This window comes from Apus apus, chromosome 11 (assembly GCF_020740795.1).
Source record: "Apus apus isolate bApuApu2 chromosome 11, bApuApu2.pri.cur, whole genome shotgun sequence".
Taxonomy (NCBI): Eukaryota; Metazoa; Chordata; class Aves; order Apodiformes; family Apodidae; genus Apus; species Apus apus.
In genome coordinates, this window is record NC_067292.1 from 1 (window position 1) to 60108 (window position 60108).

The 60108-nt window shown below is 45.7% G+C and overlaps 3 protein-coding genes and 2 long non-coding RNA genes across 20 annotated transcripts; 1 reads left to right on the forward strand and 4 right to left on the reverse strand.

Moving 5' to 3' along the window:
* Positions 1-1068: 1068 nt before the first annotated feature.
* Positions 1069-14646, reverse strand: LOC127389208 (uncharacterized). Of its 9 annotated transcripts, XR_007890583.1 has the most exons (12): positions 14348-14646; positions 13557-13656; positions 9595-9694; positions 7773-7843; positions 7620-7672; positions 7478-7528; positions 7317-7387; positions 7087-7133; positions 5010-6979; positions 4511-4684; positions 3460-3740; positions 1069-1403 (listed from the first exon to the last, which is right to left on the reverse strand). It is a non-coding gene; the product is annotated as an uncharacterized LOC127389208 (long non-coding RNA). The 9 variants fall into 9 exon arrangements; XR_007890577.1 differs by having other exon boundaries at positions 7620-7843; XR_007890580.1 differs by lacking the exons at positions 9595-9694; positions 13557-13656; positions 14348-14646 and having other exon boundaries at positions 7773-9588.
* A 10523-nt stretch (positions 14647-25169) lies between these two features.
* LOC127389189 (uncharacterized) lies at positions 25170-27298 on the reverse strand. Its single transcript, XR_007890569.1, has 2 exons — positions 27201-27298; positions 25170-26201 (listed from the first exon to the last, which is right to left on the reverse strand). It is a non-coding gene; the product is annotated as an uncharacterized LOC127389189 (long non-coding RNA).
* Positions 27299-38459: 11161 nt separating this feature from the next.
* LOC127389053 (carbohydrate sulfotransferase 6-like) lies at positions 38460-49952 on the reverse strand. 6 transcript variants are annotated; one of them, XM_051629166.1, is made up of 3 exons: positions 49918-49952; positions 48692-48745; positions 38460-40097 (listed from the first exon to the last, which is right to left on the reverse strand). In XM_051629166.1, exon 3 carries the CDS (start codon positions 40078-40080, stop codon positions 38899-38901), a length of 1182 nt encoding a protein of 393 aa, XP_051485126.1. In that variant the 5' UTR covers positions 40081-40097; positions 48692-48745; positions 49918-49952; the 3' UTR covers positions 38460-38898. The 6 variants fall into 6 exon arrangements, with proteins under 6 accessions (XP_051485126.1, XP_051485125.1, XP_051485123.1 ...); XM_051629165.1 differs by having other exon boundaries at positions 47578-48745; XM_051629163.1 differs by having other exon boundaries at positions 47578-48819.
* Positions 49204-54217, reverse strand: TMEM231 (transmembrane protein 231). Of its 3 annotated transcripts, none has more exons than XM_051629169.1 (7): positions 54068-54217; positions 53823-53992; positions 52952-53080; positions 51531-51674; positions 51274-51355; positions 51030-51140; positions 49204-50185 (listed from the first exon to the last, which is right to left on the reverse strand). In XM_051629169.1, exons 1-7 carry the CDS (start codon positions 54207-54209, stop codon positions 50001-50003), a joined length of 963 nt encoding a protein of 320 aa, XP_051485129.1. In that variant the 5' UTR covers positions 54210-54217; the 3' UTR covers positions 49204-50000. The 3 variants fall into 3 exon arrangements, 2 of the variants coding, with proteins under 2 accessions (XP_051485129.1, XP_051485130.1); XR_007890544.1 differs by having other exon boundaries at positions 49937-50081; positions 50740-51140; XM_051629170.1 differs by lacking the exon at positions 51030-51140 and having other exon boundaries at positions 49204-50081.
* Positions 54218-54595: 378 nt separating this feature from the next.
* Positions 54596-59606, forward strand: GABARAPL2 (GABA type A receptor associated protein like 2). Its single transcript, XM_051629896.1, has 4 exons — positions 54596-54772; positions 55069-55124; positions 57281-57453; positions 59025-59606. The coding sequence occupies exons 1-4, from the start codon at positions 54739-54741 to the stop codon at positions 59113-59115; spliced, it is 354 nt and encodes a 117-aa protein (XP_051485856.1). The 5' UTR covers positions 54596-54738; the 3' UTR covers positions 59116-59606.
* The last annotated feature ends 502 nt before the right edge of the window (positions 59607-60108 follow it).

A 60108-nucleotide genomic window follows, 5' to 3' on the forward strand; every position in this document is an offset into this window, starting at 1 on the left:
ACTGGCCAAAGGAACTGGCAATGCTCTTGCCCCAAGGCAACAATCGACCCTTGACCATCCATCCCCAGAAGAGTTCAGATCCTCAACAAGCTGCACCAACCCCCTGACCACCCTCCTCCCCTCAGGTGCTTTTCCCCTCAGGGATCTTCCCCTTCCCCCTCAGGGATCTTTCCCCCCTCTCTTTCTCCCCTCAGGTGCTCTTCTGCCCTAAGGGATGTTTCCCTTCTCCTCTTCCTCTCAGGTGCTCTTCCCTTTCCCTTTCCCCCTCCGAGATCCACCTCTCCCCCCTCAGGGATCTTCCCCCTCTCCTCTCCCTCTCAGCTGCTCTTCCCCTTCCCCTTTCCCCCTCAGGGATCGATCTCTCTCCCTCTCGCGCTCTTCCCGCCCTCCTCTCCCCCTCACGCGCTCTCCCCCCTCCCCTCTCCCCCTCCCCCAGGCGCGCGACTCTTCCCGCCCCGCGCTCGCGGCCGCTGCTCCCCCCGCCCCCGCTAGAGACGCCCCCCGCGAGACGCCCGCGCGCTTCCCGCCGCAGGGGGCACGCGCCCCCCCCCCCCCCCCCCCTCCCCGGGCGGGTGCCCCCCCCCGCAGGCGCGCGACCCCCGCTCAGGCGCCCCCCCCCCCAACCGTCCGACCCCTCCCCCCCCTCCCGGCGGGGACGGCGAGAGAGAAATAAAGAGGGAGGGTAAGAAAGGGGGGGGGGGGGCGAGAAAAGGGGCGGGAAAGGGGGGAAGCCGGGAAGGGGGTGAAGCCGGGTGGGGGGGGGGGGGGCTGGCAAGACAGACGGAACGGGGGTGCTAAAGCAGGAAAGGGGGCAAGAAAGCAAGGAAGAAAAGATGCAGCCAGAAAGAAAAGATACTTTGTAGAAAGAAAGCCATTGTGAGAGAAAGGAAGAAATAAATTCAGAGATAAAGAAATTTATAAAGATATTAAGAAAGAAAGATTTAGAAATAAATAAATACATTTGGAAAGAAAGAAATTCCTAAAGAAAGCAAGCATGCTTGTGTTGCTCTGCATCTAAACTGCTAACTTGAACAAGACAGAAAAAGAAAGTAACAATAACAGTAGGAGTAGAAATAATAACAACAACAATCAAATTCTACTTCAGGATAACAATGCCAAGTTCCATAAATAAGTGAAAACATTTGACCTCCAGGCACAAGAGGTGTCAGTGAAAATGCCATGAAAGCTGCATTTTAATTTGTCTACTTAATTTCTCCAGGAAGAACCACCCAAGGTCCCCTGCAATTAGAAGAGCTTTGAACTCTGCTGTTGAGGGGCAGAAAATAAGAAAAGGATTTACCTCAGCAGCAGCCTGCAAGTCTGTGTAATGCATCTGAGCTGGGAGAAGCTGCATCTTGAACCATTCCTCCAGAGCCTCATCTGTGGACTCAGTTACCTTTTAACTGACAAAGTGAAAATGCACCTGTCATTACAGCATAAGAAAAGACTGTTTCTGTTCTTCAGGTGCTTCCAACCTGATCCTGAAGAAGTCATTTAGGGGGAACAGCTGAATGTGATTGAGGAACCTCAACACTTTTGAGGGCAATAGGACCAGATACTGAACAGTGCATGGATAAATTTCAAGCTACTACAAAACCAGGATGAAATAAATGAATCATACAGAGCTTTGGGAAACAAGTACATACAAACAGAATGCATAAATCTGCATACATGCAAATCAGTCAGGAAACCATTAGAAAGGTATCATGTCATCCCTTGAGCTTTGCTTTTGCTCCCCTTTCAAAGATGCTCTGTACAACAACTGCACATCTCACAGGAGTTTATGGGGAGTCTGATTTGCATCATGCTATTTACCACTGTGCACAGCTCCCTTGCAGAAAGTTAAGAGAAAACCTGGAGATGGCTGTAGCTGTAGCAAGCACCTAACACTGCCTAGAAGTCCATGACCTGCAGAAATATTGAATGTATTTTTACCAAAAGTTCCAGCTTTTGTTACTGTCACTCTGGCATCTTCCTCAAAAGAGGAGGAGAAAAGATCTTGGAGAAAATGCAGGAGCAGGGAAAGTGTGAAGGAGATGTGAACACACAGCAGCAGACCTTTGCTGGGAGACAGATGGGGGTGTTTAAACCTCCTGCTGAGATTCCCACTGATCCCTACTGAACATAGAAGAGCTGGAACCAGCTATCAGGCTCCAGGCAGCCAGGGAAAAATGCTGTGAATGACATCAGTCCTGTCCCTGCTCTTCTCTGAGGACTCACTCCCTCAAGATCAGAGCTGTGACTTTAGCAGGCCAAGCCCTGCTCAGAGACAGAGGTTATTTTAGAGTATTTTAGATTAGACAACAAATTAATTTCAAATTAGTGGGGGATGTTTTGACAATTTCTTTTAGCTTTGATAAAACCAGTAAGTGAAAGTGTTTGGTTAGGTAACAAAAAACAGGAAAAAAAAAAAAAAATCAGATGCCAAATGGTGTTCTTCCTCTTGCAGTCAGCATGGTTTTCCAGGTAAATTTCTTTTTCTCCCCCCCACCAAATTCTGGAAAATCTTTATTTAAAGTTGTTAAAAGAATCCTTTGCAAGTACAGACTAATATTTCCAATATGTTTTTCTAGCCTCTTTTATTAATGTATTTTTTGGTACTAAAGCTTTTGTAAACAAATAAAGTCTGCTAGGTCTATTAAGATGGAGATATTTTTACTACAATAGAATGAGTTTCTCCCCACACCAATTGGCATATATTAAAGTAACCCATACTGCCTCTTAAGACCAGAGCATTTTGCTTTACATACCTATGAGTTTTTCTGCATAGAGAAACAAACCAAGTCAGGCAATGCTGTTATATAAATAAAAAATTATTTATGTAACATTAAAATACTCTCAGGTCTCTGTATCTTCTTTTAACCTGATTAATAAAGTTTATCTCGGGATATACCTCATCCTAATTTATGCATGTTACCTTTTCTTGGGTTTCACTGAGATAAGCTTCCTGGAGCTGATTTTCCACATAACTCACTCTTAGTCATGTAAAATCAACTTAAAAAGAAAAGAATAAATGGGAAATCCCAGCAGTTCAGCTGATAGACTGCTCAAAGAGACCATAGAACCCCACTTGGTAAAGAAATGCAACAGATGAGATCAGTTTTGTTCATCTGAACTGTTGCTTTTTAAAGCACAGAATCTATATGGGGAATTTCACTTGTCCCTATAATAAGCAGAACACTGAAACTCACTGAGCTACTTCAGAGTTTCACATTTCATTATGCATTTTCCTCTTCTGTCATGAGACAGAGGAGCAGAACCTCCTCAGCTGTCTTTTCCACACTGGTTTTGTCAAGCCAAACCACAGACAGAAATCCTAATCCATGTTTTCCAATGCCATATGGTCATAGGATCCCTTATCCTGACATCCACTTCTTTCTTTGGTTGTAACTTGCTAGTGATTTCCAGAAGAAACTGTAATTTTCTCATGATTATAATCTTATTAATTACCATACTTACACTTGGGAATGTCTTCACTGGTTGCTTTCTGCATAAAGATGAGTATTTTAACTGCATCTTCCAGTCCAAGTTCAAATTAACACCTCAGATCATGCACCTGAGGCAGAAAAATAAGGAAAACAGCAAAGCTCCAGAAATGAAAGATGGGATTTAACTCTGGCAGGTTTCCAACAATTGAAAGGGAGTATGAGAAATATTTGTTCAGCATCTGAACACACCGGTGGCTGGTATCTGCTTCAGGTGTCATGGTCATTCTGCCTTGGGATTCCTCCAGCAAGTTCCTAGGAAAGCAGGGGTGTTTCCAGGAGGCTTGCCCAACAGGGCCAGGTTTTACTCCACAAAAAAATCCAACTTATGAACCACAGTGTTTCCAGCTTTCCTAGAGGATGATCCTATTCCTATGCATGATTTTCTACAAAGAGCCTCCCAGAGATCAGGGTCTGACAACAGCAGCTTGTGACTCCATTATGAAGTGAAAAATAATGTGTTATTAATTGATTAGCAACAAGTGTGTCACTTTTTCAAATAAGTAAGTCTTATAAACAAGTCTGTGAAGTTCTGAAATTGTGCACAATTCTTTTTCCATCAATATTCTGAGTGCTGTTTTTTCTATCAATGTCTGCTTAAATTATTAAAAAAAGGCTGGGAAAGTGTGTTTGAGAAGCAGTACAAAAAAAACATTTGAGGCCAAAAAAATCATTACGGATTGCAACAAAAGAGAAGTTTGGTACTTTCCATCAAGTCCATTTTCCAGCACAGATCTGGTCACCGCTACTTGTATGTCTCCATCTTAGACAAATAAAAGCATTTTGTGAAGAAATGGCTTCTTAGCAGGAAGAAGCCAACCTATACCAGGCTCTAAGTGTTATGCAGCTCTTCAATCAATGCAATAGGAAAGCTCAGGTTCTGTGGCAGGTCCCTCATGCACTGGGAAACACTTGGACCTGGAGGGGAAGCAAGTCTCTCCCATGCTGACAGCCTGGAACCATGGGGGAAGAGGATGACATGCGGGACTGGCACAGAGGTGGGAATCCTGCATCACTTCACTCACATGCTGACTGTGAGAGGATGCAGAAGGTGCTCTGGGGCCTTCCCAAATCTCTCCAGAGTCCTGACCACAAGCTGCCAAGCTGCTGTTTGTCTCTGGAAATGCAATGCACAGCACCAGGCCATCCTGAACCATCCAGGTGGGGACCCCGGGGGACTAGGAGGGCTTGTGTACCACCTATGAACACAACAAAGGGATGCTCCTAAAACAACTGACAACATGACACCTGAAAAACACCTGCTACTTCAGCCCACTAGTCACTGCTCACCTCCCCCAAGTCACCTGCAGTGCTGATGTCCTGCTCTGCTCCTGGCTTTGTGCCTCCAAAATAAAAACCCCAACACCTAGAAGGCACCTAACACAGCCACCACTTGCTTCTTCCCTCCAACACCATCAGCCAAGTCACCTTCCAGCACTCTGCTCCCTCCGTGCCTTTTGGCTTGTCCCTCTGCATAACACTGCACCTCAAACCTGCTGCTTCAGCACCCCATCCATCACTCACCTTGCCAGAGGCCGCTCTGCTGATAATATCTCGCTTCACGCTTGGATTTGCACCCAGAAAATCCGGCCAGAGAAGCTCAAGCTTGTCAGAGCCACCAGCTGTCCTGCCGATACTCCGGAGCTGCATGACTGTCCTTCTTCAGCCGGCACTCTGCTCCCCTCTTCCGTGCCCTTGGCCGTGCTGCTTGTTGCTCTGCATCTGAAACAACACAAACACACTCTGTAAAGCAAGTCACCCGCACAACCACAGGTAGCTTGGTGAGGCCAGAGGTCTCTCTGCCTTTTGCATATACCTTCTCACTACAGCTAGAAGAAGAAAAGCCAGCTAGGGAGCCCCATCTGTGCAAGCTAAGGCAGCTTCCAGATCTGACCCGCTCCCCTTCCACACTAACTGCTGCTCCCAACCAGTCACGAGGTTCAGACTGGACCCCCTTGCTTTCTAAACTCCTTCTCAGAGGAGTCTAGGTGCGGCTGGATCCAATCCTAGCCCCGGACTGTAAAGAAAAGTGAACACAACTGTGGCAGCTGCCTACACCTGTTTGCCCAGAGATGGACCGTATGGTCTCTGCCAACAGAATTGGTCCAAACCAACTTACTTCCACACCCCCATAAAGCTACGCTACCCTGTCATCAGTACTGCTGCATCCCTGGGCAGGGCAGCTCCAACCCTCACACACAGACCAGGACTACACACGGACACCCCGAGTGTTATACCTCGTTATACCAAAAGTGGGGTCATTCACCTACTATGCGAGATGCCAAAATACATACAGAGCCAAGGTATTTTCATTTATTTCATTTGTTTAGGCAAACACAGGGCGAGAGGCGGTAAGACACAAAGCTGCCCCCTGAAGTCACAAAACTCTACACATTCACACACTTTTGATTAGCTTCCTCCACCAAATACATATTCACAGTTATTCTACCCTGATTGATTAGTGAATTTCTCACTCTGATTTCAAGGTACAGCACACACAGTGCGTAGGTCTTCAGTTGGAGGTGGGCAGCCTAAATGCTGAAGGTCTGGTTTCCATATTGTTGATTTTGTCACGAGCAGACGTCACTCAGCTACAGCAACTGCGGCAATTCTGCCACATTTTAAGAAAAGCACGTACTTCCCCGTCTTCTTGTTTCAACAAGATCAGGATCTTTGTTTCACAAGACCTTTGTAACTTTCTATAAGTCTCTTGTCCTTGCTCAGTGAAAGATTCCCATAGGGAAGATGATGCTGGCAGAGAAGCCCTACGGTGCCACGATGGCACGGATGCTCTAAAGCAGACCTGCCAAGGAGAGGAGATTGCAGCCACACACAAGAGAAAGCTGCCATCAAAGCCAGAATAAGGGATGTGTGAGAAGCCATGCTTGAAGACCCAAGACCAGTGAGGACATGGGGATGAAACCCCAGAAAATGACTCTGTGGAAACAGAAGACTCAAGCGCAGAGCTGCGGGCAGCACCTGGCTGGCCACCGCAAAAGATGAACGCTCCGAAACAGCCAGGATGTGACACATGCCAAAGAGATCCACGCGTCAAGCTGTAATTGTGAGATGAGAAGGGCTCAACAGGCTCTGTGCCAGTGAAGTGATGCATTCTGGACTCTTGGGAGGGCTACTGAGGTGCCTGCTAGGTCACCGAGCTATGGAGGCACCAAGAGCCAAAGAACATACAGTCTGAGACACAGAAAACAGACGACACGAAGTACACGCCAGACACAGGTTGGAGCTGCCCTGCCCTGTACACACTGACATTGTGCTGAAGAGTAACCCGTCCCTTTGCCTGCCCCAAGGGGACGGTGCCCTGCCAGTCCTCTCCCCTACACCAACTTTGAAACCCCTCCCTCCAATCCCCAACCTTGTCCCCTCCTCCCAGCCCCTCCACTTAGCTTTCAGATGGCCAGGGCTCCGCAGCCTTCCTCCTCAACAAGCCATCCTTGCCGGGATGTTCCTGCCATCGCCAGGCTCCTCATAGTGATCTGGAAAAACAACGACAAACTCACAATTAGTACTGATAAGCATCACATCAGCCACTGCCAACCTCTTCAATATCCCCTGCTCAGAACCCCCATGGTGTTCTCCTCACCTGCTGGTTCCAGAATCTGACGCTGAGGCCATCCTTGCTTGTAGCATCTAAGATACCAAAAGACCCAAATCACTGCTGTGCTTGTGACAAGTACCACGACCCTCCTTGCTACCACCCTGGCTCACCCCAAACACCCACCCAACCCCAACAGCAGCCTGCACAGCACCTACACACCCAAAAGGTAGATGCTTCACTGAGTTCTCACAGGTAACTTTCTCCTAGACACCAACCTGGCTGATGCCTGTGTCATCTCCACAGATGGCCCGTTGGCATGCTGCTCCACTGCTCCAAGGCTGCAAAACTGAAGCAAACAGCACATGCTGAGACACTGCCTGAGCCCACAGCCTGCCCACAGCTATTCCCATCTACCACTCTCACCTTTGTGGCTCACCTGTCTGCCCTCTGATGGTCACAGGTTGCCACGTCCAGCCCTCTGTGCTGCCTGGAAAACACAAACAAGGGATGCTCATCACACACTGACAACACAACACCTGGAAAACAACTGCCAGATCAGCCTGCTAATTGTCACTGACCTTGCTCGAGTCACCTTCAGTGCAGATCTCCCGCTTCCCTCGGTGCTTTGCACCTACAAAACAAACCCAAACCATGAGCCAGTTGGTAGAGGCATCAGTCACACCTTCCCTCACAACCCAGGGGACAACTCACCCAGACTCTTCAATACGCACCGACCCAGCTCCTCACCACGCTCTGCTCCTCTCCTCCATCACCCTCTGCTGCGTGGCTCCTCTCCCTGCATCTGAAAAAGCAGTAACAAGCTATCAGCCAGATGCAATTCCAGAGATTCCCATTTAGGAACATCTTCTAGATCTAGCTGCCTACAAGGGAGCTAAAAACCAAGTTAACATTACGCCCCACACATTCAGGCCTTAACACCCTGGACACCCAACCTGATTGGCTATGGCTCCAGCAGCCTCTCCCAGGTGGCTCCAGCCACCCCCTCTCAAAAACACTATGAAAATGGCCACCTTCCCCTTCTGAGGCCTGCTACTTCACTTCAAATGCTCTATCTGCACCCCAACAGGCACAGATAGCACAGCAACACAAACCACAGGCTCTCCTTGCTATTCTTCTCCCAACCCCACAGCTGATACAGCCTCCAGAGAGAGCAGCTCCAACCCAACAGCACAGAGACACAACACACAAACACAAAGGATGTGACACAAGCATGAGAGGAAACTCCCAGCAACTAAAAATCTCCTCCTCCAATGCAGATGCCACCAGGTGGCAAGACATACAAGACCACAAGCATGAGATGAGTGCTGAAGAGTCCAGAAAGTTCCTCCTTTCGAGTTGTGAGCTTCAGACAGGACCTCCTTGGTTTCTCAGCTTCTTCTCAGGGCAGAGCCTAGGTGCAGCTGGATCCAGTCTTCACCTCCAACCTGAGAGAGAAGCTCAGACCCTCAGTTCTGCCACAGAATCAGTTTACTGCAGCTCGAGCTGGGTGCTTCCAGTCTTGCTCTCTTCCACTTGTTTCTCAGCTGGAAAAGTCTTCCACATTCTGCTTTTGTCCAATTGCTCCCACTTAACTTTCAGTCAATGCATCTTCGCAGTTCAGAAGATCGTCTTGAGTAATTATCTTGCCCACATCTTGTTTCCATATTATTACAGCTGGTAGAGTCAAGGTCTAACTAAGGCTCATCACAGGAGTTCAGCGAAAGATTAATTAGAATCACAGCCTAAGGCCTCATCACTCCAGACACTCAGGCTAAGTCAAGTCACAAGTCCAGTCCAAAGTCAAGTCGCTTAGGTCAAGCAGTTGTCAGTTTGCACAAGTCTTTAACAGGCATGCAATTTGAACTGATATCCCTTTAATTAACACATTAGCCCCAATATTCCTATACTCAATTCACTTGTGATTTCAGCAGTAAGGAGCCTGTAAGGCAGCCCCAGAGAAAGGTCAAACATTGCAAACCATGACAAGAAGCTACAGTCAGAACTGAAGCAGACAGATGCACGAGAAGCCTTGGCAAGACCCAAGAATGCAAGGACACAGGGAAGAATGCCCAGAAAAAAAAGAGATTCTCCCTGTGAAAGAGAAGCCTCCAGAGCGGGGCTGACGACACCGACCGCAACACCGGCGCAAAAAGAGGATCAAGAGGAGACACCCGAGTCGCGAGGCCCAGCTGGGCTTTTGAGTTCAGGTAAGAAAAGCAGCGTCCCACGGGCACTACGAGAGTGAGCACAGATGATGCTCAAGACCTAAGGATGGGCTGCAAGATGAGTGCTGTGCTCCTGGAGCACAAAGAGGAGACTGGGACCCAAGGAGGGTTTGAGACACAAAAGACAACAGACCACACAAACTACACCATGACACACGCAGGCTGGAGCTGCCCTGCCTGGCACACGCTGACATCACGCTGAAGAGTAACCCACTGCCTTTACCTGCCCAAAGGGACAGTTCCCAGACAGCCCTCTCCCCAGCTCTTGACTTTAAAACCCCTCCCTGCAATTCCCAACTTTGTCCCCCCCCAGCACCCATTCCTCAACTTAGCTTTCAGGGGCCACAAGTCTCAGGACATCCTCCTTTAAAGAAAGCTCCACAGTTCATCAACTCCACGAGTCCCACAGTCAGCAGGTTCCTCATCACCTGCAAAAAAGAAGGATGCACCACAGAATGTTAAATCACCTTCTCACCCCAAAACAGCCCATATGAAGTTACCACCAGCAGAAAAAGCTGCAGGCAACCAACATCCTTCTGACAACATACACTGCTTACCCAGAGCCTCTTGCACAACACGGGTGCCCCTGTTCCAAGGAGCTTCAAACACTCAAACAGCTCTAAAGCTCCACCAGCTGCAGCCCCAGCTGCAGCCCCAGCCTCAGCCCCCCCCACCCCGGCACAGCCCCAGAGCAGACTGAGCTCCCCGGCCACAGGCGGGGGCTCATATATCCCGGGCCCCGCCCAGGGCCCTCCCCACAATCCCCTGGGAATAGGGGCAGCTGGAACACCAGCTGGAATTAAGGGCTGGGGGAGCAGCAGCTGGTCCTGTCACCTGCCTCTGGGGACACGCCCCGGGGCGGGGACGGAAAAGACAGCAGCGAGGACCTGCCCACGAGAAACCGCCCGTGGAAAGATCTCTCGAGGACTACTCGGTGAAGAGACTGATGAAAGGGATCTCAGAATTACTGGTCTCGCTGTGTCAGAGCCGGGCAAGATGCAAACGGGCATCCCCGGGGCAGGAAGGGGCAAGCGCGGCCCCGGAGAGGGAAAGCAGCAGCGGTGCCCGCCGCTCCCGCAGCTGCCCCGGCCGGGCCCTCCTCGCGCGGGGCTTCTGGACACGCTCCGCGGGCAGCGGGCGGGGCAGGAGGGGGCTCGGGGAGCGGCTGCAGGGGAGGGGCTGGGGCTGCCCGGGGCGAGCGGGGCCGGGGGAGGCTCAGGGGGGCTCTGGCCGGGCGGGGAGGTGCCCGGCGCCCGTGCCCGGCGGTGTCCGCCCCCTGCCCCGCTCCCCTGCCCCCGCTGCCCCGGGGCTGCCCCGGCCCGGCTCCCCCCCCAGCGGAACGGGACCTGCCGCAGCGGGCGGCTCGAAGCGGCGGGGGCGGCGGCAGCGACGGGGCAGGCGGGGACAGCGACGGGGGCGGCCCCGGCCCGGAGCGCCCGGGGTTCCTGCGAGCCGGAGAGCGGAGCGCAGGCTGCACGCTGGCACCTCGCTCGTCTGTACAAAAAGGGAAAGAACTCAAACACGCTGACACTTTTATTACCTTAATCCTAGGCCACTGGTTTAGTCCGTCAAAAGGACGTGTACACGCACACGGTCATTTCACTTCTAAGTCTACAGTAATGTACATATTCTGTAAAGATTTTTTTCTCTTCCCAGTCCCTACAGAATACCTAAGTTAACGAGCTACTTACTGCTTTGTCACTGTCTACTAGAACCAAAGCATCCCCTTGGCACCTGACCTAACATGTTAGGTGACAAGACATCAGGTGGGGGCAAGACATGCCAAAAACACACAACCTTTTATCCTAATGAACAACACACACAATCTTTCTTATCATTTAAATAATCTCCCTGCATATAAAGCAAATGGACATATCCTGGCCAGAATTTTCTGCGTAGCACCAACTGACACCTTGTATGATCAGCTATAACCTCCAAAGGAACTGAACTGTGAACCCTTCCCATGGTCTCTCTTCAGAAAAACTCTCTTTTTAAAAAATATATCTCCTTTTAATGCTGGGGAGAGTTGGTATTTTAAATGGTTTGGGTTTGTGTTTTTTTTCCTGCAGGGTTTTCTGTACCTGTGTCCAAGGCAAAAAAGGTCCTCTTTATTAATATCCCAGAAAAGGGTGTTTTTACACTCCAATCAAAAAGCATTAAAATACAAGACATGTGCTTTTTAGGGTTTTAACATATTTTCAATTCAACAATCCATTATAAAGAGGATATACACAGAAAGAGATCACTATTTCACCAGCAGCTTATTGGCTAAACACTCCTTGTACACAGTGATAACCAAATGGAAAACATATTTATTGCTTACCCCTACCAATGCTACCTGTTTCTAACCAACTTGTCCTCACAGATTTGTCTCCCACATTCCAAACACGACAGCATTAAAGATGGGGTGGAGTTACCATTTTTTGTTTGGTTTTGATTGTTTCTTTAAGCAGAAACCCATCTCAGTAATCAAATATTTCTTATTTTCTTTCTTATCACTTCCTCTGTCAGTCCTGTGTCATTTTTGTAAATATAAAACTGCTACAGAACAAAAGGTTTTGTTCTCCAGCCTTCTATGGATTCTGACAGGGAGTTAATCTCCTAGGAAGGAGGTAATCTTCAAACATTTCAGAAATACACAGCAGTTGAATCGAGGCCTGAAAAAAGCCTATGATACCGCACTTTACGTTGTCATCATTTTAATTATTAGAAAGTCTACAGCAGGCATTTTAAAGTGATGCTCATGCTTTTCTCAGAGTCTTGTTCAGCTGTGCTCTGCTTAACTCAGGAACCCACCACACGTTGGAGACATACTTGTTGCAGACAAAAATTCAACAGGAATGCAACAATACCAGTCATTTTAGAAGAGACCCACCTGGCTGCATAGAGACAAGATTCCCGAGTCAAGATTTCATGAACTTTCACTATTAAACTTCACTTTAAGAGTGGTCACTGACTTGGTGATGAAGCAAATATTGCCTAAGAGTAACTCAAAATTGCTGGTGCAGAAGGCTGAGAAGCCAATGTGTTATGCAGGCATTAGAACAGAAATACTAATAGAAGAGTCATGCAAATCCACTGGATACAATGCTACAGGCAGGCTCCTAGAGGCCTTCAGAAACTCTCAGTATCAATTTGATTAAAACAAAACAAACCTACTTTGAAGAAGCCTCGGCAGGTAGTATAACACTGATTGAAGAACCATGTGAAAACAAAAGCTGAGGTTTCCTCATCTAGGGAAGGAACCCCAAGGGCTTCATTACGAACAAAGTATAAACTACATCACATTACATGGACACTATGCAAAATAAAATAAAATAAAATATTATTATTATCATCATCATCATCATCATTATTATCATTATCATTATTCAAGACTTCATCTATGTGCATACAGTCAGATGGTACAACAGGGAAGAGTTTACACACACGTGTTGACTCTTTAAGCAACTGCCAGTTGAAAAATGTGATTCTGTAGCATCCAAGAAAAGAAACTAACCCTGAACAATGAGGATTTAATTCAAGAAGTGACAAACGATCATCTGAATAACAATGTCCTTGACATAACTGGTTTCCATTTGTAGGACAGATACTGACCTCAATGACTCTATAAAGAAACATCTGAAGTTTTCTATATACAATCTATGTCATTATACTGAAATAAGCAGACTTCTTTGTTTATCCATAGAGGTAGCATAATCAAACAGAAATCTATGCCAATGACATATTTTTATATCTGTTCCTGAATAAGAAGGTTTTAACAATGATCAAAATACTCTGAATGCAAACTATGGTACTAGATTAAACTAATACTGAGAGCTTAAAGCAGTGCACAGTAAATAGAGAAATTTATATTATACTTACACATGCAACAAGGACTATAAACTAAACTGAGGGCTGCATGGTATTAACCAACGTGAATTCATATACTATTATCTAAATTCAATCAGTAAAGCCAAAGGCTATTACAAATTTTTTTCCTCATATACATTTATCAAATTAGCATTGCTTTACTTTGGATTAGTTACTTTAAATCCAGTAGGAAAGCACAGGCAGCTCTAGAAAAAGAAAAAATAACCACTAGCAACAGATACAAAAACACCAAGTTGCCTTCTCTTAAACACTTGTATTCAAGACAACTGATAGGGTATTTCATTTTCCCCACCAGCATTAAAGGCCATAAGATATTTCTGGGTAGCAAACAAGTTAGTAAATTCTAGGCTAGGGAATGCAACTGTTTGTACTATATTCAATCTATCATGATTTGTTGTAAAAAAAAAATAATCTTACCACAGCTTTGGCTGAACTTTCCTGCAAATCCCACAATAATATGTTATTATCAGCCAGCAAAATAATCTTTTTATCACCTCCCATTGGTTCCCACTTAACACTGTAAAACAGAAAATGAAAAAAACACAGCCTAATATTAAAACCAGTCAGAATTTGCACTCTATAGGCATTTTAACTCAGTGATTCTAACCTGTCACAAAACATAAGAAAACATATTCCTTATGGTTTTCTTCAGCTGAAATATATCATGTATTTTAAATGCAAAATCTGCCTTTAACTAGCAATCCAGCCCTTCTACACATACTTAATTAACATTATTGCAGCACTGGTCACTTAAAAGCTGTGTGATACCAAACTCAGACTTGCTTGTGCCATCTTTCAGTCAGTGCTAACCTTCACGTTACATTCTCTCTCTTAGGTGCTGTCCCCTCCAAATCTGTCAGAAAAAGGAATGCCACCCAGCTTCCCCAGATGTCAGCCTAACTCTAAAAAGGGAACTTCTCTAAATCCTCACTCCCTTTGTCTTCCATTCTGCATCTCGGATCACACAGCAATCATGCAAAGCAAACAGAGACGAGTCATTGCAGAAGTGATTCTGCATACACACACAGAGAAGAAACAGTCCTTCACATACACTCGAGTGCCTTAGCTTGAAACCTCAAGGCTCTCAATAAGTAACGTTGTGCATCTTTTTTGAAGGTGCACCAAAAATTGTAGGCCTCAGAGCTTTGATGCAAACCTCTTCTAGTTCAGCAGCTGTCATCGTCACTCAATTAACATGTACGTTTTACCTGTGATTCACCAGCTTGTTGCTCTGTGAAGGAATGCAAGAAATCAGTCCCCATCTCTAGTTCTGCCTGTGAGAAGCAGCACATTCAAGCCAGCCAGTACGGGCAGCACAGCCAAGTACGTGCACTATAACCCTAAGAAATTCCTTTCTGAGGTAACAGGAAAATTAAAAGAATAATACTTATTTGATGAGAATAGGTTTCCACACCCAACATTTTATCTGAAATGTTGTGCAGCCTTCCAGTTATCTCTTAGTGACAAAATATAGCTGAGACAGAGATCACAGCTTTAGCCTCAACAGCGACATGGAGAAACCTCGTGCTATCTCCAGACAAAAACTTCAGTTACTCAAAGGCACTTGATATGTTGTTCTCCTCAGTGCATAGACGAAGAAATAACTCTTGTTGAAGTTTGTCAAGAGGCAAATCTCCAGACATACACTTTTCTAGTTTGTTCAGCTTTTTCATTCATCAATTCAGTATCTGCATTGAAGAGATAAAAGAAGGTTGCATGAGTAGATGCGCCCTTGGCTAAGTCAGCCCAACATTAGGCAGCCACTAATTATTTCCTCACTTGGTGCTGCACACTGTGCATGCTCCTGTTTTATCCCCAATTTGGAATTACTCCTACTTCCTAAGACAGTGGGCATGACTTGGCTGGCCCCAGGTCTAAGTCGTGGAATTCCATCTAACCTTATGGTATAACAGGAAAAGAGGAAGTTGCAGGCAACTACAAAAAGTGACACTGCCTTTTTTTTTTTTTTTTTTTTTTTTTTTTTTACAACAAAAGTGAAACACAACCTCAGGTAGTCTCAGCTGATAACTCTCAAAATCCTCTTGCTTCTTCTGTGACAGTGTCATTGCTTTTTACTTCTGTACTTTTAGTAAAACAAGCATTAGATACAGGGCAGATGACAGCACGTGTTTGCTATTACAGAGAAGACAGACTATGCAGAGAAAACAGATCTATGTCAAATATTAACACCAAGTAGATGGAAAAGCTAGAACTATACTTAAAAGGGTGTGTTGGTTGACTCCTCAACCACTCAACTTTTCCCTAAGGCAACAGAGCAGATCAAAGAAAGGACTAGCTTCTGCATCTATCTTCTGCTGGGACCATGACCTGCATCTGTATTATGTTCTCAATCCATGCAAATTAACTACTTAGAAAAGTTCCTTTGCAATGAGTTCTCTTGTGTTAGGACAAATTCACTTCATTTAGCACATTAAGCTACCATCGAGTTTTAAAATGTGTTTTAACAAGGACATAGATCTAGAATGATTCCATTCTTTGCTTTAAATTGGCTGTTTTGGCTGTAGTAGTGCCAATTTTATTTTCAAAAGTGTTCCTTTTTAAAGTTGCATGGTGCAACCTGGAACAACTTAGAAGCAACTGCAATAAGTGTAGATAATAAAATATATGAAGCAGTTTCAATTACGTGTGCAACCATCATTTTGCCCACAATAATGAGAAGTAACTAACTGGCACTGGTACAGGCATTTCAGAATTTCATATAGCTCTGCTGCACAGATGTATCAATTAGATCCTTCAAAGAAAGGAAAGCATTTTATGAATACACATAACAGGATAAAAAAAATTAATGCACTATAACCTGCATGTGATCACAAGTAACCTTTCACAAGCCTGTTTTCCAAAGTGAAATTAGAAGCAACCACATCATCACACAACTGAATGGGTAATCTTCAAGCTGATTCTGATCACATTTGTTTATTTCAAGTCTATAAGTCTTGCATATTACTGAAAGTATAACTGGCATTTGGTGTAGATATATCTGATAGATAGACAGATTTGATAGATATATTCTGATCAAATTTAACTTAACAATCTGGGCATGTAACACAGTAGTTTACTATTTCATTATTCAATTAATGAATTAAAATTATTCCCTAATATATGTGATTACATTGAATAGCTTGAAGTTTTAAACTTGCACACTACTAACTCCAAAAAACTCTCTATACTTCATCTTTGTTGCATCAGAAGTCTTTGATGAAGAATGTAAATGTGGAACAAACCAGCTGTGTTCACATCAGTCTTCAGTGATGATAATTTTTGTATTCTGTTTGTAATTAATCAGCTTCACCACTATGTATCCTCTGATAGTGCTGAAATTTTGTGAATGATGTGAAGAAACTGAAAGGCCTACCATACAATTACCATCAGCTGGGCATGTTACAAAAAAACCAAAAAACCTCTGGAGTTCAGTTTATATGCCAGCCCAGGCAACTGGCTCTCCTGACGCTATCAAATGAATCTCTGTTTCAGTTGGATCTCCTTCCTCACAATTATATTTCTACTACTGGGACAATATAATAGTAAGTGTTAAGATAAGGTTTTCCATATAAAAGAAGTTATGACTGCATTTACTACATACCATTGCTGTAAAGCATATATATCAGCATCTATATCAGTTAACAGACCATATATTCAAGACCATATGATCCTACTACAAGAAGTGTCACTTTCAGGTTTAAATGCGTTAAGATACAGAAAATTTAAAAGTTTTTTGTGGGTTTTTTTTAATGAAACACTAAGGCAGAATTTTAACACGTGTATTCTGATGTCTATAGGATTAGCATCATCACGACAGGAAACCTAAGTGGCACCTTAATGCAATGTGGAAGTGTAATGGTTATTAAAAAACACCATTTTCACTTGTCTTTTGAGTTTCAGATTCCCTTACTTCTTGGCTTCTTTCCTTGAGACAATGTTTAGGATGCTTGGGGTATTTCTTAAATACTACTTTAAAGGCCAAGAAGATTAAGTAAAACACCTCTGGACCTCAGTTCCCTGTCTTCAAGGTATCAATTGCAAATGTGCTTAACTTTCATCAGGTGACTTTGTTAATTAATGTAAGGAGATGTTATGCACAGTGTCTTATGTATCTGGAATAAACTTTAATTCAAGCTGAAAGCACTGTTGTAGCAAATTTGTACTGTACTTTTGTAGAAAATAGACCTTAATGAGGTTGCTCCATACTATGTAATCACACAGCAAAGGAAGAGATGACTCTTGTCAGTACTCTATTTGGAGACCTTAAGATGAAATACCAAATAAAATATAATTCCTTAAACAAACAAACAAACAAACAAAAGTCAGCAGGCATAGCTCATTTATAACAACTTTTGCATTTGTAAATTCAAAACTCTAGTTTAATATTTAGTGATAAACATCCCTGAGTTTTTGGAACATTTGCAACTTCTAAAGAAAACTGTAATTCCTCTCCATTTTCTCTCAGATGTGGTAATATTTGCATGTGTCCTGAGGTTTTCACTCTGGAATTACTACATTTCAGAATTTTGCACTTGAAATCTTTGCATTGTGGCTCACAGGAGGAAGCACATAAAGTATGAAAAAGTCTTTGGCTTAAACCAAAGAGAGCAATTACTAGGCCTGCTTATTTTCCTCATTTAAGCACTTGCTTAATTTTCTGAATTTATCTATGCTATACAGCAATTTGAGTGAAAACTCTGGTGGGTCCCAGATTCCAAGCCTAGAGGCAGTAGACAATCTCAGTAACTGAAAGCAAATAGTTATGCTTAATGTTGAAAGACATTAACTCACGCAATCCAGATAAAATAGACCTGTAGAAAAGCCCACTTCCTTTTCGCTTGCCCATAATGTCTTGGAAATCAGATTTTTGTCAAAGGTTCTATAAAGATTAGACAATTATTTCAGAAGATCTTGAGCAGAAGCAGCACAGCCTTCAGACACGTGAGGAAATTTTAAGATTTTAGTCACAATCAATTGGAAATGCTATTCTGATCTTGATTCACAGATGAGAACTGGTATTTAGTATGTCTAAACTGCGTGGGTTTAATATGGAATTTTAGGCCTATTTGAGCATAGAATCCATAAAGGAGATGAGATAAAGGTAAGGAAATACAGGATTGGTTCTTCTTGATGCCAGTGAACAACTGAGCAAAACCAATACTTGACACACCAGACCTGGAAAAATATCTCCCCTCACTTTCTCCAGTACATGACACTAGAAACTGAAAAAACTGACAGACGATTTTTCAACTATCAGGTCTTCTTAATGGAAAAGGAAAACAGCACATAAAGGTAAACCTTAACGAAAAGAAGAAATAAAGCAGAGCACGGAAAATATTAACAAAAGCACAAGCAAGTGAAGCCCTGAGGTAGCAGCGATGACAGAGTTCACAATCAGTCGCATTTTCAAGACAGCTTTGCTTCTTACTTTTCCTTTTAACTACAGTCAAATCTCAGCTACTTACTACCTGCAATCCAGATCCATGACTATTGTGATGCACCTGTGCTATGGGTGCTGAGACACAATAAATACCTCCCTGTGAGCTACCACCTGGAATGACAGAAGCTCACACTCGGAGCCAGAGATCAACATCACACACTGCATCTCTAAACTCTATGGTCAGCTACAGCACTTTCTCTGCCCAGCATATGAAGGTGTGATGAAAGCCTAGTGATGAAAGCCACTGCTATGAAGAAATACAATATTCAGGAAACTGAGATTTTAGGAAAAAGAAGCCTAGAGAACATGCTTTTGAATACAGTGATATGTCCAGTCTTGTCCAAGAACCAACTAGTAAATCCTCAGCCTTCACGTGCCACCAATCACTCGCACTTATGTCAAGCCCGTTAGTGAAGACTGAAACAACAAAGACCGAAGCTCAACTCGGCCGCTTCTAACAACCATCGCACCCCGAGGGTCTCAAGCAGTTTTCACCCCCCCGCCGCTCCCGCCGCCTCCCCGCGCTGCGTTCCCCCCCCGCCCCCGCTCGGCACCCTCCCCTGGGCCCCGCAGCCCCGAGCCCGGCCCCGCACCCTCTCTCCCCGCCCCGGGACAACCGACCTCCCGGCCCAGCCCCGCGGGCCCGGCGGGACGCGCCGCCACGTCTCTCGGCTCGGGCCGCGCGCCACGGGGGCCGGGCGAGGGGCGGGGCCCCGCCCACCGAGGGGAGGCCTCGCCGGACGCTGCCGCGCATGCGCAGCCCGGCAGCTGCACTGCCCGACTCTCGCCAGCAGGTGCCGCCCGCGGCGCCGGCACAAGCGCGGGCTGCCCCGGCGGCTGCAGTACCGCGCTTTGGACACAGGGTGGCAGCAGAGACCTCCGCGCGGGGGGGGCGGGAGGAGAAACAGCAACAAAACGTCCCCACAAAAGCACCGAGCGGCAGCGCCCGGGTCATTGTCCCGCCCGGGCGCCAGGACCAGGGACCGCGCGGCGGTGCAGCCGCCGGGGCTGCCAGCGCGCACTGCCCGCCCTCCGAGCGGAGCCGGCACCGGCGGGGCGGGGACACGCCCGAGGAGCCCGGGGCGAGCAGCCGGGGGGCAGGGACACGCATGCGCAGGCAGACACGGGACGGAGAGGGGTGAACGGGGCACCAAGGCACCGCGTCAGCCCCGAGGCCTTCCCGCCTACGCGCGGGGAGAGGGGCTGGAGGGAAAAAGCGTAAACTGCGGGAAAAAAACAAGAAGAAACGAGGGAAATCGTAAAAAAAGCCACTGCGCATGCGCGAACCGCGGCAGAAGCCGCCTGTTTTCATCACGTGAACTGCCCGACCAATCAGCTCGCACAGCGCAGGCTTTACCACGTGTAACGCAGGCAGCCAATCACGTCCTGCTCCTCTGAGGCCTTAGGCGCCATTTTTCTGCGGGGCGCCGTCATATTTGTGTCGGGCATCCCACGTCTGCGCATGCGCGGTTCCTCCGCTGCAGTACCAGACTCCGGCCACCAGGGGGCATCAGAGACCGCTGCTACGCATGCGCAGTGTAATTTCCACTTTAATAAAGTCCTACTGCGCATGCGCCAATTTAACTGCCGCCGTACAGCGCTATTGCGCATGCGCTGATCATTTCCGCCGTACAGGACTCTACCTACTGCGCATGCGCATTCCGTCCACAACATAAATAAATAAAAACGAATTAAAAAAGGCCAAAAAACCACAATCAAATGAAAAAACAGGCAAAACAGAACCTCTACTAAGCTATAAAAGCACCGACCGGCAGCGCCCGGCGCCGGGACCAGAGACCGCGGCACCAGCTGGGGGGGACACGCTCGAGGAGCCCGGGGCGAGGCACCGAGACACCGCGTCAGCCCCGAGGCCTTCCCGGCCACGCGCGGGGAGAGGGGCCGGAGCGATAAAGCGTAAACTGCGGGAAAAAAGCAAGAAGAAACGAGGAAAATCGTAAAAAACCTACTGCGCATGCGCGAACCGCGCCAGAAGCCCCCTCCCCCCCGCTTTTCGTCACGTGAACTGCCCTGACCAATCAGCTCGCAAGGGCAGTCTTTATCACGCAGGCAGCCAATCACGTCCTGCGCTTCTGAAGTCTGCGGCGCCATTTTTCTGCCGGGCGCCGCCATCTTTTTGCCGGGCACGCCACATCTGCGCATGCGTAGCTCCTTCGTTGCAGTACCGCACTGCGGCCAGCAGGTGGCAGCAGATACCGCTGTTACGCATGCGCAGTTTGTTTTTCTTTCGTTAAGCTTTAGTGCGCATGCGCTAGTTTTTTGATGCCGTACACCGCTGTTGCGCATGCGCGGACCATTTCCGCCGTACAGGGCTTTGCCTATTGCGCATGCGTCGTCCCTCCGCAACAAAAATATTAAAAAAACAAATAAAAAAAGGCCAAAAAACCCCAAGCAAATAAAATAACATGCCCGAATCGCGGCAGAACCCCACTCTTTTCGTCAAGCGAACTGCCCCGACCCATCAGCTCGCACGGGGCAGCCTTTAGCTCGTGTAGCGCAGGCAGCCAATCACGTCGTGCTCTCCTGAGGCCTCAGGCGCCATTTTCCTGCCAGGCTCCGCCATCTTGGTGCCGGGCACGCCACTTCCGCGCATGCGCGGTCCCTGCGCTGCAGCGCCCGCCTCCGGCCAGCAGGGGGCAGCAGAGACCGCTGCACAAGCGCTCCCGCCCGGCCGCGCCGCAGCCGCAGCCCCGCGCTGCGAGCCCGGGGAGCAAAGAGCTGCTGAGGAATGAACCGCCCGCGCTAAGAGCCGCATCCCAACACACCCAACGCACCAACACCGCAACCCACAGCCCTGCGGAGCTACAGCAACGCACATCGGCAGCGCCCTGGTTATTGTCCTTTCCCGCGCCTCACAAGAAGACACACCGAGTAAAATACTACCTTCACAGTACTTGGCTTCCCTTTTGCATTCGTTCAACCTGCAAGGCTCTGAATTTGTGCCGTTCCAGTCCCTGTCTCCGAAACTCGCTATTCGGCTTTTTTTTTAATTTATTCATTATTTGCACCATGAGGAGGGACGTCTGCCCAGCTGCAGGGCCCAGAGGGAGATGCTGCCGACCCGCCAGGGAAACTCGCGGTTCGCAGCGAGGCAGAAGTAACGCACAAACAGCTGCCCGTCTTTCCCCACATTTAGAACACACACGTAACTGTTTGTCCACACCTCCTGAATTATCTGCTACAATGATGGAGCAGTGACAAACACTGCAAGACAGTTTGTAGATTATACATTTATGTTTCATTTATGATAGAAAAATCAGTGATAAGAGATCTCACCTATAGCTTTGATTCTGAAAGGGGGGGGGGGGGGAGCAAAACAAAACCAAAAAAATAAACAATACCCGCTGCATTATTTTGTAGTATTTGTTTGTGAGATAATCCGTCCCGGGCCAATGCTCACCTGCTTCTGAAAGTTGTCCCCTCCAGACAGAAAAAGAATAGAGCTGAGAGGAATGTGACATTAACCCTAACAGGCCGGGGGAAATCGGACCGTCTGGCTTCAAGCTGGCTCCAATTAGGATTATCATCACCAAAAAGATGGAAATCATTGCCAAACAGTGGTTAGAAATGTGATAAATACGATTAGAGCTCACGAGTAAAAAATACAAGGTTGTCAACAGAGGCTGAACGACACCCCAGCCATTACTGGCAAAGTCTTATAAAATATGGAGGGATGGCTAGGGAATGCCACATGGATTGACCGGGGCTGGGCATGGGGCTGCGGGACCGCCTTGTCATCATCTCCTTCCAGACAGCTCAGCCACACAAGAGCTGCTGCCCGGGGCATGTACAGTCAGATGTCTATGCAAAAAATATTATCTTCCTAGCTATGGCAACACAGCTGTTACACGAATAGGGCATGAATCAAACATTGATCTGCACGTGCTTTTAGAACATCAGCTTTGACCTTTTTGGAAAAGGATTTTGAAGGGGTGCAAGTAGCACGCGGGTTTCTGAACGAAAACCTGAAATCCCTAATTGTCATGGCTGCATTCAAAGGCTTTGGCTCTTGAAGCAGTTTATGTCGCCAGCTGCAATGTTAGACATCCAGAGCTTGAAACCAGATTTCCTCACCAGGTGCTTCATCAGCTTAAAAACAAGGGTACAGGAAAGGCTTTAAAGCGTCCTGAATGAAAGGGGCCGTAACATACGGTGTGACACACAGTTCGAACCCAAACGGAACAGGGGACTCGAGCCCCGAACCAAACCCCAAAAAAAGCACCTTCGCCTTACCAGGGAACTTGCTCCGAGCTCTTCGGGTCGGGGGTCAGAGATTCTTCCCGAAAATCCCTCGCTGCCGCCTGGAGATTCTGCGATTCCCCGGATCCCTCGAGGTGCAGGAGCGCGGTCCCGTCTGGGTCGCCAAAGTACAATCCGTAAAATCCGGTGGCAGAAAGAACCCTCCAGCGCTTCACTTGAGGTCCAAAGGCAGTCGTACCCCTCTTGTCACCTATTCTCACAGCCTCGCCCCCCGCAGCCGTTCCTGTTTGCAGGTTTCAGCTCAAAGGCAACACCCTATTTCTGAGAATAAACCTAGGCATCTGCAATGCCTTTTGTTTTACCCCGCCAGGCTTACCTCATTAGGTGAGTGTAATTGCCGAAAAAGAGCTCGCCGAGGTTTCCTGATAGGTTTATTGCCATCAGCAGGAAAAAAGATCAGAACCTGCTTCATAGGTTCTGCGACGTTTGATCAAGTGGGCACAAAACAAAACCTGGCCATCCTGTACACGATCCTCACGAAGTGCCTCAAAAAGTGCAGCCTGATGTCAGCCGGGCTGCAGAGAAACGCGAGCTGCCGTTTAACCCCCGCGCCGGGAGCTCTGCGGGGTCTTGCAGAGCCCTCAGCAAAGGGCTCGTTTGCAGCGCTCGGTGCCCGGGAACCGGCTGCCCCAAAGTCCCGAGGGGCTCGTTGGTTTGATCGCTCATTGTTTTCTCCCCCCCGGGCTGGGCCGATGGCGCCAGGGAGGTGCTGGTTTGTCTGGCTGTGCTGCTGGGGGGGGGGGTCTCTCCCGGAGCAGCCCCTCCCGGAGCCCCCCGGCCGCGGGGTGTGCGGGGGCAGCCGGGACCCCCGGCCCGGGCGTGCCGACCCCTGGGGAGCGGCAGCTGAAATTAACTGCATTTCGTTCAGGTGCCTTCTGCAATCTGGAACAGACCCAGCCCCTGCACCGCTCCGTGCTCTGGGAGCTGCTTTTCCCAGCGCTTCCCTGCGGGACGGGTGTCGGCAGCCGCCCCTGCCCGCAGCTGTGCCTGCAGTGCACAGCCCCCTGCCCGCCGAGGGCAGCCCAAGCCTGGAGTAAAAACTCGAGAGTTCCAGTGTTTCATAACATTCTGAAGATGATCGCTGTGAGGGTCAAAAAGAATTAAATCACCGAAAGAGTTCTTGCCTGTCTCCCAGTCATCTCCCAGGTACTGACTGGCATCATGATTCTGTTTGCATCCTGGAGTCATGTTCTTAAATAAATTGTGAATGAAACTGTCAGTAAGTTTGTGACACCCTTTCCAAGACACCAGGGGAAACACGGTTCACTTCTGGCTCCTTTACTGCCTCTTAGCAGTGTGAAAACCCTGCAGCAGGACCTTGCTGTGCCCTTTGGGAGCAGCTGCCAAGTTACTGGGCATCTTCAGAAATGAAAGCACTAGAAAGTGAAGAAACCTGTATCAGTATTTAAGAGTTGCAGTGTATAAAGGGAAACGGGAAAATAATCAGGCAGTTCAGAGCTGGCTGTTTTCCAGATCTGCCCTGCACTGAACAGGGCCTGCTGCTTGTTGCAAACGTGTGTGCATGGAGGAGTTGTAGAGAGGGATAAACATGTTTGTTGTGAAACTACCAGGGCTTCTAAAACCGGCTGTTCAGCCACTACACACAGAGGCACCTCTGGGTGCTCACAGCCCTCACTGGGAGTTGCCTTTGGATGGAGAAGTCACCTGTCAGAGGCTGGTGTAACAGCAGCCCACCTAATCGGTCTAGGTGGTTTAATTTTACCATTGATTTTATATCATTTAAATAAAATGCATTTATTTAAACCAAACCTGGCTCAGGAGCTCCCTGTGCTGTAAAAATTGTTGGAAGCTGGGAAAGTACTCAGAAGAGGCCTGTGTTCCCACACTTTCTTAACTTCTGTTAAGGCATTAACTTGAGCCCTTGCCAGAGACAGATGGGATGAAGCTTTGAGACAAACCCTCACAGATCCTTTTCTGGTGCTCTGGGTAAGGATGGGTGATTTCTGTGTACTACTGAAGTCTCTAGATTTGAAGCTCTTACCTAAACACTTCAGAAAGGCTTCAGGTCTGCCTGCTTAGGATCATGACACACAACTATCAAAGTATTTCATCCTTGCTGTATGGACAGAAGAAAGGACCATTTGAAGTGCAAGCTGGAACGTGTCCATGACTTTAAGTCTCTTTTGGAATCTATTGATACTCCTCTCTAACATCCTGGAAATAAGCTCCTGAATCTAACTGTGTTGCATGAAAAAGTCTCTTGCACCTGCTGCTTCCCCAGAAAGGCTCAAGGGACAGACTGTTTCCCCTCTACAGCTATGACCTTGTATGCATCTCTGAGGAGGCCGGGGGGCAACATCAGTGATTTTATTTGGATAGAAAAAAAGTTTCAAGAGAAAAAACACGTTACAGAACGTGATGAGCCTGCAGAGGTTTTGGCAACAGGACCTGGCAGTGTGGCAGCAGCCACTGCCCATGGCCAAGTCCTCCTCCCCTGGCACCTGCTGCCACCTGCCAGCCCTTGTGCAGCCACAGCTCAGGGCCCTGGTGGCACCAGCCACCCCTCCAGCAGATCCTACCCCACATCCCGTGCTTGGTGGAACGTCATCAGCATTTGCTGTCAGGAACAAGCACTGAAAAAACCCCAAAGTAATACCAGGTGACAACTTAATTGATTGCCAAGTCAAATAGATTTGAGATGGTTAAAAGAGACACATCTAAGCCACCACCCCCACCTGCTTCCCAGGCTCCACTTCACTCCATCATTACCCATCCCTCTATGTCCTCCCTCACTGAGTGGCACGCAGGGCTGGGGAACAGGGCTGGGGGTCAGTTCAGAACACTTTGCCTCTGCTGCTCCTTCCTGTTCGTGCTCTTCCCTTTCTCCAGCATGGATCTGTTCCCCAGGAATACAGCCTTTTGCAAACTGCTCCGGCGTGGCTCCTTCCCATGGGCTGCACTCCTTCCCAAACTGCTCCAGCAGAGATTCCCCCTTCTGATTTTTATATTGGAGAGGAAAGGAGAGTTCCAAGTGCTCTGGAGTCAGTGTCTGCTGATGGAATTGCCCTCCACTGCCAAGGGAAGCATTTACATGACGTTATCTGTGGACAGACCTTTGCCTTGCAAACCTCCTTTATCACAGCAGCTCTGGGCACTGGCTCTGTGGGGGTTAAAGCTCAGATGGAAGTCCTGGCTCCCCACCGGTTCCCCCCATCCTCCCCCAGAAGCAACAAGTGGATTTCTGTAGGTCCTGGGTGAAACACTTGGGGACACAGGATCTGCTATCAGCTCGGGTAAAACTAAATACCCCTGAGATGTGACAGGTCCAATCTCCTTGTCCAGTGCCCCCAAGACAGGTCAGGAACATCTATAGGAAAACATTTCTGCAAAACAGGAAAAGAACCTCCCTGGACTAAGGCAATGGATCTGTATTTGGAGACTTCCTTCTATTATTTGACTTTTTATGGATTTCAGTGAAAACTTTGCCAACTAAATATCATCAGAGTGAGCCATAGCTGATGTGCATTAAAAAAAACACAAATGAACAAAAAATGCAATAAACCAAAATAAGACCAACAACAACAACAAAAAACCCAGCTTGATTTCACTTTTTTAGTTTCCACAAGTGAGGAGAAAACACAACTGGCTGTTGGTGACTGGAACCAGAGGGTCCAGCTGTTCACCTCATGCACTGATGACCAGACATGTCCTTTTCTCTGTCCCTGAAAAAGGGAACACTGGAAGTGCAGATTTCTGCAGTGTTTACGCTCCCGGTTTAGGACACTGAAGAACCCAGCAGCCTCAATAGATTCTCCCTGCGGGCCTGATTGATCTGAGCAAAAGGACTTGAAATACTTGGAGAGCTGTTAGTCCTTCTAAGAAAGAAAAGAACAGTTGAAGATTTCTTGATGTATCCTCTTTGTCATTTAAACCATTTGCCAGGGGTTCCTGCATCTGTAATTTCTGAGAGCATTGTTGGGCTGTCCTCAAAAAAAGAGCTCTTGCTGCCCTTATCACCTACTTGTGATTCTATGTTGGGTTTTCTCTCCTAGAAGTAAAACAAAGGTATTTTTAGTAGTGAGACAGCCACACCTTGCCCGAATTCTTTCAGGCCTCTCAGAACAACCCCCCTGGGGTGCACTCAGGCTGCAAGTCAACTTATCTGTGTTTTCCTGATAAATCTGGCTGTGCAGTAAACTTGGGTTTGGGGAAAGACCATGTATGGGGCAGTTACGAGTCTGATAATGTCTACAGGCAGCTTCCAGGAATCCATCTGTTGAGTTGCTAATGATGCATCGGGATTTCTGGTTAAAAAAAAAGGAAAAAAGAAAAGGAAAAAAAAAAAAAAAAAAGCCTGGAATGTGGGACTGAATGATACTTACAGAGATACCTGCTGCAGTTTTCCTTCCCGGGACATGTTTTTAACAGGCGACAGACACAATTTAGCTTTGCCTCATTAGATCACTCTGAGGATGTCACTGTGAAGAAGAAAGATCTGCCAAATAATGACCAGCTGTTTCACTGGCACGGTCTTTCAGACAGTACAGCACCACATGTCCAGATCATCCTGTTGGGTAGAAATTAGTCTTTTATCTTTGATGGCCCCCATCTCCAGGGCAGGGGTGCTGGGGCAGGCAGGAGCCCCCCCAGGAGGGGGCAGGCAGGTCCTGCATGCCCTGGAGCGGGACCAGCAGCAGCTGTTACAGGGCCCGATACTGGACTGCCCCAAAAGCAGGTGTCCTCAGGGCAAGGTCCAGCAGCTGGACCAGGCTGAGTGAGGCCATCCCTGCTCCCTGACCAAAAGGCACAAAAAGCACTTCGGGGGCAGAAGCCTTTCTGGCTGGGGGAACCTGACTGTGTGGGAAGGAGGGACAGCCTGCAGCCTTCCTCCTCCTCACTGCAGACAGTGAACCGAGCAGGGTGGACACGGGTGTCGAGGTGACCCCCGAGGGCAGGGCTTTCTGGGCAGGGGCTGTCACAGGGGGGCTATGGTACCATCTCCTGTTGCCATCACCCCTCATGGGTACTCAGGCTAGAGGTGGCCCCAGGGATGGAAGACCCCAGGGGCCTGGTGCCTGCTCCACTGTCACAGCTCAGGGCACCCGGGGCCAGCCCCAGGGTGGCAGCAGGTTCCTGCATCCCGTGCCCAGAGGGACGCAGCTCCCTCCAGGTGAGCTGCTCCGCACAGGAGCTGAGCCACCTGCAGGGAGAGGATCCCTGCTGGCAAAACCTCCCGCAGGAGACCAGGCCCAACAACGAGCTGCCTCCTGCCTTTGTGGGTTTATTTTTTCTCCCGAGCTCTCAGAAACCACATTTGCTCTCTCCCCAAGCCAGGCCCAGGAAGGCTGCTGGGACAGCAGCGACACATGGGTTCCTGATCAATCGATGTGAAGCAAAGAGCTGCAGCAGCAGGGAAGCAGGCAGATACATCAACACACTTCCAGACAAGCCCAGCAAGTCTTGCTTTCCAGGTACCTATGTCCTGTTCCTCACAGCACATCCAGCTCCAGAATTCTTCTATTATAAGGGAACTAATTTTTTTTTTTTTTTCCTGCTCAAAATATTAGTAGGCACCAAATCAAGACAACTCAGACTGTTTCTCAGCTCTTACCAAGGTTCACTGGCAACCAACCCAGCACTTCTGCCACCCACTCTCTGGTCACTGTGCTATTTTTGCCAAACATAGAAAGAATTTTTAAAGCAAAACCTGAAGCAGACATGTAGGAATGAAGAATTCAGAAAAACACATTGAATTTTAATCATTATATGCAACTAACACAGAGCCTAGTAATGGTAATTTTAGGCCTCTCTAATTGACTTCTTTGTAACAACTCAAGATATAAAAGAAAAAAAGGAAATAAATTAGATCTTAAGTGATCTTAAGAAGAGGACATAGGGAAAAGCTAAACAAATTCCAGTTTCAATGAAAATAATTCAATCATTCCAACATTTTATTGACAGCTTCCCATCCTTTATCAACTGACTCCTCTGGTCTCAAAGCAGATGTTATTCACTGCCAAACCGGGAAAAAAAAACAACAAAAAAAAGTAATTCTACTTCAGTATAACAATGCAAAGTTCCATAAATAAATGAAAACATTTGACCTCCAGGCACAAGAGGTGTCAGTGAAAATGCCATGAAAGCTGCATTTTAATTTGTCCACTTAATTTCTCCAGGAAGAACCACCCAAGGTCCCCTGCAATTAGAAGAGCTTTGAACTCTGCTGTTGAGGGGGAGAAAATAAGAAAAGGATTTACCTCAGCAGCAGCCTGCAAGTCTGTGTAATGCATCTGAGCTGGGAGAAGCTGCATCTTGAACCATTCCTCCAGAGCCTCATCTGTGGACCTTGTTACCTTTTAACTGACAAAGTGAAAATGTACCTGTCAGTACAGCATAAGAAAAGACTGTTTCTGTTCTTCAGGTGCTTCCAACCTGATCCTGAAGAAGTCATTTAGGGGGAACAGCTGAATGTGATTGAGGAACCTCAACACTTTTGAGGGCAATAGGACCAGATATTGAACAGTGCATGGATAAATTTCAAGCTACTACAAAACCAGGATGAAATAAATGAATCATACAGAGCTTTGGGAAACAAGTACATACAAACATAATACATAAATCTGCATAAATGCAAAACAAAACTTCCAAGATTCATAGCTCCCAGCCAGGAGAGAGCACTGGGGAGATTAATGACAGTAAAGACCAACAGCAGCAGCAACATTAAGTGAAATTTGGATTTAATTCTGATCACATACTTAGGCAACTCTCCACATGTGGACAGCTAGTGCTTTTTTGGAAGGACAACTTTTCCTACTTACAGGTCCTAAATTGAAGGCTACCCAGAACAGAACACAGATGGAGTCATGGGACCTGCTATCCATAATCCAACAACAACAAAAGACAAATCAAGTTGAAACATCAGTTTCCATCATGGTTCATTAATTACATTTCTACTGTTATGAGGGTGTTACGGTTTTAAGAAAGTGAGACAGAGACTACATTTAGGAAGGAGACGTTTTTTATTGCAGGTGTGTACAAAGTTGGGTGCTTAGAGCCTTCCCACAAATTAAGCACCCCAAACAAGATTTTTCATTACATATTTATATGCAAAATGACAAAATCAGCAATCTTCCATGTCCATCCTCCCTATAATGATTAGTTAGCAATTTGCTTAGAATTATAACATGGTTATATTGCAATTTCTACTCTTACTCATGCTCAGGCGAAGGGCCTTGACCCAGGTAGGGGTCTTTTTGACCTGAGGGTGTGATTTTTAGTGTTATAATGACATACATACGTACACAATATGGCAAGTTCTACAGCTCCAACTGCCCAAGACTGGGTTAGCCATCCATCTTCTTGATTTTGGTTCTTCTTTAGCACCTCCTACGTTCCTTAGCTCCAATTATCCATATAGACCTCAAGTCTTCTACTAAGTTGGTGATTTACATAAGACACCATTTAAACCTTTTGATTAATTACCTTCTTCAAGACCTAGTTATTCCAGGGTGTCCTTGCTCAATGCTAGCTGTGCTACTTATTGTGTGCCTCTCTGACTACAATTTTAACTTCTATATGTATCTTTACAGGGTACTCATTACACAAAATAATAATTCTAAATTTCTGAGTTATTTTCTAACAATCTCCCCCCTCTGAGACTTGTTAAAGGCATCCTTTAGTCAAAACTCGTTCTTGTATCAAGTGCCTCAAGCTGACCACTGAAGGCCAAACAGCACTTGCAGGTGCATTGTAGAAGCACACAGGGACTTTAAAAAGCTAGCAAGATTATTCATACTATCATCAGCCATTTCTTGAGCCACATGCTCAAGTCAGGGAACTGGGAAGTTAACCATCTCCTGATTTCTTAAAATCCCAGAGATGTATCATTCCTTTGAATTTTGTGTTAGATCTTAGTTTGCTACCAAATCTCAATTAAATCAGTAGCAATTCTCCCACTCTGATCTACCTACACACAGCAGCTGGTATTAAATACTGTGCTTGCCCCTCCTTGAGAAGCTAAGAATGTATCTAAAACCATGTGTCATGAGCCGATGTTGGGGGAAGAAAATAACAGTTTCCCACACCATGATATTTGGGATAGCCACTTTTGTGGCTTCTGATACCTCTTGCAAAGCAAGGACAGCATCAGGGGTTCTGTTTCCAATTCGTTCTGTGAGAGCAGAAATGTTCACTAATGGCTTTTCCAATTCACTTACCCCAAGTCAAGGAACAAACCATCGGGCAAAGGAGTGAAATTTTGTGGGTCTTTCTATTAAGGTGTTGTTCCCTTTTTTTTTTTTTTTTTTTTTTTTTCATGAATTATCTTAACCATGGCCTCTGGTTCTCATCCTTTAATCTTTTTGTCACTGTGATACTGGGAATAACTTCCTAAAGTGCACATTCCTGACCAATTTGGAGGCAGGGCCTTTTGTGCTTTCTTCCCACATAACCAATACCAACCACTACCTTTCTGAACATTTCTAAAAGACTGGGATCACATATATGCCTAATTTGAAGATCAGAGTAATTCTTTCTTGTGAACTTCAGTCTTACCCACAAATTATTCCAGGACAAATTAAGAGGAATTGGCATCCCTACTAAGGGTGCCCCTTTAGTACTTTGTTTCGGAAAATGGGACCACATCCAGCAATTTGTTTGTTTTGCTATTCTCATAGTTTTCCCAATCATTTCCACATGAAGATTATGATTCCTCCCCTCCTGGTTCCCTTTAGTCTTCTGGCTCGGGAAGATGAGAAGAAACTACCACCATACTTACTTCATTGCTGGACTTCGGAACAGTAGTGTACCTATATAGAAACATAAAAAAAAAAAAAAAATCAATATTATTCCTTAAAAACACCCCAACCAATACAGAAAACTACTCCTTCTATACATTCTGAATGTGAGTATCAGTCAGATGCAAATTCATCTAGCTACTTTTTGATTTTGTTTTGTTAAGAGCAAAATATGTACCAAATGTACAGGAAAATAAGAGAAACAGTACAGATTTGACATTATAATGAGAACAAGACAAATTTAAGTAAATGCCTCAGACCATGTATTATTCAGTATAAAGTTATTCATTACTTATTAGTTGCCATTGCTTTTGCCATTGTTGTTTCTAAACAGAGACCACAAGCGGAAACTTCTAAAATGAGAACAAGTGATCTTGAGTACAGCAAGTGAAATACAAGCAATTCCGTACAACAGAAAGAAAACATCTTGTAAAAAAAGAACTTCGAAAGAAGACCGGGGAATGATCATTGGTAACAATCCTGCTGCCCACTGCCAGCATGCTACAGTTTAATAATAAAAATGTGCAACTGTTGTACACACACATATGAACTGTGTGTGCAACTGATTAGTGAAGAAAGTGGGCAGCAGAGAGAATGAGGGTGATTTTGCCTGGGAGTGCTGGAAGAATGAACTGGCCTTTTGGAGATAAAGAAGTCTGATTTTGTCAATTACGTTATCAACTACTCAGAATTATCTCATACAGTCATGAAATGGATTATCCAAAATTTAGGTTGGAAACACTGGACTGCTGAAGCATTATCCTATGAGAAGTGGGTGATGGTGGACAAGGACTCTCAGATAGTATCACCATTTGACTCAGGTCCGACAGCAACGCTCTCGATCCCTTCCCCCTCCCACCCAGGTAGGGAAGGAGAGAGAGAAAAAGAGAGAGACTTGGCTGGATTGAAAAATAAACTACACAGCTTTAATTAAACACCAATGATATAAGAAAATATATACAATTATGTACAAATATGTTCACATATGTGCAAGAGCCTCTCGCCTCCCCCCACCCCCAGCAACTCCCACAGCATCTCCTGAGCTGGGAACAGTCCCAAGAAATCCTGGAGCTGCTGCTGGAGAGAGAGCAGAGTGATGAGGGTCAGGAGAGCTGGAGCCTGGGGGTCCACGTGAGGGATGGACAGAGTCCTGCTCGGACACCGTCCATGGACAGAGGAGAAGGGAAGAAGCAGCAGGGAGGAAGTTGTCTTCTGTGATCTCTGTGCTTCCCCTGAGCTCATGTAGCTCTCTGGAATGGAAGATCTCTGGCCAGTTTTGCTGTCTGTCTAACTCAGCCTCCTCTGGGGGGTCAGAGATCATCCTGTAGCGTCTGAGCCAGCAGAGTGAAGGTGCAACCTTGGAGACCCAGCAGTTAGAAAAACATTCCACTGTTACCAATCTTAGTTGGAACACACTGTGGCTAGTTAAAAGAATGCTTGCTGAAGGGGAAAAAATAAATCAGTAAAAGGAAAAGTGGCTTCATCCTGTCTCAAACCAGGACAGATAGAGGAGGACAGAACCAATCAGACAGGGAAGACACAATAATCATAGGCAGTAACTGAATGAACAGTTGCATGCACCTTGAGCGCACTTAGACTGTGAGACCTTAAAAGGCACAGGGATGATATGGGTAAGGTCCCTCTCTGGAGCCACCTGGCTTGAGCTGCAATAAACTGACTGTTACAGAACCCAGGGGCCAAATTTTTTTTTTATACACAGTCAAGGGCTAAAACTGGATCCAGCCACACCCTGACTCTTCTCTGAAAAGGCATTTAGAAAGCAAGGGGGTCCAATCTGAACCTCACAACTCAGCAGGAAGGTCATCCTGGACTCTTCGACAGATGGTGACCTAGGTGAGATCCTGCATCTCCAAATCCTCGTCTCCAAAAATCCACAATGCTGGCAAATGGGTGAATTCATCTGGGAACTTTGGAGTGAGAGGCTGCAGAGAGAAAGAGTTTAAATTCTGACACCATGATCCACATAAGGCACACAAATCCGGCATACAGGCACGAGGAATGTGGCTGGCATAGAGAAGGGGGTGCCCTTAACTGAGGTACTAGGCAATGGAGGGAAAACAGACAGCATTGCAGACCTACGTATCAGTCACAGGCTAACCCCGTGCACTCCTCACCCCAGCAACCCCTCACAGACCCCTGTCCCAGTGTGCTGGCCTCCCCACCATTTGTTTCACATTCCTCAGGACATTCCCAGTTGCAGGGACCCCCAGTCCTTGCTCACCCTCTCTGCAGCTGCTGTCACAGTCCTGGTTCCAGCAGGCGACGCTTGGCAGTGGCTCCGTTGTCCCAAACAGACCTAGCGCTGCCACCTCGGGCAGCACAGCCCTCGCTCAGCCACGGCACATCGGATGTAAAGGGGTCATTGCTGTCAGCCCCACTGTCTGCACCTGGGGCCTTCAGTCCCTAGCCTCCCAACCCACAGCTGTGTTGTGTTGTTCTTCTCCCTTGCTAACAAAATAAACTTTGTTGGCTCACTGAAACAAAGGAGCCCATAAGCAGCTCCCGCTTGGCACTGGTGATGATATAGGCAGGTCTTGACCTTAGAGAGAAGCAGCAAGTTCCCCTGTGACCATCCTTTTGTTTGATGACAGAAATTATTAATAGAATTGTTTTATTCTTAAAAAATCCTGTAAGAGCTCTGAAGACCAAGACATTGGTGGAACCTCCCTACAGAAGGGATCTGCACGATATGCAATGCCTTGTTTGAAGGTCCCTCTAGTTCTGTGCAAATCAGAGTTCCCCACATCTGAAGGACACGGAGCAATCCATACCAAACTCTTTTTCCTTCTGGCATGAAGTTCAACAAATGGAATTTTAATCAATACCTTTCTCTCTGGAATCAATAGCCCAAAGTTTATTATCTCAGGATGTAGACCTGTGTATTTAACAGTAACCTGTACACTCTGTTCTCTAGCTGAAAAACTACAAATCTCAGATCCCAGATGGTTTCTGGGGCTTTACAACTTAGGGCTGAGGTTAAATTTTAAAACCTATGCCTTAAGCAGTAAATGTTTAAACTGTAAATCCTGACTGATAAATAATACCGAGTCCCACAAAATAAACAAGTAAACCACAAGACCCAAGTGAGAAGCCCTCAACAAGAAATCCTAAACAAAAAACTGCACAAGAAAACCTCCAAATCCTGTTCTATGCAAGAAAAAACAAAGAACACGCTAGCAGGAAAGCAGTAAAGAGAAGCCAAGGAATTTCTGCCCACAGTTTAAAGCACTTCCCCTTTGTGAGCGTAGTAGAACTTTAGTCACTTCACATTTTACAGTTCCTGTTTATAAGCTTGGTTTCACCCACTGTTCTAATGTGACCACATGCAAGAAGCAAGATGTAGCACTGTGCTAAGCTGCACTTCCACTGAACCCATCTGCCACATGATGAGCACTAACTCACCTGCAGTACCAACAAACATTCGTGTTACCCAGACTATCCAGAAGACAGCACACAGAGCTTCCAGAATCAGGGCAAAACACTATAGCTGGGCTTATTCAGGACATCATGAGCATTTCTGGTCCAAGCTACCTGACCACTCAGGCGCCTGGCTGTCTTCAGCCTTTGGCAGATGGTGCTCCTCCAGGAAACTGCAGCGCAGACAGGGATTGCAATGTTAGAAGTGTTTGTTTGTCTTACTTGGCATGAAAACACAGGTAATACAGAAAGGGGGAACAAGCAGCCCTCTCACTTATCTGCTTTCTCCCTCAACATAGGCAAGAGAAGGAAAGCTAAGACCTCTCAGACTCCCATGCAACCATCCAGTGCCATGCCCAAGAGCCCTGCATGCTGTCACCAGCAACACCACTCTCATTCACCTCAGAGCAAGGCAGCCAGCCCACACTCCACCTGCACTGCTTCACTTTGCACTGCACTAGCCCTTCTCCCACTGAAACATCAGGCACCCAACGCCCACAGCACTGAAATTTTTTGGTCTACTCCAGACCATTCAGAAAGCAGCCTCTAAGACTTCAAGCACTAGAGAGACTAGGCTACGAAAGACTGCAGCCACGAGAGAAACAAGGTTTTGCTTCACTGTCATGAGCTGCCTAACACACATGAGCAGCTCAAGTCAGACTCTGCTAGCAAGCTCTGTGGCTCAACAGTGGGCCCAGAGGCTGAATCAACTGCAGGCTGCTGCTGCAGAGAGGCAGAAGAGGAGCTGAACGAGGCTGATGCAAGGAAGATACCTGTTTGCGTAAAGACAGATCCAATGGGAAACCAGGTTCTGTGCCAGTATCACATTCATGAGTCAAGCTGCACCTCGTGACAGCCCCATCTGGGCATAGGCAAGCAGGAGGCAGTCACAGCCTACAGAGAAGACAGAAGTAACAGCAACTCCAGACTACCCTACTGCAGGCACCTGCCCTAAAACCAAAGTTCCCAGAGACCATGATCTCTGTCTTTCTGACCCCTTCCCCACTAGCCTCTTCACAAACAACCATACCTTCCCCAGATCATCTTGGCTCACTAGTGCTTCCCAAGTACACATCCACAGCCCCTTGCTCCAGCTACAAAAATCTCTGCAGAAGCGTTAGACCCTGCCTGAATGAGACAGATCAGCAGCACCTTCCATTCACCGCTGATCCACTCTGCTGAGCATCCACCAGCCCCTGGCACCTCAAAGCCTGACCAAAGGCAAAGGAATGCCAGACCTTCAGCCTAACAGAGAAGAGGAATCCAGAAAGGGGATGGAGAGAAGAACAGGGAGACAGAGCAATGGAAAAAGGGATTTAGAGGGTGTTTTGAGGAATGCTTGGGGCTCAGTAGGAGCTTTGCAGAAGGGTTTGGGAGAGTTCGGAAGCTGCTGGCAGCTTTCAGGCAGCATCTGGGGCAGGCTTTAGGGTATTTGGGATCTGTGAGGTGACTGCAGATGCATCGTAAGTAGCAAGGAAAATGACAGTGCAGCACGAGGCCTGTGCTAGTCATTATCAGCATCCAGTGGTGCCAATGGCTGCAGTCTCTGCTGTGGCATAACATCACCAACTGGAGCTTCTAGGGGAGGCACAGTGAAGTCTATCACCTGTGTGGCTCCTGCATCGCTTACAGGCATGCAAGGGCAGCCTAGGTACAGGCACTCCTGTGCACGCAGCAGCCCAAACAGGGCAGTCCTGCCCTCGCCAGCTCTAACCCCCTCTCCTGCCTCACTCCACCCTGCAAAGGCATTTCAGACACCCCCTCAAACTGTCTCCCAACACCACCCTCCACCACTCAGCCCTGCATCAACGTGACCACTGAGCCCTAAAAGCCCTGGTAAGTGCAAAACTACCTGCTCTGCTTCTTCACGAGCACTATGGCTGGAATAAAGCAGTAGGTACTGTGGATGGCCTTGGGGCCTGAGGCAAGTTTCTCATGCCTGTGGTAGCTAAGGGCCCTGGACATGACAGTAATGACCCCTGAATAGTTGAGGTGGGAAGGGACCACCAATAGCCGGCTGCCCAGGACCACATTCACGTGACTTTTGAATATTGCCAAGGTGGGAGACTCCAAAGCCTCTCTGGACAACCTGCGCCAGTGCTCCATCACTCACACAGCGAGAAGGACTTCCTGATGTTCAGAGGGAACGTGCCCATCACCTCCTGTGCCATCACGGAGCACCACTGAAAAGCACCTGGCTCTGTCTTCTTCACACCCTCCTTTCAGGTATCTATATACATTGATATCCCAGTCCTCCCACCCGAGACGCCTTCTCTTCAGGCTGAACATTCCCAGCTCACTCAGGCTTCTCTCATGCAAGATATGCTCCAGTCCCTTTGTCACCTCAGTGGCCTTCAATGGACTCTTTTCAGTATATCCAGCCCAAAAGACCTTCTGTGCTATATTATATAGCTCAGATACCTTTCCCATGCCAAAACTCCAGATTCTCCGACATAGGGAAGAAGCCCCATATAACCTGAAGTAAGCAAATGGCACCCAAAGAGCCAAGGAATGCAGCAGAGATGCCAGCTCAACCTCAGAGTTCCTGGAAAAGCCACCAAGACAAACCAAAACAAACAAAAAAATAATGACAACACAGCTCCGCAGGCCCCACAATCACTCTGGGAACACTTAGGAAAATCCCCAGAAGGGTGTGGCCCTAGAAAACCCTTGCAAGGAGAGACAGCCTCCAGTGTCCCACCTCCCAGCATCTAGAGGACTAGGAGCAACAATCTCTTACAGCAGATGACAGTAGTGGCACTGAGGAGCTTTTGTGCTCATCATAAATGCACTACAGCACAACATTCTTCAGTTAGCCCTATCGGGATTGTCTGGTGTGGTACAGGAACTCTCCGTCCTGAGGTGTGCCAGATGAAAAACACAAAAACCCTGCACACAAGTGTCTGTCTCTACTATCGAAGTTGTTTGAATTGATCACTTCCATACAGCACTATAATCATGATGCGGATTTCCAAGGCACCTGAAATTTCTCAGTGATCTTCACTAATCACTTGTTGTTCTGAAGAGAGAGGGTAGCGGTGCGAACGGTGCTGCAGGGCCCGCTCCGTGTCTCAGCGTTAGAGCGTGCAACTGGGGCAGCATTAACAAGCAATTTCCACAGTGACTCTGCTCAAAGTTTCTTAATGTGTTTTGTTTTTGTTTTTGTTTTTTTACACTACATGGCAACATGGCATTCAAATACCCGATTGCAGACTTTGCCATTCCCAGGAAAGCACTAGAAAATCCACCAGTAAATTAAGTTCTCACTTAAGCCCTTTACAACAGAACTTGCTGCAGTTGCTGCAGCTCTTGCAGAACTTTTATGTTAAAATGAAAAACATCAAGAGAAGTCTAAAAAAATTACACAACTGCACAACAACTTTAAAGCAAAAGAAGAAAGTCAAGTGATTCTGGAAGAAAGTGAAGGAATTTAGTTTCTACTGTGTTCCATTTATACATATAAAGAACTGATATTCTTAAATACTTAAAGCATGAAAACAGAGGTGAACTATTACCAATGAACAAAGACATCTTTGACAATTCATCTTCTTTTTTTTTTTTCAAAGTAATTCCATTATATTTTTAAAAGACTGCTGAGAACAACACAGCTCAGCTGTAAATTTGCAACTCAACAAGTATCTCACAGCATTTCTCATGTTTTTTTTTGTTTTGTTTTTGCAGTGTAAGAAACTCAGAAAAAAACTTCTTCTGTTTAGGAAAAACAGCAGACAGGAAAATAGTTAAACTCATCAGCCAAGGTTTTTCAAATTACCTGTAAGCTGCACCATAGACAAATACTGTCCTCCCCACCCCCCCATGCCTCCCCTGGTCTCTCAAAAATAATGTCTCAGTGCTTTGGATTAAATGATGACCAACTGAATTGATTTTGTCGTCTTGGCAATACTAAATCCAATGACAGATCTTTTTGCTCCTTTTCTGAATCCACCAGCTGATAACCAAGCATGTTTATAGCACCTTTGCATACTTCCTGTATTTTCTTAATTTTCTGGAAGGAAAGTACATTTCTCCAGGCCTGTGAAACGCTAATTGCATCTCGAGATGTGATTTTGAAGGCTTCTTTTTTTTTTCCTGGTCCCTGTCCATGTGTGATATTATAGATCCAGCTTTTAAGTGTGGGGGTCAAACTAAGATCTGCAAATTTGTACATTTCTGAGATTTCTGATAATGGATCTCTTACCAGATCTTCAAACCGGATCATTAAATAGCGATCTTTAAGGAAATGAGGTGGTTTTAGAGTAGCCGTTTCATAAATCTGAACATGACTTCTACATATCTCTTGCATTACTTTGTATTTGCTGTCCTCCACTTTAGTGCCATTGGTACTCAAAACAATTCCATTGTCACGAGCTAATGCTTTAACCGATTGCTCCCGTGACTTGACAACTGCCCTGGGGTCACGGACCAAGTGAATAATTTTGAGATTCAGGGATGGATCAGTGAGAAGAGGGTAAAGGACCTTCAAGTCAAAGAACCGAACCTCTTTGATGACAACATGGCTGTAAGTTTTACAGGCTTCCTCCACCTTGCTGAAGGGGTACCGTCCACAAAGAGTCTTGCATGCCATTTCACTGGTTATGTCAGTACGTTGAAAGGAGTCACAAGCAGGAGCTGAACACAGAGCCCGACTCACTGCCCACTGGAAAAGATCAGATAAATTTCTTTTCCAAGGCATGTAAGCATCAAACACAGACATGTCACACAGAAAGACCGACCTGACGAGGTCCCGCACTGCCATGTGCAAGACCTTGGCACTGTTCTGGTACATTGTAACCCACACGTGCCATGCGGGTTCCATCAGGTAGAAGACGTTGGGGTGCTGGCTGAAAAGTTGACCAACAAAAGAAGATCCCGACCGCCAGGAGGAGAGAATGAGGATGTGGACTTGAGATGGTTTCTGCTCAGACTGAGGCATGAAGCTACTGTACCGGGCACACATGAAGAGTAAGAACACAGTCTGAACTGCAACAAGAAGTATAACAATTGCGCTAGGAATCCGAATCCTTGCCATTCTCACAATACAAATAGCTGAAAAAGAGAAGGAAAATGCTGGTGAACTATTGCTCCTGTGGCACCATAATGATAAAACACAATACAAACTCTTGCTTAGTAAAACCTTTCTTCAAATAAGCATTTATGCATTTGGCACTATTTGCTTCCTTAATCAGGGGCACTGGGAGATGATCACCTGCAGGTCACAGGTGTCAGAACCTGAAAGAAAGTGATGGGTGACAGCAAGATCACAGCAGTAACAAGCTCTGAACAAACATTTGATGCTGAAGGAAATCTTGGCTTGATGCAGCTCAACTGCTGGAGGGAAAAAAAATAAATAAATCTACAAAATACCCAAAGTTCTCAACTTGAATTCTGGCAAATGTTGACAAGGTGAAAAAAAACCACAACAACAACAACAACAACAACAGAACCTTTATGAATTGCTTCACTGTATTTGCATTTCAGTCTAACACTACAAAGGCTTCTATCCCTAAGAAGGAGTAGAGGGGAACATCAGTAACTGGCTACTGAAAGATAATCTTCTTATATAACATGAGAGCTGTACCCTGCAGACACAGGCAGGGCACTACACCAACTGCTGCTTGTGCACAACTCTCTAAGTTGCAGGAGATGGGTGAAAACTTGCAACCTGAAGCCACATCCAGCCACAGATGTTAAAATGAAAAAGCTGGTGATGTGTATCTTTGAGCTGTAGCGCCTACACCCCATGACTGAACACCCTGAGTTTGCATTTAAAGAATTACCCATTAGTGAGAATTAGTCTGCACATAACTCCTGGAAAATTGTGGGCATGTTGATCCCAAGTGGACTTCTGTTTTACTTTGAAGTCAAAGTTCAGGCCACATGTATCCTCCCAACATTTTATGTGAGATTTTTGACACCTTTCTGTTCTCACTTCTGCATGTTCCACTTGTTAGCAGTCAGTATATCTTAGAGGCATGGTATTAGGAAGATAAGAATCCTCATGCATAAAGATAGTCTTGTGTTTTACATACAAGCATTTGCTATCCAGCTGCATTTAGACATTTATTTTTTTTCTTATTACAGTGAAAGGTACATATACCAAGCCACACTGGATTCTTGAAAGTAAATCATGTAGACTAGTGTATATAGATACATACTAATCTGACATGGTAAATGCATAAAGTTCTTAGTGCTAGCCTAATGAAACATTTAAAAAAAAAAAAAACACTATTAATTGGTCCCTCATGATTGAGGCAATGATGTAATCTATTCAGTAGATTCGTAAATATATATGTGTGTGTGTATGTGCATATATATTCAGCAACTTTACGATGTGGTTCCTTGGGGTATTCAAGAGCTGTTTTTTGTCTCAGTTAACACTTGTCAAAAATCATGAAGGAGCTTGGTGGGTTATGAAGTTGCGCATTAAGGAGATGCAAGTTTAACCTGGATTGAAAGCACCTTAATTGCAGAATGCAACTGCAAATGGTAAAAGGATATTTACATGCAAACATCATTTAATTAATTACACATGCCCAATTAAGAAATGCAGAAATAAAAGGCACTGTTTACAGAGAAAATCCAGTTAACTGGATGTATATTCAGCCTTATGCACTGGAAACTGCCCAAAAGAATACTGTTACAGATGCTGCATTTTGTTATGTAATTATTCATTTATTTGTGGTGTTTCTGTGTGTGCATATTCCTTAGAAACATCCCAACTTTCCCAAAAGGGTCCAAGAGGAATCTTAAATGCAGAATATGTGTGTCTACTTAGTGCTTTAGTTTGGTAGCATACTTTTTTTGTGCAGTTTATATCATACTGAAGAGCATGGAAATACTTAAGCTACAATATTTTTACTTATTATTTGTAGTGCTTACGGTGGGCAGCTCAGTTCAGACACACATTATGGACTAATATTCATGCTAGCTGTTTTTTTGTTGGCACAGTATTGTCTTCAACAGCACTTGGGTGGGAATCAGAGCAAGAAGTCCAAGAGGCAGTCAAAGCAGATGGGAATTGAAAAGCTGGCTTTTGGGTTGACAACTACATCTTTTTATTCCTTACTCCTCCCCACTCACCAATAAGAACTAAAGAACAGTTGATGTTTGCATTTCTTCAGTCATCTTGATTAGAGTGGAGGGGCAGTTCTGTGTAGCTAGAGTAGAAATATTCTCTAAAAAGCATCCTTGGATCTCTAAAAGCTATGCGAGGAGTTAGACTGTGGGGAGCTGCAGAATGCAGTCAGTGCAGAAAACGGCAAATGTTTTGCAGACAATAAAAAGAACTGATGCAGCTATGGCTAAATACAGGCTGCTCCTTCTGATCCTCTATTTATTCTACTGCAGGACTCACCAGAGGGTGCTGTTAGTAAAGCTCTTTCTTTCAGCACAGAAAGGCAATATGCCAAAACTTCGTTACCAAGTGACACACTAGCCAGTGACGCGCTTGGCCTTGGCCTCCTCTTCCGCCTGCAGCTCAGCCACACTACCTGGCTACCCCAAGCTCCCCTTAGGAGAGCTAAAAAGGGGCTTGTTCTCACCTCCTTCCTTCCCTCTTCCCTTCAGGGCAGTGCTTCCTCGTGGTGGCACAGCCTGCCAGGGGCTGGCCTGCTGACTAAAAACATGGCAGTAAGGGAGAACACCAGAGGGGCCAGATGTCCTAACATTAACATTACTGCCATTTCAGCTACCACGTCAGTGACAAAACCCTCTAGCAAGGACCTCCTCATCGACACATGAAATCTGACTGACCAGCAGTGGCAAGGGAGCTACAAGAGGCAGAAAAACAGACTGCAAGGGACACCAAGTTGCAGCACAGAGCAACTCCAACACCATCTGCATCTCTAGGCTGAGACGGCTGAGGTATTGAAATACTTGGTGTTATCACATACACGCTATTGGAGATAATTAATATTGCTAAGTATAAATTATTTTCATAAAATAGCTAGGGTTGGAAGGGACCTTCAAGTTCATCTAGTTCCAACCCCCCTGCATGGGCAGGGACACCTCCCATTAGATCAGGCTGCTCCAAGCCCCATCCAACCTGGCCCTGAACACCTCCAGGGAGGGGGACATCTACAGCCTCCCTGGGCAGCTTGTTCCAGCATCTCACCATGCTCACAGGAAATAACTTTTTCCTAATGTCCAAGCTGACTCTCTCCTCTCTAAGCTTCAAACCATTGCCCCTTGTCCTCTCACTACACACCTGCGTAAAAAGCCCTACCCCAGCTTTCTTGTTGGCCCCCTCAGATATTGGGAAGTTGCTATAAGGTCACCATAGAGCCTTCTCTTCTCCAGGCTGAACACCGCCACCTTCCTCAGCCTGTCTTCATAGGGGAGGTGCTCCAGCCCTCTGATCATCTTCATGGCCTCCTCTGGACACACTCGAGGAGCTCTGTGTCCTTCTTATGTTAGGGGCTCCAGAATTGAACACAGTGCTCCAGGTGGGGTCTCAGAGCAGAAGGGCAGAACCACCTCTCTCAACTGGCTGGCTGTGCTTCTTTTGGTGCAGCCCAGGACACAGTGGCTTTCTGGGCTGCAAGTGCACATTGATGGCTCATGTTAAACTTCTGGTCCACCACTACCCCCAAGTCCTTCTCTGGGCTGTCCCTCAATCCTTACTCCTACCGACCTGTATTCATGTATGGGATTGCTGGACCGAGGCGATTTTAGTTAATTACAGTGTTACTCCTTTTCTGTGACAGTAGTATTACTTCTTCTGTGACACTGCTTTTTCAGGGAGTGCTCTGACAAACAGCAGAATAATCAAAAGTCTAATTCTAACAAATTTTTTAGGCGGAATTACCTCTTCAAATGCCAATGCAAACGTTCAAAATGTGATCTGAAAAGCATCTGCACATATGGATTAGCTGGCAGTCTTGAGTCAAGCTTTGTCACTGGGCTTGTCGGCTACTAATGGAAACAAGATCTCGAACTAGACGAACCCTGGGTCTGTCCAGAATAAATATTTTTACATACTGTGCTAAGGAAATTCATTATACAAACTGGCCAACACAACTATTTTTTTCCTCAGTGCTTAAACTGACTCTGACAGAATGCTGAGCTGCAGGGCCACTAGCACCTGCCATTACTTGCCAAGAGACTAGACCCATTACAGAAAGCTATCCACTTCTACCAGGCAGGGTAAAAATGCAGTAAGCAATAGTATTGATCCCAGAAAGCTTGTTTTCTAAACAGAGCACTTTTCAGACCCAAATGGTATAAAAGAATGGAGGAGGAAAGAAATAAGTCCTGCAGTGGACCATCGTTTAGCTTTTCTTTTCAGGGATTTTGGGTCTCACTTGAGACAACTAATGTTAGAATCGAGTAATCATCAGATCTTTTGCAAGCCAGCATTGAAAGGAGCACAATTGTGTAGTGAACTTCACTTGCAGTACAGAATTTAACCTGATGAAACCTATTAAATTAACAAAAATTAAGTTGATAGGTAAAAAAAAAAAAAAAAAGACTCTCCAATTACACTGCTCATTTTTTCCTTTTTTTTTTTTGTTCTGGGGTACTAAAAAGACTACAAAGGCAGAGTGTCTCACATTAGAGCTGTAAAGAAATATGGGTTCTCTGAGCTTGAGACAAAAGGCTGGGATGAAAGACTCCCTCTGAACAAACAGGTCTGGGTCTGTTGTAGGAAGACTGAAAAATCTGGCTGGAATGAAGCAAAGAACTGACAACTGAGAGGGGAAGTACAAGTACCTGCTCCCCTAAAAAGAGTTCTCAGCACCTCCATCTTAGCCATCTTTGTCAAAGTCGTACCCGGCTATTTTGTGTCTGAAAAAGTTTCCAGCACACTTTCATTTATGCACTTTTTAGAAGTCTGAGTCTTTACGGATTACACAGAAATTACTTCAGCTTCCACAAAATGCAAAAATACTCATTCAGTTTATTTCCCAGACTGACGTCTTCCACTGAAAAATGAGTAGCTAATGCTATATTACATGCTCAACCTTTTGCTAGCCAAAAAATATTTTTCCTGTATGCTTGTCATAGACTATTTGCTGACTTTCAGAGCAATCACGTGAGCTGAATATAAGTATAATTTATGTACTTCTAATTCACTAAAACACCTCACTGTCTGTGAAAAGAAGAATCCTGGTAAATGTAATTATTAATTTCATAGAATTAACAGAAAAATGTTTGTGCATGACCTGATAAACAGAGCAATGGTCATTTGAAGGTCTACTACAGCTTATGGAGAAGTTCACACACTATACACTCCACCTCTAAGACATCGCACCAACACAACCACTACCAGAATGGCTGCTATGAGCTAACACTGGAAACACAGTTTGCTGCTCAAAACAGTGAATTGCAGGAATGTGACAAAGCTGGTCCAAGAAAAATATTAATAATATTAATATTAATATATTAATAATAATTCCTGATATAAATCACCCAGTTGACAAACATCACTTTCCAGTGTTCTTCCACAGCTAGAAATAACACATCTTTACAAGGCAAGGGCAACTGTATCACCAACACTATGCAGAATGGTGTTTGGGGCAAGAAAAAGGTATCTTGGAGCATGCCTTCTATAACCACTGGTACTTCAAAAAGTCTTTCTAATCTCTGATCATTGCTAAATAGTTGAAATAATTACTAAGCTTACTTAATATTTTTTAACACAACAGTGAAAATGCAATAGAAATAATAGGACAGTAAATACACTGTAATCAGGCTTTTTTAATTCCAACATATTAGCATTTCAGCTGACAGTGTGAATTTAGCGTTTGAAAACATACTTCTTTTTACGATCTAGGGGAAAATGAGATTGGAAGAGTCACTTCCAGGTAACAATCAGATTTAAATACTTTATAACACAATGAAACATACTATAGATTTCATTATACAAACATAACAAATATTAAAAAATAAGGTACTGGGGGTTTTGTTTGTTTTGTTCCCCTTTATACTGGCTTGAACAAACGGCAGTGTCGAGGCACAACCCTACACCTATTTCTCCACATGCAATGCAGCTGAAGATCACAGTGTATTCAGCTACTACAATGATCAAATTTCAAGACATGAAGTCTGCTCAGTTTCAATTTTTCTCAGGAATTTTTATATTTTTAAGGCAAAACCGGAGTCACAAAGAGACATTCACCGAGACTGAATGCTACTCACGTAACTGAAGCTTTGCCTGCACCGGTGCAAGTGTCCTCAAACAGGCTGAGGACAAACGTGCTGCAACTAAGAAATAACCACAAATTCTTTGGCCCAGTATGTCACTTTGACCTAGAAGCAGAGGCTGAAACAGTACAAACATGAGAATGGACTTCTCAGACAGACGGGAAACGTTCTCTAAAGCAGCCGGTTTCACCATCTACCTCCGGGAAACAAAACCACCTTAACTCCAGTCAACCATGCTCTCTAGGGGCGGCGCGGGGTGGGGGGGAAGAGGGGAATCCAAAAAAAGGAGAGAAGAAAAAAGAAAAACAACCCCAAATATTATTTTTAACAGCTTTACCTCTGACAACAGCTGGCTATAGCTCAAGCAACGCCCAGCTCGGGACCGTGCGACATCGGGGTCACCGCTATTCACAGGGACGAGCGAGAGCGGCTCAAAAACATCTGAAACGCGGTGCAAGCGGCTGTGAACACCGCAGGGACACTCCGAAAAAAGGCCTGTCATCGCCCAGCCCCCCGACCAGACAACACCCCGCACCGGCCCGCCCGTACCTTCCGCCACCTCCGGCACCGCCGCGGCTCCGAGCCGCCCGCAGAGACAATGAGCGGCTTTCAGACGTGGCCGGGGCGCCGGGCAGCGCGAGGGAGGAGCCGGGAAGGAGCCAATCCGCCCCGCACGGGGAGCATCCCCGCCCGCCGAGCTGCCCGCAGCCGCCCCCCCAAGGGTCCCGCTGCCTCTCCCGGCGGCCGGCGCCGTCCCACGGGCCCTCCTCCGTCCCACGGGCCTTCCTCCGTCCCACGGGCCCTCCTCCGTCCCACGGGCCGCCCCAGCTGCCCCGGGCCCGACGGCCGCAGCCGCCCCCTCCTCCCGCTCCGGCGGCAGCGCCCGGCCCCGCCGCGTCCCGCCTGCCCCGAGCGAGAGCCAAAAGGGTCTACCTACACACAGGCTACTTGAGAAAGAGGGACAGATGTGATTTCTTTCATGCATTTCTTTTCAGCCCTTAAAAAACTTAAGCATGGCTCTTATGCATCCACCTTCCCACTTTTACTGAAAGATGGGACTTTTAATCACCCACTTGAAGAACCACTTACAGAAATCTAATGAATCCTGACATACCTCTGTGCCCTTCCTCAATTCATAGTGTTTAGACTGCTCCCTGGCACCCGTGTACACAGACCTGTGCACTAGCACTGTGGTGGATTGCAGGGCCGCTTTTATTTGCCTCTTCGTTTTCTGTTGCATAGCAACCTATAAAGGAAGAGTGCTCACAGACAGCCAAGACTCTTCCCTCCTAAAGCTCCTTTAATGCTAGTTGCATTAGATTCTTGGGCATATTTTTTTTTGTACTTCAGTTTGTTGCTACAGCTGTAAAATCTTACCTACCTTTTTTCTACTGCTTGGTTACTTACAGAAGTAAAACACCTCTCCGAGCTTAAGAAAGGAATCAGAACTATGAACAAAGAACTACAGTCAGTATAAGAGCGATCCAGAAAGTTTACCACAGCAGAGGTAACACGAACAGGTTTTTTTCCTCCCTGCTGTAGTCACATCTGCCTTTACTGGTCCTTTTAGGTTGCATTCACTACTTAGTCCTAGCCCTGAAACAGACCCGTTTCAAAAGAAATTGAGGGATTGTGTCATATCCTACAAACTGCCAACAATTAATTCTTTTTAATTTTATTCTTGTAATTTATATAGCTTAAATTACTGTAGAGGATTTTTTCCAGCTTTCTCCTTCTAAAGGAAAATAGAACATAGGGATATTTTTCTCTGTACTTCCTGAACCAGACCTAGTCACCATTTCTTATCTCACATGCATTCACTGAACTGTTGCTCTGAGCAGTGTCATTTGTCGTAACTTAATGTGGAAGGATACAATAGGAGAGAAAAGTGAGAGATGGATAATGGACTCTCCCAGTATTATTGTTTTCTGGCATTATCCTCTTTCACATTCCAGCTGCTACCTCAAACAGGCTTCTGTTCAGCATTCCATTTTTGTGGGTGTACAAGAGCTCAAACCCTTAAAATAGCATTCTGTGGTCTCTCCAGAGATTGCTGTTCCTTGCTTATGCCCACCCTAAATGCTTGTGCAGACATAGCAAATTCATTCAGGAAACTCACTTGTCTGAAAAACTGAGCACATTTGGTAAAGATTATCTTCACCATAATCAACTCCTTGAATGAACTCATACAGTCACACAACCACTATCCCCACTGCGAGGGTGAAGAGCTGGGACTACAGCAGAACAGTGCCTAAAAACACTAAAATGCATCAGACAGATGCTTTAACTCTGTGTGCTCTGATACGAAGTAAATTGTCAGCAGGCATAGGCTGCCAAGTACAGACTCCAAAGACAGAAAAGCAAACTGGAGATTACAAACCAAAATGTATATGTGTATATACAGCAAATACGTCTTGCAATAATTTATAATTCACATGTAAGTACACAAGTTTCACAAGCACAAAAGCGTGTTGAATAACCAAGACATAGCTCACCATGTTAATGTTTCACTTGCATTGAAGAAGAGGCTGCAGACCATCAGGTAAGAGCTGGGAGAAAGGCCTGGGTCAGGACTACTACAGAGTTTAACACAGACTCAAACAGAAGTTCAAAAATAAAGTAGCTGTTTTGAGAAGGAGAAAAGAATAAGGAATAGGCAGGTCTCCAAACTGCCAGGATGTTGAATTCTAGAGGACAAAGGCCAAAAAACAGGGTACTGCTGCACAAGCTGCTCTTTCATAGCTGCGCCATGTTTTAGGAGTTCAAGAGAACCAAAGACACTCAGAGTTTTGTTAACTAGCACCTATAATTGTTTTAGACAGTCTCCTGCCATTAACACAGCCTTGCTAGAATTAAATCTCAACTACAAAACTGGAAACACAATTGAAATGATGTTGTTTTCCCTTTTAAGTTTGGTTACCCATATAAAGTAAGCCCAGGAAAATAAAATAAAATTAAATAATCTTCCCTACCACCACCAGCCCCATCAAGAGTGAGAGACACAGTGTTTCAGTGCTCATCAGGTGATTATAATTGATTTATTTTTTATGTGTTCTAGGTTATCATTTACATTCTGAAAATAATATTCACTTGCTTTGAAACTCTGAAGCTTCTCTTGGGATTTTTTGTTAGTTTTCTTTAAATAAATGTCAGGCTTCTCTGTTCTACTATTCCCAATTCACACTTAATGGTCTAGTGCTACAGTGATAATGCCAACAGTAAGCAACTAGGCACACCTTGCAGGCACTATTGCCCACAACCCAGTTGCTCACATCAAACTTGAATTTACACATCATCCAGTTTAATAACTAAATCTGTGAGCATGTATAGCTCTGTGTGGGTCTGACTTTAACTCTTCCATGCATTTTTTCCTATTCCTTATATTTTCCCTTTTGAAATGCACATAAATGCATGTAAAAATAGCTCTTGACAGGACTTGAACTCAGCAGTGAATTAATTCACAAGACAGTAAAAATGGCTTATGTCATTACCATTAACACATTATTTTCAGACTTCAAGGTTTAGCAAAACTAAGACCATGCAAAAGTAGCCATATTGCTTTCTGCTGGTTTTTGAAGCATGTTCCAGTTGCAGAAAACAAAACTAGGTAGTTCTTTAACTGTGAATAAAATTAAAATGTTCAGTCCCAAAGCAGTGTTCCCAGAGAAACAGGTGAGTGAACACGTATTTTCAAAAGGAAGCACAAACAGAACGTACTTACTTCCGAAGTAAAAAGTGTGTAGAGAATAAAATCAGGTATCTATTTTTGAACTGCATTTCTTTAAAGTGTTCTCAGGCGTCTCCTCAGGACTGGTGCTGCTTGTAGGACAGTACTGGAGACACTGGCAGAACTGGTGATATTGGAGTTGTTGTCAACACCTGATTCTGGAACACAAACATTTTAATCCTACTGAACACCCAAAGAAAGATAAGGAGAATGCTGACATACTGGATCCAGGCAAATTTAATCATTTCCCAAAATCCTGGCTGATATTTAAACAAAGTCAAGGAGCGTTAATGAAGAAGCTTCTGATACTGCCACTGCAGTAACTAAACAAACAAACTCAAAAGGCACAAAACTCATTAGGCCTCAGTTTGTGTAGTAAATTCAAAGTCTTTGAGACATGGAAACCCCTAAAAGCTTTTTACTGTAGTATGTTACAAAAGCTGCAGAGAATGTCTATCCTAGAAGCATTTAAGTGAGTTCTGTGGAAAGTGCCTATTTTGTCCCTGGCTCACCAGAAGGTAACTACTGGTATTACTCAGACAGGTGAACAAACCTCATAAAGAAATGTGCTTCATACAGATCCTTTTAAAAAAAAGCTTGTTCTTGTCTAAGAAAACAAGTAAAAATCACAATGAATTAATTATTATTTTCTACTTGTTTGGCACATCCACTGCAGGGATTATTATTTGGTGAGTTTATCTTACAAACAGATTTCTAACTATTTGCTTTAGGCGACAGAACATAGCACCATGCTTTGTTAGTGGCATCCATAACAGATTGGGACAGCAGGTGCTGTAGGAGGCAAGACGGACTTACTAAAGATATTCACTGTGAATGGCCAAGGAACTGCCTTGAAGGCCAGTTTAGTAAGGCTGAAAAGCAACCCAGCTTCCCAGTAGAGAAAGGCAAAAAGTGGTTATGCAAGGAGAACCATCTGGAGGAACAAGCAAACAGGTATTCAGTTAACTGCAGAACTACAGCATTTGCTTAGCTAACAAATAAGAAGTTTAGCAACAAGTCCAGAATAAAACAGTTTTCATTCGGCCTATATCTGAAGGCCCAAATAATGCAACTCAGTTATGTTACAATTTATGTGGTTTTCAAAGGATATAAGATGACTTCTAGTGGGTAATGAATAGTGGCGTTAATGATAAATGGTGTATCTGCTGCTCTTCCAGTCACCCAAACAGGGTTGGGATCTGAAAAGACCGTTGTCACTACAACGAGGAAAGGAAACATCCAGGTTAAGGGGCATTTCAGTCTTAATACAGAACTCAAATCTTCACAGAACAGCTGCCAATATACAAATGACTGCTGTCCTATAACTTGCAGGTATATGCCCAGGCTTACCATTTCTATCCCAATATGCTGCAATGATGTTTGTTAGATCATAGTCACTGGCAAAGGGACTTGTACCATTGACCACAGACACCTGTTGCAACAAGGAGATACTTGCATTATTTGTCCACTCTCCAAGAAAGTAATTCTACCCAGTTTCTTACATAAAGTAACCGTGTCCCTCCAGGAATGCACATAAGCATCAGACCTAGCATCCTGGCAGAATAACCCCTTCCAAAGTTCTAGGGGAAAAAAAAAAGTTTCCTCACGTTGTATCTGTTATCCAGTCCACAATGGTTAAGTAATTGCCTCTGGTGCAGTTTCAGGTCTCCATTCATATACAGCAGAGACCCTGGCACAGGAGAAAAAAACTGGAGAAAAGCCATGGTCTGCATCACAAGTGTTGACATTCTCTGAAATGGTGAACATGAGAACAGAGAATTTAGGGGTGGGGCACTGAGGGAAACAACACACTTCTCTTCTTCTTTGTATCTACAGATTTTCTGCATGAATTTGATCTTTTTTCTGACTCCCCAGTTTCAGATTGTCACATTTAGTCTAAACAAGGGAACACCAAATAAACATTTTTTTTGTTTAAGTGAACTACTTTGGTTGTTAGTTAGCTAATATTATATACCAAAGTTCCATATCAAATTCAGCGAGGTTCAACAGTCAGTGGCTAATGACAGGAAGATCTGACTTGTAACATGAAAAAAGCAGGAAGATGACTAAGCACACTAATTGAAGGCACACTTCAAATCACTCAGCAGCCAAAGACACCTAAGGACTCCTGCTCTGCGATAAGGATCAACCAAGGAAGTTCCTTGGCCCTTATCAGCCTCTCAGAAGGAAAATTTTCACATTTAGTGTAACACAAGGGTGGTGTGAGCATCAGCTCTCTGTGATACTAATCACTGATTTAATACTTCAGCACTATCAGGCCTTTATCCTGGGCCTAATAATGCTAAGGTGGTCCATCTACAATCAGCAAGAATCTCTTGGATAAACCAAGCCTCATCTCCCTATTTAAAATCTTCTGTGTGGCTGCATCCAATGCAGCTCTATACTTCTGCTCCTTTCAGATGCATCCGTGGGTTCCCTGTGCACAAGTGTTTGACTCACTGCTTTAGGTATTAATTACACAGCACCTGAGATACAACGGCAATTCCTGTCTCCCAATAACATCTTCTTCCCCTTCTCAGTTACCAGATATGAAGGATCCTGGCAGATGATTACCATTGCTTCAGGAGCTGTTACGTAAGCAAAAGCTATGGAGTTTCAGGCTGCAGCAGCAGCCTGCCACTCCACCTCAGCAAACTGACTGGTTACATCCAGATACAGCAATAAGACTGCACATCCTTCTGTTTACTGCAAGACACTCCATTCTTTCCTGATGCTACCTGATATCCACTGCTGTGGATCTCTGTCCTCTGTGCTGCACTACAGCCCAAGAGGTTAAAAAAAAAAAAAAAAAAAAAAAGGGAGAAAGAAACCTAATTAAACATATCAAAACATGCAGAGCTCCACTAGCAATGACCCAGCAGAGGAGGAAAAAACTAAGTATTTGTTAGTAAAATAAATCTTTTAGCTAGGAATTTCAGTTGTAGAAAGGTTCTTTCAGCCTTGGCACAAAGACTGCTAGAACATTACAGAGTCTGTATGTCACAAAAAAATAACTAAAAATGCTCACATAAAGCTGGTAAGAAAAGAGTAGAATCAGCTGAACACCAACAACATGCTCTGTGGGCTGTAGCGGAAGTTCCAGCTTAAAATGCAACAGATCCATTTTGCCATCTTGATTTTTGTCTTCTTCTCTGGTCTAAAAGAATCAGTAAGATACTTTAAGATAGGAAGTTCTGTTAAAAATAAAATGAAAAAAGGTAAAGCCGCAGAGGATCTGCACAACTCCTGCAAGCACATACTAAGGAAGCAAATCAACTGCATAGTTAGAAGAGCAATTAAAAACACTGGACTTTATTGACACAGGCCTAGAGACAAGCAAGAAGCCGGCAGTTCTGCCTGCTACATGATGCCTCATACGCACACCTCCCCCACCCTGGGAGGGAAAGCTCATCAGATTCTTCAGGGCCTCTCGGGCCCTGGGCCAGTCCTGCCACCTGCCCTGCACGCACAAAGCAGCCCCAGTGCGGGACCCACTGCTAGTCCGGGCTAGGGCATGAGGGGGCCAGGCTTTTGCCTCTGGCCATGGCAGCCTGCCTGAGTGGCCTCTGCCTGCCAATTCCTGGATGTAAGCCCGGGCTTGCCACGCTTCCGTGTCACAAACGCCCAGCATTCAGCTATTTACAAGCATAACAGGATTCATAACAGATGTAATACAGAAAAATAACTGCCACTGTTGCATCCCAGAAGGAGCACTGGCTGCGGGGCTTTTGGAGCTTTTCACACCTGCTTTCAAAACCAGGGACTACCGAGTAGCCCTCGGTAAGATCACGCTAAGAGGGGGGCAGGGGAGAGAGGGGGTACAACTAATTTGAGGAGAGCAAAGTGATGTGTTCACGCAAGCCACCAGCAGCCCCGCGCCCCGCCGCGGGCAGGCCTACCGACAGGAGCACGACCCGCAGCCGGTCCTCCTGGAGCCTGTTGAATGCTGGAAATGTGCTCCAAGCCAAGAAGCTGCCCGGGCCGGGCCCGAGGGTAGCCACGAAGAGCACCTCGTACCGGAACCGCACCGTGGGCTGCTCCAGGTACGTGCTCTGCTTCAGCCAGAAACCTGCGGGCAGAGACAGCGCCAGGCCTCAGCACCGCCCCGCGCCGCGCCGCGCCCGCGGGGCCGAGGGGCGCTCACCGTGGCTCCGGTAAGCCAGCAGCAGAGGCGGCACGTAGGTGAGCCCCGTGAGGAGCAGCAGCGCCAGCGCCGCGGCGGAGCAGAGCCCGGCCCGGTAGCGCGTCCGGAGCGCGGGGTGAGAGAACAGCTCCAGGCCCGCCATGGCCGCGCGCGCCGGGCAGCGCGCCTGACGGACAGGCGGCTCCGCCTATCAGAGCGCAGCGGAACGAGGCTCCGCCAATCAGCGTGCGCCGCCGCCTTCTGAGCCCGGCGGCTGCGGTGGGGCGGGAGCGCCCGGGAGCGGCAGCGGCACGGAGCCGGGGCGGCGGCACGGAGCCGGGGCGGCGGCACGGAGCCGGGGCAGCTGCCGCGGCGGCACGGAGCCGGGGCGGCGGCACGGAGCCGGGGCAGCTGCCGCGGCGGCAGAGCCCAAGGTGCGGCTGCAGCGCCCCGAGCACCCGCCCGGTGCCCGCGGCCCGGGTGGGACAGCCCCGCCCCTCCGCCCGCCGGAAGCGCCGCGGTTCGCGTGGTTGCTAGGGAACGAGGCAGCCGGAAGTCCCGCCTGCCGAGCCGTGGCTGCTGTTGTTGTGACCGGGACCGTGACAGCGACAGGCCCGGCCCGGCCCCAGCCCCGGCCCCGCGCTCGCACACGGGCCTCGCCGCCGCTGGCTCCGCTCCCCGCCGGCCCCACCATGAAGTGGATGTTCAAGGAGGACCACGCGCTGGGTAAGGGTGGGCCCGGGCCAGGTGCTGCCCGCCGGCGGCCCCGCCGCCCTCCGTCTCCTCTGTCGCCATCTGCCCCGGGGCCTCCCGCCCGCCGTGTGCCCCGGTGGGCGCCCCGAGCCGGTCGGCCTGTCTCCGGGCCGGCAGCCGCCTGCGGCCCTCCCTGAGCAACAGGAGCCCCCGGGGGCGGCCGGGCGGCCGCGATCCCGCCGGCCCGGGTCCCTGCGGGCGCTGCCCCCTGCCCCGCACACTGGCCGTACTGTCACCGTGCCGTGACTAATTATGAGTTTTGTTCGCAGAGCACAGATGTGTCGAGTCGGCAAAAATCCGAGCCAAATACCCTGATCGCGTCCCGGTGAGTAACCAAGCAAGCTTCATCTGAATACTTACCGAGGCAAAGACGGATAAGCTGTTTCCATCCTGCCCTCTCTTCCTTGATGAGATCCTACTAAATAAATTCATCTTCCCTTTTTTATCCTTAGATGTCTTAAGGAGGCCCAAACCACACCTAATTAACCCAACATTCCCTTCTCTGCCCCGGTGCATATTGACAAGTAAGCAGTAGTGCCTGACATTCTGAACACTGTCCAGGCATGTTTATGGTTTATCAGTGTCCTGGTTTCTTCTAGTGGCAATTATATTCCAGTACCTCCAGTACTTGAGGATTCATTCTGTACGTGATATCAAGAAAGCTCATACATTCCTTAGACCTTGACAGGCTTCCATATTGGTTCTTTGAGGAAGGTGATTTTCACTCATGTATTCCATGCCTATAACCGGTCTTACCATGGTGAATCTCCCCACGTAAACCCTGTTGTTTGAAGAGCCAGTGCAAGTGATGACCCCTTGTTTCTGCTTCAGGACCAACCTACCTGCTAAATGGTGAATGACCTCTCTTCTTTTCACCACAATCCCTTTTATCATATTTCAGTCAGTGAAATGACCACACATCACATCCTTAATCTAGCAACATGTCCCCATTCTCAACTTCTCTGCTTGTGAGTAAAATTTCCCACATCCCACCTGACCACATGACAGTTATTGTCACTCCTGTCTGACCTCTTGGTCAGACCCATTCGACAGTGCAGCCCCAAGAAGAACCTCTAATCCTATTGACTTTCTTTGCTGATGTGTTGCACCAAGTCACAGCATCTTCTCCAGCTCTGTCTGGCAAGCTGATCCAACTCTTGCCATTCTCTGCTTGGCTAACTACACCCAAATATACAGGCTACAGCATGTGAATGACTATGTATCTCCACAGATATCTATTTGTCCATTTCAAGAATAACTTTCATAACCCTAGGGGAAAAAGACATTAAAACTCAGTGCATGAGTCAGAATTAGATAATGCTGTATCAGGAGTGGACAGATCCAGGAATGTGATGCTTTGTCTGGGCCAACGTTTTCTACTTGATTATTCAGATTGAACCATATACCTTTCACAAAATAGTTGGTATAAAATGTATTTTTGGCATTTAATAGTCAAAAGTGTTTTTCAGACTTAATGTATGTTTGATACTTTCCAGGTTTTAGCCTGCATCCAGAGTGACACAGGTCAGAGTGACTTCAATTCTCAGCTGTTCTGTCTACTTGGCTTTAGAGATGTCAGTGGTTCAAATCCTTTAATATAATACATTAACTCTGTCCTAGGCTAGACCTTTTAGGAATAAAAGGGGAGGTGAAAGAAGTTCATGGTTGCTAAGCTTTGCAATTTTACATTTGCCTGGGGAATCAAGTGGTCTAAGGCTGTAAGTTTTACTGGAAGCAGGTCACCAAGAGCTTTGACTTCCAGTTATGACAGTTTCTGCATTAGGCAGCTAACATGCCTAGTGTGTTATTGTAAACTTAAAAAAAAAGTATCACTTGTTAAGGCTTCAAAATACCTTTCAGGCTGTTCTTGGTCCTCTTTAGAGTTCCCTCATTCTAAATTGCAAGGGGCAACTACTGTGCCTTCCCTTCTGTTATTCCTTCCGTCCATCAGTAGTTTAAGGGAAGTAGTGCAGACAAGCCACTCATAAACCTGAAGTTTTCAAGCTGCCTGTGCTTCAAATGTCTCAATAGATGCCAATTCCTCTCTTACCCCTGTCCCCCAAGCATTTGTCACAGAATGCACTGGCTTTTGGTAGTTCACGTAAGGAACTTCAGAACTCTTTGAAAATTAGACATATGTAAACACAATAGGGTATTTCATATCACTGGTGTACAAAGAGTTAAAAGATGTGTATGCTTTCCTGTCACAGGTTTCTGTCAGGCATATTGCATCTTTTCACCCCATGACTGTCCACCTCTGGCAGAGGAAGTTTTGAGCCATTGTGTGAATGAATGTAGGTTTCAGTGCAATTGAACAATCAGATTTTACAATGTTGAGCCAGTCCTACCTCTTCTTTGGTTGCAATCAAGAAGCCTTTTTGTTCCTCCCTTTTGCTCGCAGTTGTAACTGCAAGCAATTTACCAAAGCTGTCTGTTCATCCCCATCCTGAAAAGCCTGACCTTCACACCTGCACTTTACAGGTCATAGTGGAGAAGGTCTCAGGATCTCAGATTGTTGATATTGACAAGAGGAAGTACTTAGTTCCATCTGACATCACCGTGGCACAGTTCATGTGGATCATCAGGAAGAGGATTCAACTGCCATCTGAGAAAGCAATATTCCTCTTTGTAGACAAGACTGTCCCACAATCCAGGTGAGAGGCTATTCACTTGGTATTCAGAACCATTTAAGCAAGCCTGTGCCTATCAGAGCAACAGTAACTCCCCACTTTGAGGCTTACTTGGTGATTTTAGGAGGTGTTTGGTTACATCTTAATCTCACCATACTAAGTTTTATTCTCACAAATTTGATACACATCTTATTTTCTGAGCTAGGCTGAAAGGAAAGGTGACTGAGAAACATATTATTAGTTATTTCCATGGCAAGAGGGTAAGTTCTGGAGTTATTACATCTTTGGTTACATGTAAGAATATTTACAGGATCAATGCAAAAAAAAAAAAAAATCCATCATTCTCAATGTAACAAAAAAGTTGCATATCAAACACTCGAGCAAATGCTGTAAATTAGTCTGAAAAAAACAATCTGCCAGCTCACAAAGAAATGATGGCATTATGGACTAGTTGTGTTACTGGTTTAAAAAAAAAAAAGTTACTTATTTTCTTCTATAAACACAAAATGCAGAATGACTATAGAAAGGTTTTTCCACTTTGCTTTTATATAGGAGTAAGTTTCATTGTTGTCTGCTACATCCAGAGTAGTGTAGAGCAGAAGCAGCTACTTCAGCTGCTTTTTGTACAAGATAGTTTAATGGTGTTTGAGGAAACACTACATCATGATGTTACATGGCTTAGATATATTATTCTTATAAATCCTTATCTGTGTAACAGTCCCTCCAGGTAACTTGTCCAGACTTAGACTCTTTGTTATACACAACAGGAACCTGTCAGAACCATCTTTTTCTGCTTGCTTTTTTCTAAGAGTATTAGGAATGCCTGTATTAGGAACAGCAAAGAAAAAGAAGGGACAGATTGTCCCATCTTACATGTTCACGATGAGATGTCACATCTTTGCTGGAAAAAAAGGGCCTTGAACCTTCAATATTAATGCCAAAATGGTAACTTGCTAACAGACAGAAACCTAATCTGTTAATGGCTCTGCTCTTCTCATAGGCTGAGTTTATTACATAGACCACTAACTTTTGACATCCTTCTTTCCCATCCAGAAGTTCCTCTGCTACTCACCAATTCACTATTTTAAGCCACCACTTTTTACCAATATAGGAAACAAAGCATTTACTCCCCAAGCCAACCTGAACCTCAAAGAAACAGTCCATAAAGCACAAGTTTGGTAGACTTGAGACCAGCTGGATGGAAAAATGAGGTTGCTCACACAAGAAGCAAGATGTTAATGCAGCTGTATTCAAGGAAGGTGCCATTAAGGCTACTGATCCTTTTATCAGTATTAATTATGGCATCAATAATGGATTCAAAATTTGAAATACATTCAGTGACTAATTGCCAATAAAATAAGGAAGCATTCTGACAAATGCATTTGTAAAGAAGTAACAAAAACCTAGATACTCTCTGCAGAGAGCCCAGGGTCATTTTGCTAATTCAGGAGTCAACTACTTTTCATAGATCCTAATTTTTGTATTTTAATTTACACACAGACTTGCTTTTATTAATCTTGCTTTATGTGAGGTTCTGTTACCATTTGCAACTGTCATGATCCAAGCAAACCATTTATCTTTTTTTCCCCTTCAAGCTTAACTATGGGGCAACTTTATGAGAAGGAGAAGGATGAGGATGGATTCCTGTATGTTGCCTACAGTGGAGAGAACACGTTTGGTTTCTGAATGGTGGGTCCTGGCTAGTATACCATCCCGCTGTGTATCTTGTAAATAGCTGATCATTTTCTGTTGACAACCACCAAAGTTCCTTCTATATACATACATTTGTAACTGGATTTATTTCTTAATATATTGATAGGTTTTTGTTTTATTAGACTGTTAAATTATACAAAAAAAAAGTTTTGTTGGTTTTGTGCTTTTTTTTTTTTTCCTCATGGCTAAAAATTCCAGACCCTCACTCCTTTGGGGGCTACATTTGATGACATTGATTAAGTAATAAAGCAAAGTAGTTAGGTTAATAAACCATGAAAAGAACACACATTTGTTCTGTTTTGAGGTGTTAGTTTAAGAAAAATAAAAACATAAAATTAGTCTTGGGAACACTGGATTTGCTAGCTTATCCTAAGAAGGAGCAAGATGCTGATTATGTGGAATTGAGCTAATATGTTCCTCTTTCTCAATTAACAAACAAGTACAATAAAAATTCCTGTCACAAACAGGCAGTGCTCTCATTTCTTTACCTTAATTTTGGCCAGAAAATTCACTAAACATTATCCTGCTGCTTATATTATTCACTAGACACTGTACAGCCTCTCAGCTTTTAGTACGTGGATGATGATGCAAGGAGGAAACAAGGTGCTACCTGTAGGTTCTGAAACCAACAGCTTCAGAGCTACTTCTCATCAGATGAGCTGTGCCTGCCCACAGGCTATCAACTAATACCAGGGGCTCTGGAAAGCAGGACGAAGGTGACAAATGCATTGCTTGTAAGGAAAGGGCACCTAGGAGAAGGAATGATACAAATAAGACCAGAGAGCTGGAGAACTGAAAGGTATAATCTGTACATGAGTTACTGCAGAGAGACAAGTAATTGGTAAGAAGTTTAAACAGCTGCATCTGCTCTTATCAAAAATACAAACAAAAAAACCCAACCACCCAGTAGTTCTGCTACAGGTAGTTCCATAAATAGAGTTCTATAAAAAGACATGAAGGTTAGAA

Coding starts and splice junctions, on each gene's coding strand:
- TMEM231 (XM_051629169.1), bottom strand. CDS start 54,209: ATGGCGGGCCTGGAGCTGTTCTCTCACCCCGCGCTCCGGACGCGCTAC. Junction 53,993..54,067: donor GCTGGCTTACCGGAGCCACG/GTGAGCGCCCCT, acceptor CTCTGCCCGCAG/GTTTCTGGCTGAAGCAGAGC. Junction 51,356..51,530: donor GACTGGATAACAGATACAAC/GTGAGGAAACTT, acceptor TTGTTGCAACAG/GTGTCTGTGGTCAATGGTAC.
- LOC127389053 (XM_051629162.1), bottom strand. CDS start 46,389: ATGGTGAAACCGGCTGCTTTAGAGAACGTTTCCCGTCTGTCTGAGAAG. Junction 40,098..46,190: donor GCAGGCAAAGCTTCAGTTAC/GTGAGTAGCATT, acceptor TCTCTTTTTCAG/CTATTTGTATTGTGAGAATG.
- GABARAPL2 (XM_051629896.1), top strand. CDS start 54,739: ATGAAGTGGATGTTCAAGGAGGACCACGCGCTGG. Junction 54,773..55,068: donor CAAGGAGGACCACGCGCTGG/GTAAGGGTGGGC, acceptor TTTTGTTCGCAG/AGCACAGATGTGTCGAGTCG. Junction 55,125..57,280: donor AATACCCTGATCGCGTCCCG/GTGAGTAACCAA, acceptor TGCACTTTACAG/GTCATAGTGGAGAAGGTCTC.